General features: G+C 42.9%; 1 pseudogene; it reads left to right on the top strand.

The window, feature by feature from the left end:
* Window positions 1-15,665: 15,665 nt before the first annotated feature.
* On the top strand, window positions 15,666-33,976 carry LOC120436745 (annotated as a pseudogene).
* The last annotated feature ends 38,113 nt before the right edge of the window (window positions 33,977-72,089 follow it).

Genomic DNA, 72,089 nt, shown 5'->3' with positions numbered 1-72,089 from the left:
ACATTGCACAGTTCCAACATTCCCGAGTTCCAACATTCCCCAACATTCCGCAGTTCCAACATTCCCCAGCATTCCGGAGTTCCAACATTCCCGAACATTCCAGAGTTCCAACATTCCGGAGTTCCAACATTCCGGAGTTCCAACATTCCCCAACATTCCGGAGTTCCATCATTCCCAAGTTCCAACATTCCCCAACATTCCGGAGTTCCAACATTCCCCAACATTCCGCAGTTCCAACATTCCCGAGTTCTAACATTCCCCAACATTCCGCAGTTCCAACATTACCGAGTTCCAACATTCCCCAACATTCCGCAGTTCCAACATTCCGAGTTCCAACATTCCCCAACATTCTGGAGTTCCAACATTCCCCAGCATTCCGGAGTTCCAACATTCCCGAACATTCCAGAGTTCCAACATTCCGGAGTTCCAACATTCCCGAGTTCCAACATTCCCCAACATTCCTCAGTTCCAAAATTCCACAACATTCCAGAGTTCCAACATTCCGGAGTTCCAACATTCCGGAGTTCCAACATTCCAGAGTTCCAACATTCCCCAACATTCAGGAGTTCCAACATTCCCCAACATCCCGGAGTTCCAACATTCCGGAGATCCAACATTCCGGAGTTCCAACATTCCCGAGTTCCAACATTCCCGAATTCCAACATTCCCCAACATTCCGGAGTTCCAACATTCCGGAGTTCCAACATTCCCCAACATTCCGCAGTTCCAACATTCCCCAACATTCCGGAGTTCCACCATTCCCCAACATTCCGGAGTTCCAACATTCCCCAACATTCCAGAGTTCCGACATTCCGGAGTTCCAACATTCCCCAACATTCCGGAGTTCCAACATTCCCCAACATTCCGCAGTTCCAACATTCCCGAACATTCCAGAGGTCCAACATTCCGGAGTTCCAACATTCCCGAGTGCCAACATTCCCCAACATTCCGGAATTCCAACATTCCCCAACATTCCAGAGTTCCAACATTCCCGAGTTCCAAAATTCAAGAGCTCCAACATTCCCCAACATTCCGGAGTTCCAACATTCCGGAGTTCCAACATTCCCCCACATTCCGGAGTTCCAACATTCCCCAACATTCCAGAGTTCCAACATTCCCGAGTTCCAAAATTCAAGAGCTCCAACATTCCCCAACATTCCCGAGTTCCAACATTCCCGAACATTCCGGAGTTCCAACATTCCGGAGTTCCAACATTCCCCAACATTCCAAAGTTCCAACATTCCCGAGTTCCAACATTCCCGAGTTCCAACATTCCCCAACATTCCCGAGTGCCAACATTCCCCAACATTCCCAAGTTCCAACATTCCCCCACATTCCGGAGTTCCAACATTCCCGAACATTCAGGAGTTCCAACATTCCCCAACATTCCCGAGTTCTAACATTCCCCAACATTCCCGAGTTCCAACATTCCCCAACATTCCGGAGTTCCAACATTCCCCAACATTCCGGAGTTCCAACATTCCCCAACATTCCAGAGTTCCAACATTCCCGAGTTCCAACATTCCCTAACATTCCGGAGTTCCACCATTCCCGAGTTCCAACATTCCCCAACATTCCGCAGTTCCAACATTCCCCAACATTCCGGAGTTCCAACATTCCACATTCCGGAGTTCCAACATTCCCGAGTTCCAACATTCCCCAACATTCCCGAGTTCCAACATTCCCAAATTCCATCATTCCCCAACATTCCCGAGTTCCAACATTCCGGAGTTCCAACATTCCCCAGCATTCCGGAGTTCCAACATTCCCCAACATTCCTGAGTTCCAAAATTCCCGAGTTCCAACATTCCACAACATTCCAGAGTTCCAACATTCCGGAGATCCAACATTCCGGAGTTCCAACATTCCCGAGTTCCAACATTCCCGAATTCCAACATTCCCCAACATTCCGGAGTTCCAACATTCCCCAACATTCCAGAGTTCCAACATTCCCGAGTTCCAACATTCCCTAACATTCCGGAGTTCCACCATTCCCGAGTTCCAACATTCCCCAACATTCCGCAGTTCCAACATTCCCCAACATTCCGGAGTTCCAACATTCAACATTCCGGAGTTCCAACATTCCCGAGTTCCAACATTCCCCAACATTCCGGATTTCCAATATTCCCCAGCATTCCAGAGTTCCAACATTCCCGAGTTCCAACATTCCCGAGTTCAAACATTCCCCAACATTCCCGAGTTCCAACATTCCTGAGTTTCAACATTCCCCAACATTCCGGAGTTCCAACATTCCGGAGTTCCAACATTCCCCAACATTCCTCAGTTCCAAAATTCTCGAGTTCCAAAATTCCACAACATTCCAGAGTTCCAACATTCCGGAGTTCCAACATTCCGGAGTTCCAACATTCCCCAACATTCCGGAGTTCCAATATTCCCGAGTTTCAACATTCCCGAGTTCAAACATTCCCCATCATTCCCGTGTTCCAACATTCCTGAGTTCCAACATTCACCAACATTCCGGAGTTCCAACATTCCGGCGTTCCAACATTCCCCAACATTTCGGAGTTCCAACATTCCGGAGTTCCAACATTCCCAAATTCCATCATTCCCCAACATTCCCGAGTTCCAACATTCCGGAGTTCCAACATTCCCCAACATTCCACAGTTCCAACAGTCCCGAGTTCCAACATTCCAACATTCCGAGTTCCAACATTCGGAGTTCCAACATTCCCCAACATTCCACAGTTCCAACATTCCCGAGTTCCAACATTCCACATTCCCGAGTTCCAACATTCCCCAACATTCCGCAGTTCCAACATTCCGGAGTTCCAACATTCCCCAACATTCCACAGTTCCAACATTCCCGAGTTCCAACATTCCACATTCCCGAGTTCTAACATTCCCCAACATTCCGCAGTTCCAACATTACCGAGTTCCAACATTCCCCAACATTCCGCAGTTCCAACATTCCGGAGTTCCAACATTCCCCAACATTCCGCAGTTCCAACATTACCGAGTTCTAACATTCCCCAACATTCCGCAGTTCCAACATTCCCGAGTTCCAACATTCCCCAACATTCCGCAGTTCCAACATTCCCCAGCATTCCGGAGTTCCAACATTCCCGAACATTCCAGAGTTCCAACATTCCGGAGTTCCAACATTCCCGAGTTCCAACATTCCCCAACATTCCTCAGTTCCAAAATTCCCGAGTTCCAAAATTCCACAACATTCCAGAGTTCCAACATTCCGGAGTTCCAACATTCCGGAGTTCCAACATTCCCCAACATTCAGGAGTTCCAACATTTCCCAACATTCCGGAGTTCCAACATTCCCCAGCATTCCGGAGTTCCAACATTCCCGAACATTCCAGAGTTCCAACATTCCGGAGTTCCAACATTCCCGAGTTCCAACATTCCCCAACATTCTTCAGTTCCAAAATTCCCGAGTTCCAAAATTCCACAACATTCCAGAGTTCCAACATTCGGAGTTCCAACATTCCGAGTTCCAACATTCCCCAACATTCAGGAGTTCCAACATTCCCCAACATCCCGGAGTTCCAACATTCCACATTCGGAGTTCCAACATTCCCGAGTTCAAACATTCCCCAACATTCCCGAGTTCCAACATTCCCGAGTTCCAACATTCCCCAACATTCCGGAGTTCCAACATTCCCGAGTTCCAACATTCTCCAACATTCCAGAATTCCAACATTCCCCAACATTCCACAGTTCCAACATTCCCCAACATTCCGGAGTTCCAACATTCCGGAGTTCCAACATTCCCCAACATTCCGGAGTTCCAACATTCCCGAGTTTCAACATTCCCGAGTTCAAACATTCCTCATCATTCCCGTGTTCCAACATTCCTGAGTTCCAACATTCCCCAACATTCCGGAGTTCCAACATACCGGCGTTCCAACATTCCCCAACATTTCGGAGTTCCAACATTCCGGAGTTCCAACATTCCCGAATTCCATCATTCCCCAACATTCCCGAGTTCCAACATTCCGGAGTTCCAACATTCCCCAACATTCCAGAGTTCCAACATTCCCCAACATTCCGGAGTTCCAACATTCCCCAACATTCCGCAGTTCCAACATTCCCCAACATTCCGGAGTTCCAACATTCCCGAGTTTCAACATTCCCGTGTTCAAACATTCCCCATCATTCCCGTGTTCCAACATTCCTGAGTTCCAACATTCCCCAACATTCCGGAGTTCCAACATTCCGGCGTTCCAACATTCCCCAACATTTCGGAGTTCCAACATTCCGGAGTTCCAACATTCCCAAATTCCATCATTCCCCAACATTCCCGAGTTCCAACATTCCGGAGTTGCAACATTCCCGAGTTCAAACATTCCCCAACATTCCCGAGTTCAAACATTCCGGAGTTCCAACATTCCCCAACATTCCTGAGTTCCAAAATTCCCGAGTTCCAACATTCCACAACATTCCAGAGTTCCAACATTCCGGAGATCCAACATTCCGGAGTTCCAACATTCCCGAGTTCCAACATTCCCGAATTCCAACATTCCCCAACATTCCGGAGTTCCAACATTCCGGAGTTCCAACATTCCCCAACATTCCAGAGTTCCAACATTCCCGAGTTCCAACATTCCCTAACATTCCGGAGTTCCACCATTCCCGAGTTCCAACATTCCCCAACATTCCGCAGTTCCAACATTCCCCAACATTCCGGAGTTCCAACATTCCACATTCGGAGTTCCAACATTCCCAGTTCCAACATTCCCCAACATTCCGGTTTCCAATATTCCCCAGCATTCCAGAGTTCCAACATTCCCGAGTTCCAACATTCCCGAGTTCAAACATTCCCCAACATTCCCGAGTTCCAACATTCCTGAGTTTCAACATTCCCCAACATTCCGGAGTTCCAACATTCCGGAGTTCCAACATTCCGGAGTTCCAAAATTGCCAAATTCCATCATTCCCCAACATTCCCGAGTTCCAACATTCCGGAGTTGCAACATTCCCGAGTTCAAACATTCCCCAACATTCCCGAGTTCAAACATTCCGGAGTTCCAACATTCCCCAACATTCCTGAGTTCCAAAATTCCCGAGTTCCAACATTCCACAACATTCCAGAGTTCCAACATTCCGAGATCCAACATTCCGAGTTCCAACATTCCCGAGTTCCAACATTCCCGAATTCCAACATTCCCCAACATTCGGAGTTCCAACATTCGGAGTTCCAACATTCCCCAACATTCCAGAGTTCCAACATTCCCGAGTTCCAACATTCCCTAACATTCCGGAGTTCCACCATTCCCGAGTTCCAACATTCCCCAACATTCCGCAGTTCAAACATTCCCCAACATTCCCGAGTTCCAACATTCCCGAGTTCCAACATTCCCCAACATTCCGGATTTCCAATATTCCCCAGCATTCCAGAGTTCCAACATTCCCGAGTTCCAACATTCCCGAGTTCAAACATTCCCCAACATTCCCGAGTTCCAACATTACTGAGTTTCAACATTCCCCAACATTCGGAGTTCCAACATTCCGAGTTCCAACATTCCCCAACATTCGGAGTTCCAACATTCCCCAACATTCGAGTTCCAACATTCCGGAGTTCCAACATTCCCCAACATTCCGGAGTTCCAACATTCCCGAGTTTCAACATTCCCGAGTTCAAACATTCCCCATCATTCCCGTGTTCCAACATTCCTGAGTTCCAACATTCCCCAACATTCCGGAGTTCCAACATTCCGGCGTTCCAACATTCCCCAACATTTCGGAGTTCCAACATTCCGGAGTTCCAACATTCCCAATTCCATCATTCCCCAACATTCCCGAGTTCCAACATTCCGGTTCCAACATTCCCCAACATTCGGAGTTCCAACATTCCCCAACATTCCGGAGTTCCAACATTCCCCAACATTCCGGATTTTCAACATTCCCGAACATTCCAGAGGTCCAACATTCCGGAGTTCCAACATTCCCGAGTTCCAACATTCCCCAACATTCCTGAGTTCCAAAATTCCCGAGTTCCAACATTCCACAACATTCCAGAGTTCCAACATTCCGGAGATCCAACATTCCGGAGTTCCAACATTCCCCAACATTCCGGAGTTCCAACATTCCCCAACATTCCCGAGTTCCAACATTCCCGAGTTCCAACATTCCCCAACATTCCGGAGTTCCAACATTCCCCACATTCCGGTTCCAACATTCCCGAGTTCCAACATTCCCTAACATTCCGGTTCCACCATTCCCGAGTTCCAACATTCCCCAACATTCCACAGTTCCAACATTCCCGAGTTCCAACATTCCACATTCCCGAGGTCCAACGTTCCGGAGTTCCAACATTCCCGAGTTCCAACATTCCACATTCCCGAGTTCCAACATTCCCCAACATTCCGCAGTTCCAACATTCCCCAACATTCCGGAGTTCCAACATTCCCGAGTTCCAACATTCTCCAACATTCCAGAATTCCAACATTCCCCAACATTCCGGAGTTCCAACATTCCCCCACATTCCGGAGTTCCAACATTCCCGAGTTCCAACATTCCCTCACATTCCGGAGTTCCACCATTCCCGAGTTCCAACATTCCCCAACATTCCACAGTTCCAACATTCCCGAGTTCCAACATTCCACATTCCCGAGGTCCAACATTCGGAGTTCCAACATTCCCGAGTTCCAACATTCACCAACATTCCGGAGTTCCAACATTCCGGAGTTCCAACATTCCCCAACATTCCGGAGTTCCAACATTCCCGAGTTCCAACATTCCCGAGTTCCAACATTCCCCAACATTCCAGAGTTCCAACATTCCCCAACATTCCGGAGTTCCAACATTCCCCAACATTCCGGAGTTCCAACATTCCCGAGTTCCAACATTCCGTAACATTCGGAGTTCCACCATTCCCGAGTTCCAACATTCCCCAACATTCCGCAGTTCCAACATTCCCCAACATTCGGAGTTCAAACATTCCACATTCCGGAGTTCCAACATTCCCGAGTTCCAACATTCCCCAACATTCCGGATTTCCAATATTCCCCAGCATTCCAGAGTTCCAACATTCCCGAGTTCAAACATTCCCGAGTTCAAACATTCCCCAACATTCCCGAGTTCCAACATTCCTGAGTTTCAACATTCCCCAACATTCCGGAGTTCCAACATTCCCCAACATTCCGGAGTTCCAACATTCCGGAGTTCCAACATTCCCCAACATTCCGGAGTTCCAACATTCCCGAGTTTCAACATTCCCGAGTTCAAACATTCCCCATCATTCCCGTGTTCCAACATTCCTGAGTTCCAACATTCCCCAACATTCCGGAGTTCCAACATTCCGGCGTTCCAACATTCCCCAACATTTCGGAGTTCCAACATTCCGGAGTTCCAACATTCCCAAATTCCATCATTCCCCAACATTCCCGAGTTCCAACATTCCGGAGTTGCAACATTCCCGAGTTCAAACATTCCCCAACATTCCCGAGTTCAAACATTCCGGAGTTCCAACATTCCCCAACATTCCTGAGTTCCAAAATTCCCGAGTTCCAACATTCCACAACATTCCAGAGTTCCAACATTCGGAGATCCAACATTCGGAGTTCCAACATTCCCAATTCCAACATTCCCCAACATTCCGGAGTTCCAACATTCCGAGTTCCAACATTCCCCAACATTCCAGAGTTCCAACATTCCCGAGTTCCAACATTCCCTAACATTCGGAGTTCCACCATTCCCGGTTCCAACATTCCCCAACATTCCGCAGTTCCAACATTCCCCAACATTCGGAGTTCCAACATTCCACATTCGGAGTTCCAACATTCCCGAGTTCCAACATTCCCCAACATTCCGGTTTCCAATATTCCCCAGCATTCCAGAGTTCCAACATTCCGAGTTCCAACATTCCCGAGTTCAAACATTCCCCAACATTCGGAGTTCCAACATTACTGAGTTTCAACATTCCCCAACATTCGGAGTTCCAACATTCGGAGTTCCAACATTCCCCAACATTCGGAGTTCCAACATTCCCCAACATTCGGAGTTCCAACATTCGGAGTTCCAACATTCCCCAACATTCGGAGTTCCAACATTCCCGAGTTTCAACATTCCCGAGTTCAAACATTCCTCATCATTCCCGTGTTCCAACATTCCTGAGTTCCAACATTCCCCAACATTCCGGAGTTCCAACATTCCGGCGTTCCAACATTCCCCAACATTTCGAGTTCCAACATTCCGAGTTCCAACATTCCCGAATTCCATCATTCCCCAACATTCCCGAGTTCCAACATTCCGGAGTTCCAACATTCCCCAACATTCCGGAGTTCCAACATTCCCCAACATTCCCGAGTTCAAACATTCCCCATCATTCCCGTGTTCCAACATTCCTGAGTTCCAACATTCCCCAACATTCCGGAGTTCCAACATTCCGGCGTTCCAACATTCCCCAACATTTCGGAGTTCCAACATTCCGGAGTTCCAACATTCCCGAATTCCATCATTCCCCAACATTCCCGAGTTCCAACATTCCGGAGTTCCAACATTCCCCAACATTCCGGAGTTCCAACATTCCCCAACATTCCGGAGTTCCAACATTCCCCAACATTCCGGAGTTTCAACATTCCCGAACATTCCAGAGGTCCAACATTCCGGAGTTCCAACATTCCCGAGTTCCAACATTCCCCAACATTCCTGAGTTCCAAAATTCCCGAGTTCCAACATTCCACAACATTCCAGAGTTCCAACATTCCGGAGATCCAACATTCCGGAGTTCCAACATTCCCCAACATTCCGGAGTTCCAACATTCCCCAACATTCCCGAGTTCCAACATTCCCGAGTTCCAACATTCCCCAACATTCCGGAGTTCCAACATTCCCCCACATTCCGGAGTTCCAACATTCCCGAGTTCCAACATTCCCTAACATTCCGGAGTTCCACCATTCCCGAGTTCCAACATTCCCCAACATTCCACAGTTCCAACATTCCCGAGTTCCAACATTCCACATTCCCGAGGTCCAACATTCCGGAGTTCCAACATTCCCGAGTTCCAACATTCCACATTCCCGAGTTCCAACATTCCCCAACATTCCGCAGTTCCAACATTCCCCAACATTCGGAGTTCCAACATTCCCGAGTTCCAACATTCTCCAACATTCCAGAATTCCAACATTCCCCAACATTCGGAGTTCCAACATTCCCCACATTCGGAGTTCCAACATTCCCGAGTTCCAACATTCCCTCACATTCGGGTTCCACCATTCCCGAGTTCCAACATTCCCCAACATTCCACAGTTCCAACATTCCCGAGTTCCAACATTCCACATTCCCGAGGTCCAACATTCGGAGTTCCAACATTCCCGAGTTCCAACATTCACCAACATTCCGGAGTTCCAACATTCGGAGTTCCAACATTCCCCAACATTCCGGAGTTCCAACATTCCCGAGTTCCAACATTCCCGAGTTCCAACATTCCCCAACATTCCAGAGTTCCAACATTCCCCAACATTCCGGAGTTCCAACATTCCCCAACATTCCCGAGTTCCAACATTCCCGAGTTCCAACATTCCGTAACATTCCGGAGTTCCACCATTCCCGAGTTCCAACATTCCCCAACATTCCGCAGTTCCAACATTCCCCAACATTCCGGAGTTCAAACATTCCACATTCCGGAGTTCCAACATTCCCGAGTTCCAACATTCCCCAACATTCCGGATTTCCAATATTCCCCAGCATTCCAGAGTTCCAACATTCCCGAGTTCAAACATTCCCGAGTTCAAACATTCCCCAACATTCCCGAGTTCCAACATTCCTGAGTTTCAACATTCCCCAACATTCCGGAGTTCCAACATTCCCCAACATTCCGGAGTTCCAACATTCCGGAGTTCCAACATTCCCCAACATTCCGGAGTTCCAACATTCCCGAGTTTCAACATTCCCGAGTTCAAACATTCCCCATCATTCCCGTGTTCCAACATTCCTGAGTTCCAACATTCCCCAACATTCCGGAGTTCCAACATTCCGGCGTTCCAACATTCCCCAACATTTCGGAGTTCCAACAGCTGTGACGCCAGGCCAGGCTTTCTTTCACATGCACGGTTGGCGGTGCCACCCCATCACCTGGGCTGGCCAGGCTTTTGGAGCGTGGGGAGACAGACACAGAGACTGACAAGACCGTTTGAGGTCCGGCTAGTCACATAGAGAGGATGGATCATATAAAAATAGCAATAAACATGAAGGGATTGGTGGAAATCCAGGAGCACCAGACCAACGAGGTTCGAGACGCTCTTGGAATAAAGTGGACACAGCTTTGACCCACGAACACACAGATTTTAAAAATAGGGGCAGAATAATCCCCTGATCTGTGCACCGGCTAAAGGGTAGTCTAACCCCTGAGGTCGAAGAAAGAGGCCAGGTTTTCTTTCAGATGCCCGGTGGGCGGTGCCACCCCATCACCAGGGCTGGCCAGGCTTTCGGAGGGTGGGGAGTTTATTTAGTTTATTTTATCTAAAACTTCAGTGCACGGTCGCAGATCAGCTGACACAGATCTCTGGTACAGGCTGGTTAGTTATTTATTGGTTTCGGCTTACTTTATTTTATCTAACACTTCAGTGCATGGTCGCAGATCAGCTGACACAGATCCCTGGTACAGGCTGGTTAGTTATTTAATGGTTTCAGCTTAGTTTATTTTATCTAACACTTCAGTGCACGGTCGCAGATCAGCTGACACAGATCCCTGGCACAGGCTGGTTAGTTATTTAATGGTTTCAGCTTAGTTTATTTTATCTAAAACTTCAGTGCACGGTCGCAGATCAGCTGACACAGATCCCTGGCTCAGGCTGGTTAGTTATTTAATGGTTTCAGCTTAGTTTATTTTATCTAAAATTCAGTGCACGGTCGCAGATCAGCTGACACAGATCCCTGGTACAGGCTGGTTAGTTATTTAATGGTTTCGGCTTAGTTTATTTTATCTAAAATTCAGTGCACGGTCGCAGGCATCAGCTGACACAGATCTCTGGTGCAGGCTGGTTAGTTTTTTAATGGTTTCAGCTTAGTTTATTTTATCTAAAATTCAGTGCACGGTCGCAGATCAGCTGACACAGATCCCTGGTACAGGCTGGTTAGTTATTTAATGGTTTCAGCTTAGTTTATTTTATCTAAAATTCAATGCACGGTCGCAGGCATCAGCTGACACAGATCCCTGGTACAGGCTGGTTAGTTATTTAATGGTTTCAGCTTAGTTTATTTTATCTAAACCTTCAGTGCACGGTCGCAGGCATCAGCTGACACAGATCTCTGGCTCAGGCTGGTCAGTTATTTACTGGTTTCAGCTTAGTTTATTTTATCTAAAATTCAGTGCACGGTCGCACGCATCAGCTGACACAGATCCCTGGTACAGGCTGGTTAGTTTTTTAATGGTTTCAGCTTAGTTTATTTTATCTAAAACTCAGTGCACGGTCGCAGATCAGCTGACACAGATCCCTGGTACAGGCTGGTTAGTTATTTAATGGTTTCGGCTTAGTTTATTTTATCTAAAACTTCAGTGCACGGTCGCAGGGATCAGCTGAGAAAGATCCCTGGTACAGGCTGGTTAGTTATTTAATGGTTTCGGCTTAGTTTATTTTATCTAAAACTTCAGTGCACGGTCGCAGGGATCAGCTGAGAAAGATCTCTGGCTCAGGCTGGTTAGTTATTTAATGGTTTCGGCTTAGTTTATTTTATCTAAAACTTTAGTGCACGGTCGCAGGGATCAGCTGAGAAAGATCTCTGGCTCAGGCTGGTTAGTTATTTAATGGTTTCGGCTTAGTTTATTTTATCTAAAACTTCAGTGCACGGTCGCAGGGATCAGCTGAGAAAGATCTCTGGCTCAGGCTGGTTAGTTATTTAATGGTTTCAGCTTAGTTTCGGCTTAGCAGCAGCCTGTAGCCTGCTGCTCCAGGCTGCACTCTTACAGGGAGTGTAGTATTATTAGGCAAATGAGTATTTTGTCCACATCATCCTCTTCATGCATGTTGTCTTACTCCAAGCTGTATAGGCTCGAAAGCCTACTACCAATTAAGCATATTAGGTGATGTGCATCTCTGTAATGAGAAGGGGTGGTCTAATGACATCAACACCCTATATCAGGTGTGCATAATTATTAGGCAACTTCCTTTCTTTTGGCAAAATGGGTCAAAAGAAGGACTTGACAGGCTCAGAAAAGTCAAAAATAGTGTGAGATATCTTGCAGAGGGATGCAGCAGTCTTAAAATTGCAAAGCTTCTGAAGCGTGATCATTGAACAATCAAGCGTTTCATTCAAAATAGTTAACAGCGTCGCAAGAAGCGTGTGGAAAAACCAAGGCGCAAAATAACTGCCCATGAACTGAGAAAAGTCAAGCGTGCAGCTGCCAAGATGCCACTTGCCACCAGTTTGGCCATATTTCAGAGCTGCAACATCACTGGAGTGCCCAAAAGCACAAGGTGTGCAATACTCAGAGACATGGCCAAGGTAAGAAAGGCTGAAAGACGACCACCACTGAACAAGACACACAAGCCGAAACGTCAAGACTGGGCCAAGAAATATCTCAAGACTGATTTTTCTAAGGTTTTATGGACTGATGAAATGAGAGTGTGTCTTGATGGGCCAGATGGATGGGCCCGTGGCTGGATTGGTAAAGGGCAGAGCTCCAGTCCCACTCAGACGCCAGCAAGGTGGAGGTGGAGTACTGGTTTGGGCTGGTATCATCAAAGATGAGCTTGTGGGGCCTTTTTGGGTTGAGGATGGAGTCAAGCTCAACTCCCAGTCCTACTGCCAGTTTCTGGAAGACACCTTCTTCAAGCAGTGGTACAGGAAGAAGTCTGCATCCTTCAAGAAAACATGATTTTCATGCAGGACAATGCTCCATCACACGCGTCCAAGTACTCCACAGCGTGGCTGGCAAGAAAGGGTATAAAAGGAGAAAAACTAATGACATGGCCTCCTTGTTCACCTGATCTGAACCCCATTGAGAACCTGTGGTCCATCATCAAATGTGAGATTTACAAGGAGGGAAAACAGTACACCTCTCTGAACAGTGTCTGGGAGGCTGTGGTTGCTGCTGCACGCAATGTTGATGGTGAACAGATCAAAACACTGACAGAATCCATGGATTGCAGGCTTTTGAGTGTCCTTGCAAAGAAAGGTGGCTATATTGGTCGCTGATTTGTTTTTGTTTTGTTTTGAATGTCAGAAATGTATATTTGTGAATGTGGAGATGTTATATTGGTTTCACTGGTAAAATAAATAATTGAAATGGGTATATATTTGTTTTTGTTAAGTTGCCTAATAATTATGCACAGTAATAGTCACCTGCACACACAGATATCCCCTAAAATAGCTTAAACTAAAACAAACTAAAAACTACTTCCAAAAACATTCAGCTTTGATATTAATGAGTTTTTTGGGTTCATTGAGAACATGGTTGTTGTTCAATAATAAAATTATTCCTCAAAAATACAACTTGCCTAATAATTCTGCACTCCCTGTAGAAGGGATGTGTTAAAATTGACACATCATGTGTTAAATTTTGACACGTGCTGCATCAGCTCAGGGACAACACATGATGTGTCAGTTTCAACACAATTAATGCGTCTGCTCCTTTAACACATCTTCTGTGTTAAAAAAAGTCAACACAATGATGCGTTATTTTGACACAAAGATGTGTTAAAATGTGTGCATTTCATTTTTTTTTAAAAGGACAATAAAGACGGTATATATTATATTTATTGAATTCCATTTGTTACTTAGCATATTATAAATTATTACAAACTGAATAAACAACAGTTTTCAGAATCTTTTTCAATTAACATGTATTAAATTCAATTTTAGCCAAAACTATATTACAATTTTTACTTTACAAAATCAAACAAAATTAATATCTGACTAACTTTCTAACTCTCTAGATCATTAAAATGTCAAATACATATATGTTCTGATATAATCATATCCACCATATGCACACATGTGTATCTATAACTTGTACATATCTTTCTTGTGTAAATGTAAACGCCTGTGTTATTGTGTAGATACTCACATCTTTGTGTTTTACACACAGCGGAGAGATGCCAAATTGTTTCATTGTTGTTGTAATAGTGACAATAAAGAGCTATTCTATTCTATTCTATTCTATTCCCAACAACATAGGTGAAATTAAACTGCTATGAAAGAATAACGTTACGTTGAAACCAAGCACACCATTGTTTTTCTTGTGACATTACCAATAAGTTTGATGTGTCACCTGACCCTCTTCCTATTGAAAAAACAAAAGTTGTATCCAAGATGGCCGACTTCTAAATGGCCACCATGGTCACCACCCATCTTGAGGAGTTTGCCCCCTCACATATACTAATGTGCCACAAACAGGACTTTAATATCACCAACCATTCCCATGTTATTACGGTGTATCCACATAAATGGCCCACCGTGTACATTATGGACTTGGTTACAATACTTATAATGGTAAATGGCCTGTATTTCTATAGCGCTTTACTTATTCCATATGGAACCCAAAGCGCTTTATACTAGATTCAGTCATTCACCCATTCACACACACACATCTTGACTTATAACATCTACGATCATGAAATAAAATATTAGGAATAGCAGAACTAGTATAATGGACAGATTATGCAGCAATGCCAAAAATTATAGCTTTGAAGTGGGCATGTGTACTTTTGGAAATGCCAGTTGACTCAACTGCTTTGTATTTCCTGTATCAGCTAAAGATTAGGTAAAGTAAGGGGGGAAGTTGACTGGAATACCCTGCTTAGGTTGCTGCCACTTGATTTGGTTAAGCAGAAGAAAATGAGCGAACGAACGATAGTGTGGGGATTATTATAAAAACAAAAGTAAAGAACATGGAGGTAGGGAACACATTTGAGAACACAGATGTTGGATCATAAGCTGTGGCTGAAAACTTTGTCTTGGTGCATCAAACAGTTTTGTGCAATTCTAGAGTAACACTGTAGTTTTCAGAGTGAATAATGAAATGAAAAGACAGCTAAGTAGTGTTGTCTTCTTCATCTACACTGTTGTGTGGACTTCTAATAGCAATGTGATGATCCATGAATGAGTGTGTGCTTATCAGCTCCCCCCCCAATTCTACGCTGGCGTTGTCCTTGGTAGCCATGACAACGAGACATCCCACCACGACTCCCAGTTTCATAAATACAGGGCCCCAGCACCCAAAAAAGAAAAAAAAATCGTGATTCCTTTGGGGCATCTATATTGCCACACTACTAGTGTGACAAGATAAATGCCCCTAAATGTTAGGAGCGGTACTACACCTCTCTGTAGAAAACAAAAAACCCAAAGCACAGAAACAATGTTTTATAGTGTTTGTGTGCTTTTGATAGAGGAAGACAGGACAGAACATCATTAAAGGGATTTGACTTTGTGAGATCACACTGAAAACGCACCACTCTGAGATATTTTCAGTCTGGAAAGATGAATCTGTCCGGCTTTAGGCTGCTTCTCACTGTAAGCAGTTCATGTTGTAGCTGTAGCTGATGGACACAAAAATTACATTTCATATTTTAGATATTCAGCTGCTGACTCTGAAGCCAACAGGACTCTTGAGTGTGGATGATTGTGTTGGTACTGGATGCTGTGATAAACAGATGTTAGTGGACAAACTGCCTGCTGGCTGAGCTTCTCTATTGAGAGCTATTCCAACACAAGAAGATCTTATAACTGTTGTGTGGATCTGCCTCTCCAGGTCGTATCAGGAACAAGGCAGGAGTGGACGATAGCGCAGCCGATGCCGTGCTGTCCCTTAACATCATTTCTGCCAAGAACATCAAGTCATCCCACAACAACAACAGGTAGGTGAAACTCCCACATTGAGTCAGTTTGAGTGAGAACACACTAGTCACAACATCTGAAGGTGTAAAATGTTTCCATTCACAGATTTTGAAGGTTTCTTGTTGCCTTCTTGCTTGTATTCTCTTCAGTTATTATCATGAAACACATTTTCTTTTAAAACAGCCAGTGTGTTACATTGTTACACTTTGTCATGATTGAGTTCCTGCCATGTAAAAAAATCATTTTTGATGCTTTGTAGTAACATTATCAGTTCAAATCTATGCATGTATCCTTGTCTGTATATTCTCTGAAGCCACATTGGAGTCATTGTGTCACACAGTGGAAATTTGTATTTGTCTTGTATATTGGTTTTATTCTGATTTTTAGTGTTTATTTATGTTTTATTTGCATGGTTTTATTCTTTTTCTATTGCATGGTTTTCAGTGTTTTATGTGACATGATTTTTATCCACTGTGGACTGGCTGCACATGGGACAAGGGATCACCTGCTGAGGCAAGGGTGTGTCCAGAGGTGGCCTATCAGCAGTGTAAAGACCTTTTAAAAGCAGGCTAGCTGAGCACTGGAGGAGGGGGGCCCCACACTGGAAGATTAATGCTAGATGGCCAGTGTGACACGGCGACCCAGTCCTGACCTCAAGGAACGGCGACAGTAGGAGACAATGCGTGTGATTGGCAGCAGGGCAGAGGTTTACCTTATTTGTTATTTTACAGGGCACCGACGTGAGGGGAGCTGTGGTGGCGTTGCATGACGGGTGCAGAATGCAAGCTGGGCTGGGATGTGATGGGCCCAGTGGAAGGACAAGAGGATGGGAGGCTCTTCCTTGTCTGCCGAAGACGAGGCTGGCGTGGACTCCGCTCTAAAGAAGGAATTCTTGGCCTGCTGGTGGACCCATAATGAACATGTGGCATAATTATATCAGGGGGTTTTTGGGAATGTAGAAAATGGTAGTTTTACGCGTAATAGAATTGTTTTATTTAGTTTTAGTAGATTGACAACATTTTATTACGTACATTTTAAGGGTGTTTTTATTTGTGCTCCCTGGCCTAGAAAAAAACAGTTTCCAGTCAGACCTGCTTCATCTCTGTGCCCTTGGTATCTGACTCGCTTGCTCCCCCTTGTATTTTAAAGAATCTTTCTTTTTAGCACAACATTCTGGCGCGACCGCTTTAATGTCTCCGTGTTACAGTTGCATGACCTTTTCCATTTTCGCTGCCTGTTACTTTGCTTCATTGTCTCTGTTGCCTGACTCTTTGTGCTTCTCTCTTCTTCTTTTTTTTCTGTGCACTCTCTTTCTTCCTCAGATTTTCTATTGATAAGGATATTGATAGGTACCAGAGAACATAAGGCTCCTTCACTGAAAGACCTTTATGCTTCTCATTAGTCCCATAGGCTCATAGAAATAAGCTCTCCAGTTTGTGTGTGCTTGTGTGTTGCATAAGATCTGTCTTCATTCATGCCTGTCGTTATTACGCCTCCTAAGCTCCAAACCAGTAAAGGCAATCTTTGGAGGCAACACCCTTTTTAGTACTTTTCTGTATTTGTTTGTGATTGTGACACTGAACCACAGTGCTATGTAAATCTTCTGTAACACTCCGATGTTTCCAGATCAGTGTTTTCCCCCTCAGCTGTTTCTCACTATAGAGTCTTAACTCAGTGCCAATGAGGCACCAGCAGAGCATATCTGGTCCCCATCTGTGGCTGATAGTGCCCCCTGCTGTTAATATCAGGAACAGTATAACCTTGTATAGAGCTCATAGTGATGGTCTTAAGATTGCTGCTGCAAGGCAGTCATTTGTATCCATGTGTGCTGTATATTCTGACTATATGCAGTTATGTGAACTCTCAGGTTTTATATATCATGACATAATAAAAAAACAAAACAAATCTGGTGTAGATGGAGAGATCCAGGGTCTGTGGTGATTGGATGGGCAGATAGGAGTCAGTGGTCTGAAGTGAGAGACAAGCCGGCTTAAAACAAAGGTAAGGCACATACCTGTTGAATTTTCCAAAATGTGCTAGATTGGACATGTCAAATTAAAGTCTACTCACTGAAAATTACTGGTGAATGTCTGTTTTTAATTTTGGTGAAGTTTTGATGAAGTTTACCGGTTGAAGTAATGATAATGAAGTATAAGTGACAGTACTGAGTAATGAGAATAAAGGAATGAAAAGAGAATTAAAGCAGTTGGAGCTGCTAAGTGAACTTTTAGAATGATAGGGAATTTGGTCATTTTGTGGGTTCAAGTCCCGTTGGTCATTTGGTCTACGTGTGATGGTCATTTTTGTGGGTTAGAGTCCCCTATGTCCACAACGGGAGATCTGCCTCAATCTTAATCCTGCTTCGGGTGTAGATTGTTGTTTCAAATTATTGTAAATTTTTCTAGGACGACAGTGGCGTCTGTTAAGAAGCGCATTTTTCTCCTTGGTAACGCTTGCGCCTGGGCAGGACGCTGACCCTTGACCTACCGCTGAGTAGGGATAGTACCGTCGACAGCGGGGGAGAACTTGGGAACCTCCAAAATTGCTAGGAGTTAGAGTCTCCTATTTTTGCGCTTATTGGGTATGCTGGCAAATTAAGTTAGGTTTAGAGATCTGGACAGGACAGTCTGTGACCGCCCTGGTGAATTGAGCACAAAAAGTCTGGGACTGATCGGTTGGAGCCGTTATGTTCTATTATCGAAATTACATAGGTGTTAAGAGGCCTGAAACCTGTGCAGTTGTAATTAATAAGACGTCTGTAATATAAAATATGAGATCTATGAGTAAGATCAGTCTCTGTGTCAGTAATGCACAGCCGGATGTGCACGGATGGTGTGTGTAAATGCAAATGAGCAGCAGTGACGCGCAGAGAGGGTGGTTTCAATTTTGAGAGGACTGAGAGCTTCTTGCTAAATGCCTGTATATAAGAGGTTGGTTTTGCTTATTATGAGAGTGTAAATACAGTTTGAATATATTAGTGTGGAGGTATAGTAAATGACTGAATTTTGATAGATGTATATTTCGTGAGCCATAAATGTTGGTGTGTTTTATTTTTCAGTTATGTGTGTGTGGGGAGAAGCTGTGAGACGATGAGAGGTTTCAGTTTTCCTTTTCTTTTTCTTTTGACTTGCTCTTTCTGATCATGGAAGGCATGTCCAAGATACTCGTATGAAAGCGTATTTCGAGTGATTTTAACTGTGTGAATGCTGTCAGTATTTGATTTGAGCAACTGGGTGATTTGTCTGAGTAAGTGAAAAGGGGAAGTTTGAGAAAGAAAAGGCAGTGTGTGAGACGATTACTGAATGACTAAAGAGGTTAGAACCTTTAAACGTGTGTATGGAATAAAGGAGTGTGAAATATATTTCTTGTGTGATGAAAAGTAGGATGTGCTAAAGTTTGAAAGTGCTTTTAATTCAAGAAAACAAACAAACAAAGGGGTTAGATTAGTTTGAAGAACAGGAAATATGGCTCTGTGTACCGGGGCTGCAGCGACAGGAAATAGTGAACAGGAACTGTGCATGCCCATATATGGGAACTGAGTGTGTACAGAAAGAACACAGAGAGACAGACGAGGCCCATGGAGCAAATGAAGCCTTTAAGAAAAATGACTATATTACTAATTGTATGCTTTAGTGTGTCAATACAGGTGGACTCTCTCAACATTGGAACCTTGAGTTCAGCAGCAGAAAAGTAGATTAAAAGAATTGGGAGAATAAGCCAGTTTTTGGCTCGAAATTGTGCGGCTGGATCTCTCACTTTGTCCCTGAAGCGGAGAAGAAGTTCAAAGGACAGTCAATCGCCTGATGAAGACCGACAGAACATCGTGAACTTGAATACAGCAGGCAAACGGCAGTGCCACTGATCCATTAACACTGATGACGACTGACGACCAGCAGCAGCATGTAAGAGTAATGTAACATGTACTGTGAAAATACAGGCTGGGCAGTTGAACAGTGGGATAAAGAATTGTGGAAGAGCACTGGACATTGAGTGATATTTTGCCACGCTGGGACTTAATCTGAGAGAAAGACTGTAAAGAAACAGAGAAGAAGACAACAGCTGAGTTGAGACTGTGTTTGCTGGAGCTTTGAAGCCCGAACAGGACATTGTGCAGAGAGGACCAGTGAGAGATGAAGCTGGACGAGTTTGACTGTGAGAATATAGGATATAATTGGATTGAAAATTGAAGCCTGAACTCATGAATTGTTTAGGGATGTCCACTACAGCATAACAAAGAGGTAAACATTAGAAAAGGTAAGAATAATGAACGAAAATAATTGTCATTGCCTTAATGAATAGAAAACACACATACAAATTGTTACATGTGAGATTATTTTTGAAATGAATCAGAAGTGAGATAGTTTGAATCTAAAGCTCAGTGGTGAAATGCATAAATTAAATATGAATATATAGGATGCAATGAAGAAACAGCTTACACGTAGTGTACATTAACATGAATACATCGCAAGGCAACGAAGAACTCAATGAATTAATTTAATGAAGAAGCAGTTTACACCCAATTAACATAAAATGCAGGGAAGAACACGCTTACATGCCTGGCATAATTGGTTTTTCTGATCGGAGATAGAGAAATGGGTTATTTAACCACTGGTGATAATAATGAAAATGTCTTAGTTTTGTTATTTTCAGGAGTAAAGTAGACTTGGACCGGCTCTCCAGATCCAGCAGTCGGAAGAAAGTTAGAGGTTAACATCTATGGATAAGTTAAGGCAAGTTTCTGGTTGAATTGTTCACAGCATGATGTGTCCAGGAACCTGAAAAGCAAGCCCCAGCTCCTGGCTGAAGACCAGGAGGGCGGTAATTTAAGGTGGGAAATCAAAATGTGGGTTAGTAACTCGGGGAAAAAGAAAACTGACTGCTTAACTGGAGAGTTGGGAAGAAGTCTGGGAGACTGTGAAGTCATAGATGCAAAATAACACATACCCATACACACACAAACAGAAAATGCATTAACTCTATAAAGACAAGCTTATGAAGCTTAATGCATAGAGACATTGATTAAAACCTGGCTAAGAACATAAGCGTATGCAATGAAGATCTGCTTGCTGCTTGTATGAGTGAGAGAATGGTGTGAATGTTTCATAAAATAGATGGAAAAAACAAAAGAAAAGTGTTTATAAGAGTGACTCAGGAGTGCTCTCGTACTGAGTGATCAAAATCAGTGATTATTATAAGAAGTAAAATGAAAATAGTTCAATAATGTGATAAGGTGTAAACATGTATTTTTCTTGTCAAGTTGGCAGTTGAGCTGTGAGTCTATGAGCAGAGACACTTCCTCTCTTCATTTTTTCTTAACACTTCCTGTGTGTGTGTGTGATTGAGGCCTTAAAGGAGGGGTAGATTGTTCAGAGGTGCAAATTTGATTAGGAGGTTTATAAATTAGTGTTGACACATTGTTGTAGGGTGTTAGGCTGAATCTGAGTATGGTAATGTGCTTAACCGGGGTTATTGTTGTGTACGAAACGGTGTAGCTGTTGGCGAGGTTTTCGGTGTGTTGAATGGGTGAAATTTAAGATTGTTTCAGATTTTTGAGGCTGTTGTTTTATTTCCAGAGAGGGTGTTTGATTAAGACATGGATATGTCTGAGAGGGGCCCCAAAAATTTTTTGTAGTAGTAAGTGCACTCGGGAAAAAACCTGTCAGGTGATTTTGTTTGGTACTTTGATGAGCTAATAATCAGCTCTCTTGTTTCTAAGCAGGCCTGGAAGAGAGTGAACGGACGGCGCTGACAAAATTACCAAGTACGAAAATCAGGTGGGCATTACAGAATTATAATTGATTACAATCAGAGACTGATTGGCGGCAAGTCTCTGTAATGATTGCAGCGTGTCAATCCAGTCAAAAGTATAGAGAACTATTTTCCTAAAAAGGAAAATGAAATAAAACAAATGATTGAGCTCATTTTGCTGATGTGGAGCATCTGATGACGTGCGCGGAAGGCTGCAGATCAGCAAAACTATCATGTGTGAATGCATGTGAGTGAATGTGAGTGATGGGACCAAGAGGGGAAATAAATAAAAGGTTGACAAAAAGGACAAGTGGGAGACTTAAATCGGGGGATGCTGATTTTGGGATATTGATGTGTGCTTTGGGAAAATTATTTACTGGGGTTGGATTATGTTATTACATTATAGAATGCTAAATGCTAAAAGGGAAACATTGATGTAACTTAAGTTACCATGAACTGAGGTAACTCATGATTAATAACTGTTTTGTGTAAGTTTATTTTGTGTTATAACACAGGTTGGATCATAAGTGGGGAAATTGAGTATGAAATGTGAAGTTCTGGTTAACACACAGGTTTTCAGGGCTGAAGCAAAACACCGGAGAGGAGAATTGCTGAGCTGTTCTGAGAAATGAAATGACTAACCTTTTTTCCTTTTAATTTCCTAAGCTTGGGTGGAGCATTTTGAGTTTTTGCCACATGAGATGTGTCAAAAAGAGAGGATTTAAGATTTAATTTGTTTAATTTGAAAGGGTTTTACTAGGATTCTATAATGATTGGGGTTGTTTGATAATCTAGATATAGTAAAACTGAGGATTTGTTAAAAGAAAGGATTAAAATGAACTGAATTAGGTTTAGAAGATAAAATGCGGTGTTCATAAGAAGTTGTATACAAAACTTAAAGGGGAAACTGTGGGAATAAAGGATATGCTTTGGGGAAAATAGTGAAGATTTTATGAGTAGAAAATGTGGGATTTCTTTTTGATTTTTAGGATAAGTTGTAACAGTGACATAATGTTAGAATGTTGTTATAATGTAGGCTTTAGAAACAGATAGTAAATAGATTTATTTCTAGGGTAGAGGAGAGCTTTTATGAGGATGTTAAAAGTCTCGCTGACTCAAATGAATAATATTGGAGATTATATATGTAGAAAGGATTTTTTCATACACATTGCATTTTTGTGCCTTTGACGGAGTTGTGGCTCAGAGAGTCGTCTCTTGAGGGTCACAAACTTTTGGTTAACGTTATGATTAGCCAATCTACTGTGAGAAGGACCTGAGTTATTGAAGGATTGCACACGCTTACAGACATATAGAGTTCATTAAGACCTGACAGTATTGATTCCAGGCAAAAGGCCTGAAATCCATTTAGCATTTAATTGAATAGGAGTTTCGTTTGTAACTAAACTGTGTGACATGTAAAATATTGAGATAACACATGCAGCTTTAAATTAGTCCTCTTATATAAAAAGCAGTTACAGGATAACAAATACTTGTTGAAGCAAAACAGAAGCAAAGGGAGAAAGCTTATATATGTTGGTTAAGTCTGATAAAGTTTAAGTCAGAAGGAGTCATTACATTAAGAGTAGCAAAATGAAATAAAATGATATATTCAAACAGGTTATCACCCAGGAAATGGGAGTTCAAAATACAGTTAGAGTTCAGCTTTTAGCTATGATGAAATTTATTTAGGAGCTATTGATCATATGTTTATACTTAGTTGATTAAAATGGTTGTTTTTCTTTGATCCTGGTGTAGAATAAGTGGTTATGATGATTTTTCTTGTGAAAGGTAATTTTAGGCCAGAGCTGTGACAGTACAGGATGTTGAATAGAGTGAACAACAGGAAACATATGACAGCAGTGCTGTAAGACTGTTAAAATGCTGTAGATTGAGATGAGTGATGTTTAAGATTATATAGGAACAAAAGTCAGAAAGTCAAAACATAATTAGGTTCAGGCTTTTGAATAAAAGAGAACAATTGAGGGACATAAGGTAGGAGAGCCGTAGTAGGGAGAAAGGGTTTTCTATCCTTTACAGGAGAAGATTTCCACGAGAGAGGGACCAAGGACGAACCTGACTTTACCCATGGAGTGTTCTTAGGGGGAGCTGGCATTTCTAGAGAGGGTCAGAGTAATGTTATAAGTGTGTGGTGACCCTTTTTAAGGGTCACCAAGAGAGGGGATTGAGAGGAATAGAAATATTTTCCTGCTATTATTTGCTGCCAAGACTGGCAATAGGGACATGGAATGTCACCTCTCTGGTGGGGAAGGAGCCTGAGTTAGTGCGTGAGGTTGAGAAGTACCGGCTAGATATAGTCGGGCTCACCTCACGCATGGCTTGGGCTCTGGAACTAGTCTCCTGGAGAGGGGCTGGACTCTGTCTCAGTCTGGAGTTGCCCCTGGTGAGGGCGGCGGGCTGGGGTGGGTATTCTATATCCCCGGCTTGCTGCCGATGCGCTGGGGTTTTTCCCAGTGGATGAGAGGGTTTGTTCCCTGCGCCTCAGGGTCGGGGAACGGGTCCTGACTGTCATCTGCGCTTATGCGCCCGAGTAGCAGTTCAGAGTACCCAGCCTTCTTAGAGTCCCTGGGGGTGCTGGAAGGTGCCCCACCTGGAGACTCTGTTGTCCTACTGGGAGACTTCAATGCTCACGTGGGTAACGACAGCGAGACCTGGAGGGGCGTGATTGGGAGGAACGGCCTCCCTGATCTGAACCCGAGTGGTGTTTTGTTATTGGACTTCTGTGCAAATCACAGTTTGGCCATAACGAACACCTTGTTCGAACATAAGAGTGTCCATAAGTGCACGTGGCACCAGGATGCTCTAGGCCGCAGGTCGATGATCGATTTTGTAATCGTATCACCAGACCTGCGACCATATGTTCTGGACACTCGGGTAAAGAGAGGGGCTGAGCTGTCAACTGATCACCACCTGGTGGTGAGTTGGATCAGGTGGCGGGGAGGACGCTGGACAGACCCGGTGCACCTAAACGCGTGGTGAGGGTGTGCTGGGAACGTCTAGCAGAGGCCCCAGTCCGCGAGATCTTCAACGCACACCTCCGGCAGAGCTTCAACAACATTCCGAGGGAGACTGGGGACATTGAGTCCGAATGGACCATGTTCAGCGTCTCCATTGCGAAGCTGCTGCATTGAGCTGCGGCCGCAAGGTGGTTGGTGCCTGCCGTGGTGGTAATCCCGAACCAAATGGTGGACACCAGAGGTGAAGGGAGCCACCAGGCTGAAGAAGGAGTCCCATCGGGCTTGGTTAGCCTGTGGGACTCCAGAGGCAGCTGACAGGTATCGACAGGCCAAGCGGAATGCGGCTCGGGCAGTGGCTGAAGCAAAACTTCGGGTGTGGGAGGAGTTCGGAGGCCATGGAAAAGACTTTCGGACTGCCTCGAAGAGATTCTGGCAAACCGTCAGGCGTCTCAGGAGGGGAAAGCGGTGCTCTACCTGCACTGTGTATAGTGCTGGCGGTGCGCTGCTGACGTCGACTGAGAAAATTGTCAGACGGTGGAAGGAATACTGAGGACTCCTTAATCCCACTGACACGTCTTCCGAGGAGGAAGCAGAGTCTGGGGATGAGGGAATGACCCGCCAATTTCTGGGGTCGAGGTCACTGAGGCAGTTAAACAACTCCTCGGTGGCAGAGCCCCTGGTGTTGATGAGGTCCGCCCGAGTTCCTGAAGGCTCTGGACGTTGTAGGGCTGTCCTGGTTGACACGCCTCTACAATGTTGCGTGGAGATCAGGGCAGTAGCCCTGGACTGGCAGACCGGGTGGTGGTCCCCATCTTTAAGAAGGGAGACCGGAGGGTGTGTTCCAACTACAGGGGATCACACTCCTCAGCCTCCTGGGAAAATCTATGCCAGGGTGCTGGAAAGGAGAGTTCGTCCGTTAGTCGAACCTCGGATACAGGAGGAACAATGCGGTTTTCGTCCTGGTCGCGGAACACTGGACCAGCTCTTTATCCTCTCGAGGATACTTGAGGGTGCATGGGAGTTTGCCCAACCAGTCTACATGTGTTTTGTGGACTTGGAGAAGGCATTCGACCGTGTCCCTGGGTGTCCTGTGGGAGGTGTTGCGGGGAGTATGGGGTGTCTGGCCCACTGCTACGGGCCATTCGATCCCTATACAACCGTTGTAAGAGTTTGGTTCGCATTGCCGGCAATAAGTCGGACTTGTTTCCGGTGGGTGATGGGCTCCGCCAGGCTGCCCTTATCACCGATTCTGTTCATAATTTTTATGGACAGGATTTCTAGGCGCAGCCAAGTGGCGGAGGGCTTCCACTTTGGTGGCCTCAGAATCTCATCTCTGCTTTTTGCGGATGATGTGGTTCTGATGGCTTCATCGGTGGGGGCCTCCAGCTCGCACTGGAACGGTTCGCAGCCGAGTGTGAAGCAGCGGGAATGAGGATCAGCGCCTCAAATCTGAGGCCATGGTTCTCAGCCGGAAAAGGGTGGAATGCCCACTCCGGGTCGGGGATGAGTTCCTGCCCCAAGTGGAGGAGTTCAAGTATCTCGGGTCTTGTTCGCGAGTGATGGGAGAAGGGCCGGAGATCGACAGACGGATTGGTGCTGCGGCTGCAGTGATGCGGACGCTGCACCGGTCCGTCGTGGTGAAGAGGGAGCTGAGTGTAAAAGCGAAGCTCTCAATTTACCGGTCGATCTCGTCCCGACCCTCACCTATGGCCACGAGCTGTGGGTAGTGACCGAAAGAACGAGATCGCGGATACAAGCGGCAGAAATGAGCTTCCTCCGAAGGGTGGCTGGCCTATCCCTTAGAGATAGGGTGAGAAGTTCGGCCATCCGGGAGGGGCTCAGAGTAGAGCCGCTGCTCCTCCACATCGAAAGGAGCCAGTTGAGGTGGTTCGGGCATCTGACAAGGATGCCCCTGGGCGCCTCCTGGGTGAGGTGTTCGGGCATGTCCCACCGGGAGGAGGCCCAGGGCAGACCCAGGACGCCGCTGGAGAGATTATATCTCTCGGCTGGCCTGGGAACGCCTTTGGTGTTCCCCGGATGAGCTGGAGGAGGTGGCTGGGGAGAGGGAGGTCTGGGCTTCTCTGCTTAGGCTGCTGCCCCATGACCCGACTTCGGATAAAGCGGATGAGGATGGATGGATGGATGGATATTTGCTGCTATTTTTTAATCATCATTAACATTTCATGTTAATAGGGATGTTGCATTCAGATGCACTCAGATGTTCAAAATATATTGGTATTATATTAGTCTTTATTACAGGTTTAGTTATAATCAGTTGAATCTATAATTTAAAGGTTTTTGAATGTTTTTATATTCTTACATATAGTCTTCAGTGGGTGAGAAAACTGAGTTGCAGGCTGACAGGAAACGGCGTGCTTTTGCAGAAGTGAAACCGAAAGCAGAGCGAGTGCAAGCCAAAGAGCCAAAGAGTTTATTATGCATTTATCTTTGATTTAAGCTTTTAGTAGAGGCTTTTGATCAAAACATTAATTCAGTAGAGTACACATATATAGTCTTGGTTCGGACATACACGTAACCACACGCACACTTAGTTAGAGGGATCACTGATAGGGGAAAGTTCAAATTGTTTTGCTTAGGGTGGCTTTTAGACTATATTAGGAGGAGCAAACATATTGGCAGATCTAAGATCATCATTCGAGTGTGACATTTAGCCTAGAAATTACACAGAGTTCAGCTGTGTATGTGCACAGGCATTATGTCTGGCTAAGATGAGAGGTGTGAGGTTAGCTGGGGTGCAGACAGGTCATGACACGTACTTAGCATACACTGCGGACACATACACACCATGGTAGATCTATTTTGGTAGGGCAGAAATGCAGAAGTGTGCCGACGTACTTAGAGGAAGTGCACCAGACGAGTGACAGCGAAGAGGGGAAGCACCGACCCGAAGACAATGTTTTTTAGAGCGATGTTAAGGTCGTGGAACATTTTGTGGTTTGGATTGACGTAAGCTGTACTATTGTCTATTTTTGTAAAAGAGGGGGGCTTTGTTATTGTACCTATATAAAACCTTGTCTCATGATTGTAAGTTCAGTTCGACGCTGAAATCTGCACAGCGGTCGGACTCACACATGTGTTTATTAAAATACTGTCTAATTGCACACGCCTGGATCTGTGGTTATTTATGGATTCCTCTCTCAACATTGAACCCTAACAGGTCCTTATTAGGTCTCAATATGAGGTAAATGCAACCTCAGATGAACAACACAGAATGGTAAATGGTGAATGGCCTGTATTTGTATAGCGCTTTTCTAGTCCCTAAGGACCCCAAAGCGCTTTACACAACCTGTCATCCACCCATTCACACACACATTCACACTCTGGTGATGGCAAGCTACATTGCAGCCACAGCCACCCTGGGGCGCACTGACAGAGGCGAACACATTATACCATTATACCATATCATTATTTATTTAACAAACACTGAGTTGAAATTCAGATGTTTAAAAAACTAAGTACATCCAAGACTATTTCCATAATTAGTTAAGAGAGTCAGTATTAGCCAAGTGCTAATCAAATGCACTAGATCATCAGCAAGTGTAACCACTACTGTCAGTTTGCTGGTGTGGCGTATTCAGGTAAGTGGTAACATACTGAGGAGGAGAGAAGCAGTTGTTGATACCCATGAATCTGGGAAGGTTTTGAAGTCCATCATTTTACAGCAAGAAAGATTATTCGCATTTAAAAAAAAATAAATCTAAGACTGTTTCCAATCTTACCAGGAGTGGACGTCCCAGAAAATTCACCCCAGACATCTGAGCCTCTACAGGCCACAGTTAGCATGCTAAATGTTGGAGTTCATGACAGTGCAATTAGAAAAAGACTCAACAAATATGACCTGTTTGGAAAGGCTTCCAAGAGAAACCATTTTCCCTCTAAATACAACATGGGAGCAAGGGTTAGGTTTGCACAGTTGAAAACCTAAGCCTTAATGCACAGCTTTAACATTGGTGAAAAGCAAACACGGCATACCAACAGTTTAGCACAGGTGATGATTATTTGGGGGTTTTTTGCTGCCAAAGAACCTGCAAAGTGTGCAGGTCACTGAGTGAGCCATGAAGTATTCTAGAGTCAAATGAGATCATCGTTGGGTCAGTGACTCCAGAGCGCAGCAGCAAAGCAACAACAGAGTGGTGCTGCAGTGGCTCAAAGTTGAGACTTCAATATGACTGAACGTCCACACTGCTGTGAAACACTAATAAAAAATGATTACCTCAAGTTTTTGCTGTTAAAGTTGGTTCTATCAGCGGCTGACTCACAGGATAAACTTGGTTATAGTCATTTGTGCATTTTGGGTTGTTTTAAATAAATAATTATGTGTTGTAATAATCTAGATCCATAATACTGCTTTTTTCACGTGTCTGTAAATGAATTTCTTTCTTATCATTGTCCCGATTGGTGTCGGCTGACACTTGACACTCTGTGGCTGCTGATTTATCTGTTGTCAAGGTCTCACCTCAGTGCGATTCCTCACGTTTTGTCATGATTAAAGGATGAATGTGAACACCGCTTCAGTCACTGTGTTCACTTCCTGATATGTCAGAACTGTGCTCACGTCACTCACTTTTTTTTAACTGCATGACACACTGCTGTAAACAGAGACCCTGTAATGTTAGCACCAAGTAGGACTTCATAAAAAATAATGCTGTCAAGCTAACTTTTCCTCTTTCTGTCTTTTTCAGGACTTTCTATCGCTTTGAGGCAGTGTGGAAGAGCTCCCTGCACAACTCCCTCCTGCTCAGCCGCGTCACTCCCTGTGGAGAGATCTACATGACCTTATCTGCGTATCTGGAGGTCAGCCGCTGCTCCGCCGTGTTGTACCTGTTTGTACATGTTTTTAAGTCTCTTGATGTCATCGTGTCTAACACACACCCTTTATCTCCTCTCTACAGCTGGACCATTGCATTCAGCCTGCCATTATCAGCAAAGACATCTGCACGGTCTTTTACTCCCGAGACGCCAAGATTTCCCCACCCGGTTCTCTCAAGAACCTCTTTGGGACTGGATACTCTAAAACTCCTGACTGGTAAATCTGGGCTGCTGTACTGTGGCCATCTCTGTTTCACAATCAAAGATATCTGCCCTGATACAAAGTTGCCTCATTCATGACTTCTGCTTCATTATAGCAACCGAGTGACTGGGATCTACGAGCTGAGCTTGTGTAAGACGTCTGACACTGGAAGCCCAGGTGAGCAGACATGAAACATGTTTAAAGAACAGCAGCTGTTTTATCATAATTCTGCGGAGAGCTTCATCCTAATGAGGGCTCATGTCCTGAGCAGGGGTGCAGAGGAGGAGGAGGAGGAAGGTCCTGGACACATCAGTGGCTTATGTGCTTGGAGAGGAGAACCTGGCCGGCTGGAGGCCCAGAGGAGATAGCCTCATCCTAGTGCACCAGTGGGAGCTAGAGAAGATGGAGCAGCTGCAGCAGGTGGGGCCTTAAAAGATTTATAAAGAAATAAACCTCTGTTTAACCCTAGAACACTATCGCTGGGTGATTTACACCCGAGCAAATACATTTACATGATTTCTCTCTCCTGCAGCTGTTTGCGTGTCGAGGATCCTGTGCCTTCACCAGGGAAGTCTCAAATTTCCCAGGAATGGGTGGACCAAAGACCAGCTTTCCAGAGTCATTATTTTGTTTTAGGAGGGTTTTTTTTTTTCCATTTTGTTAGACATGGCACAGTTGAAAGTAAAAGACGACCACTCTAATTTGTCATGTGTTGTCATATTTTGATATATTTGATTACTTTTTATTGGTTATATTATATCGGGTAAAAATCACCCAGCATTAGTGATTGTGTTACTATTTATAGCGATAGTGTTCTAGGGTTAATATCGTAGAGGGAAAAATGACTTTTCAACCCAAAGACCAAAGTGCTAAAAAGTTTTCTCTTAGAGTACAGACTTTACATGACTAACCCTCCCCTCTTCTCCCCACCTCACATTTGCCCCCATCTTTCGTCCAGGTGGAAAAGCCTGGTGGATTGTGAGAAGGAGCTGGCCACCAAGGTGAGAAAAACGTCGGCTTAGTGGGCGTTCTTGTTGCTGCCTTCTTCCTTCTCTGTTGGGAGCTGATCGGTCTTGTTCCTGTTGTGTTGTAGTGCCTGCGCCTTCTGACACACACCTTCAATAGTGAATACAACCAGCTGGTGAACAGCATCAGTGACTGCAAGGTGAGAAATAATACAAAGAAATAAAAACAATAGCCTTTCTGTGTCACATCAGGGAGTTGATATATTAACGTCTACCTCATCCTGCTCTTGTTTCACTTCAGCTTTCTGACATCTCACCGATCGGACATGATCCATCTGTGACGAGCTTGAGCAGTGCCACCCTCACCCCTTCCTCTACCTGCCCCTCTCTGTCGGACTCCCGCTTTGGCTCCATGGACCAGAAGTAAACATATTTTTAGGAACATTGACCTCGATGTGCAAACGGTTATTGACAGGTTATCTATTTGATTCTAACTTGGTGTGATTTGTGTTAAAGGACCCCTGAGAACAGCTCTCGTGCCTCCAGTCCCTCCTGCTCAGACTATGAAAACTTCCCGATGGTTCCCACTCTGGAGACCTCCTACCTTGCGCGGGCTGCAAAGAACGAGTTCCTCAACTTGGTGCCTGATATTGAAGAAATGCGACCAGGGTGAGTAATGCCATGTTAACCCAAATACTGTCACTATGACATGTGTCTCACAGACCAAATGTATGTCGACACTCATGTTCTCGAGTTCAAGCAGAAATGATGTGGATCGATTCAAATTCCTGAACCTGGATGATTTCAGCTGGAAACAAACCAACTCTGCTTCTTCCTCAGAAAAACAAGCGCTCTCTTAAAAAATACATAAATGAATCAAATCTCTTCTTTTCAGATCTGTTGTGTCCAAGAAGGGTTTTCTAAGCTTCATGGAGCCTCGCTCTAACTCATGGGTGAAGCATTTTGTGGTTGTTCGCCGGCCCTACGTCTTCATCTACAACAGCGACAAGGACCCCCGTGGAGCGAGGCGTCCTCAACCTCTCCACAGCACAGGTGGAATACAGCGAAGACCAGCAGGCCATGCTTAAGGTACGGTTTGAGGCAGGATAGAGAAAGGCTGGATGTAACACGCTTGTCTTTAATGAGAATTCATTCAAATTGTTTTGGTGGCCAGTTTTGGACACATTGATTGATGAAATGACAAATGGACTGCGATTTATCATTTGAATGAACATGAATATAATGTGATGTTTTCTTTTCAGACGCAGAACACATTTGCAGTGTGCACAAAACATGGAGGAATCCTCCTGCAGGCCAACAGCGAGAAAGACATGAACGACTGGCTGTACGCTTTTAATCCTCTGCTAGCAGGAACGATAAGGTACACACACACACACACAGACACACACACACCTCAACGACTACCACCTAGTAGCCCCCACCCCCATCATTACAAAGTGCTTAGAGCAGCTGGTCCAGTTTTTTGTTTTGGGGTGGCTGTAGCTCAGGAGGTAGAGCAGGTCACCTACTGATCGGAAGGTCGGTGGTTCAATCCTCTGCCTTTAAAAGTTAAGAGTAATGAAATCCCCAGTACTGATTCTATAATTTTTAGTCTCACACACCACTTGTGCATTTTTGTTGTTTTGGTTCACATCGGTTGATATTCTGCTGTAAACAACTAATGAGAACATTTTATAAAAGCTTTGAGTGTCCATCAGGATCCTGTAGAAACAGCTTCCATGTCAAAGATAAATATTCTGAATTCTGTTTAGAAAGAAAAAGATTTCTAGAAAATTCTCTAAAGAATTCAACATCTGTTTTGTTTTCTACTATTTATTTAAAAAGTCACTCTAGCACAGATTTCTTTAGCCAAACATCTTTTTGTGTCTTCCATACAAACATTAAACATGCAAACACTCAACACAGCAGCACTTAAAGCATTGGAGTGTAAATTTCATTCAAATCAAACTTTATACACAATTACAATAATGGAAAAAAAGACTAAATATTAAAACACTACAGCCACTGAAGAAACAAATAAAACCAATCACAATCAACATCAAAATATTATCATAGAAAAATAGAAGAGACATATCATACAATTCATATACGTTCATGTGATCTCTACGTTCAAAAAACCCAATAACCTTGAATCCTTCTTTTAAATTACGTTTAAATTTCAGCTGGCAGCAAAGAAATTAATCAGAAATTAACCACAATTAATCTGCAGCTTCATCAATGTGATGCTGAGTTTCTGTCTGAAATAGAGTCTGAACATGTCTGACTCTGTTAAACAGTCAGAGGGCGTTTATCAATATGCGTACTTGTGCGTACTTGCGTTCTCGTGTACTCGTGATACGTCATCAGTCGGAGACCAAGTACTGTTCCAATTGGGCACGCATCAAGCCGAGAACGCGAAAAGTTCCGGATGTGTTCTCGATCCGCCCGTTTTATCGAGCATGCATCGGTGTGGACTTGGGACAGCTATATATCCCAGAATGCATTTCGTCCAAAACTCAACAGCGGACTCCCGGCACATCGTTTTCAAACCGCTCCTTTCACCTCATCATGACTTAACTGATTAACCACTTTTTCAAATGTAAGTTTCATTTCACCACCAGTTCCTACCCTCAACACTCTCCTTTGACTTCTATACTTCCTGCAACTAATAACCACATGTTCAACCGTCTCCATAGCATTACACCATCACATAACCCAGTCGGATGTTTCCCCGTCATAAAAAGAGAACCATTCAGAAAGCAATGACCTGTTTGTTTTCTCCTGCTGCCTATTTAACCCATGACTCCTCTTAACTTCTATTGTGTTTTGTACCCCATGTCTCCCTTTTGTTCCATTATCCCATGCCATTCTCCAGAAGTTCTTACTTTGTGTCCAAACTATTCTTTTCCCTCAGATTTCAACAATGGTATCTGCACATCTATGTCTACTTTTTTAACAGCTGCTTTAGCCAACCTATCTGCTCTTTCATTACCCACAATACCTCTATGAGCCAGAGTCCACACATTACTATATGTTTATTTTCTTCAGACACTCTATGATGAGCAAAAGGACGTCATACAAAATTTACTTGTTTCCTGTTTCAGTGCTTTCAATGCTGACAATGAATCACTACATATTATTACTTTTGAACTTCTGCTGTCTTCCACCCATTCTAAAGCCAACAGTGTGACATATAACTCAACTACATATATACTCAGAAGATTTGATGTTGTTTTTGCAATCTTGATACTTAACTCCAGAATTAGCACTGCTACACTTCTTGCTTCAGTTTTGGGATCTTTCGACCCGTCTGTATGCACCTGTAAATAGTTCATTATAAAATTCTTGACAAATATCTGTTGTAAGTTTTACCCTCTTAGTCTCCGTTAATGATCTGTCTACCTTTCCATGTCCATGTGGGCTGTAAAGGCCCCAAGACTGTCTGGCTGAATTCTTTGTCATTTACTTTGAATGCTCTCACTCTATCATCCCCGACCCACCCTAAACTATTTTTAAAGCCTTTCCTCTTTCCCAACTATTCTATCAAGCAAACTTTGAAACATACATCCAGGATAAAGAGTTTCAGTGAATATGGCGTTGAAGGTGTGGATCAGAGTGTCACAGGAGACTCTGTAGATCAGAGGTGTCCAACTCCAGGCCTCGAGGGCCGGTGTCCTGCAGGTTTTAGATGTGTCCTTGATCCAACACAGCTGATTTAAAAGCCTAAATTACCTCCTCAACACGTCTGAAGTTCTCCAGAGGCCTGGTAATGAACTAATCATTTGATTCAGGTGTGTTGACTCAGGGTGAGATCTAAAACCTGCAGGAGACCAGCCCTCGAGGCCTGGAGTTATTCACCCCTGCTGTAGAAGGACAGAGTGCCAGCAGCACAGTCCACATACACTGCTACTCTAAAAGGGAAAGAGGTGGGGAAGGTGGAGATGGATGTATCTTCATAATTGTGACAGGCAGAGAAACGAGTAAAATCAGAGCAACTGAGACTCCAGGACTGATTCGTCCAAAAATGGTTTCTTCATCTTTCCTGGTGATTCCTTTGTAAATCACTGCTATGCGAACGTCTCCGCTCAACCTCCCAGAAACAGCAACCAGTCAGACCATCAATACACAGCAGCTGAGTATAAACATCAAATCTGTCTGGATGATCAGGATATGAGTGATTCTCCTCCACATGTGTCACCTTCCTGTTGTTGTCAGACAGTTTGTGTTCACTGTGTTTGTGTCGATTTGAAGATGGTTGAATGTGTGCTGCTTTGTTTTCATGCATCCCATTAAAAACACACTCACACTTCCTCAGACCTGGGGCGTTTATCAATATGCGTACTTGTGCGTACTTGCGTTCTTGTGTACTCGTGATACATCATCAGTCAGAGACCAAGTACTGTTCCAATTCGAAGTACGCATCAAGCCGAGAACGCGAAAAAGTCCCGGATGTGTTCTCGCTCCGCCCGTTTTATCGAGCATGCATCGGTGTGGACTTGGTACAGCTAAATATCCCAGAATGCATTTCGTCCAAAACTCAACAGCGGACTCCCGGCACATCGTTTTCAACCCCGTTAGGGGTTAGGCTCTGATCACTGGATGGTTTTGACCTGAAAGTCTGTCTCAGAGGACAACCAGTCCATGCAGTCCTGCCTCCACATGATGTCTGCAGACTGCACCACAGCTGTGAGGCAAATTAACAACAGCTGTTGTTAACTGTTGAACTGAGTCCAAGTCACCATCAGCCCAGTATTCACAAGCACAATCACTGCCCCATCTTTGAAAACACTTCAACAGTTTTAATTCCTCACATCGTGTTGGATTTATTCAAACATCGACTGAAATCATTTCAATAAGGAGAGATCATTAGAAAACATGAACATGATTTATTGATGATCAGAATTTAGATAAAGGTGTTTGGCGGTTAGACTCTGATGGGCCGGCTTGGTGAAAAGGAACCCCACCTGTGAAAGGGATCAGAGCAGGAACCCCCGGAGCCTAGACGGTGGTGGTGGAGATGAAGATGGTGGCTTGAATGTAGCCTGAGTGAGGAGAACTGGCGGTGGGGAGAAGGTGGGCTGCACAAAGGTGTCTGCAAAGGAGAATGACAGATGCAGAGTGAGATTAAATGTATGTGGCATGAATGCTGATTGGCTTGGAGAAGGCCAGAAGAAGGTGATTGGGCTAGACCAGTGATGTCACAAAGAGCTGGACAGCGTCAGAAAGTGGGAGTGATGCGAAGCTGAGATTTAGCCTCCAACAGCTGGGGATGGACAGATGTAGTACAGAGTACAGAGGACTGACTCAAGACTTTGTGGACTGGTGCCAGCTGAACTACCTCCACATCAACACTAGTAAAACCAAGGAGCTGGTGGTAGACTTCCGCAGGCACAAACATCCTCCACTGCAACCACTGAACATCCAAGGTATGGACATTGAGGCTGTGGACAGCTACAGGTACCTTGGTGTTCATCTGAACAGCAAACTGGACTGGACTCATAATTCAGACGCCCTCTACAGGAAAGGGCAGAGCAGGCTGTACCTGCTGCGGAGAATCAGGTCGTTTGGAGTGGAGGGCCCACTCCTGAAGACCTTCTATGACTCTGTGGTGGCCTCAGCCATCTTTTATGGTGTGGTCTGCTGGGGGGGCAATATCTCTGCTGGGGACAGGAAGAGACTGAACAGGCTGATTCGAAGGGCCAGCTCTGTTCTAGGATGCCCTCTGGACCCAGTGGAGGTGATGAGTGACAGGAGAATGGCAGCTAAGCTGTCATCCCTGTTGGATAACATCTCCCACCCCATGCATGAGACTGTGACAGCACTGAGCAGCTCCTTCAGTGGGAGACTGCGGCACCCACGGTGTGGGACAGAGAGATTTCGCAGGTCTTTCCTCCCCACTGCTGTCAGACTCCACAACAAAGACTTCAACTGATCAAACACACACATCCACACATGAGCAATAACACTAATGTGCAATAATCTTTTCTGGCATCGTTGTATTTTTACTCAGTTGTATGTAGCATTTGTATTCTATTTTTATCTTACTGTATATTTTATTCTATTTTATTCTACTGTATATAGTATTTTATTTTATTCTATTCTGTACAGTTGTGTACTGTATTTATTCTTATTTTATTTTATTCTAATTTTTGCTTCATAACTTTTGCACTGTCCACTTCCTGCTGCGACAAAACAAATTTCCCACGTGTGGGACTAATAAAGGTTATCTTATCTTATCTTACGTGAGATCACAGATGTTGCTTCTTGAGCTTACACATAAGCTTCAGGATGTTGGTTTTGTTTGATAGACCTCTGTTACCAATACCCATACATCAATTAAAAATAAGTTAGATGAATGAATGAGCAATACAAAATCAAATCAGGGTGTCTTTATTTCTAATCCTGGCAGTGATCGTTCCCATCCTGAAACTGCTGCAAGACAGTCAAGAGGCCTCACAGATAGTTAAAATTTACAACAAAGGTTTTGACCTGCAGGTGGGTTTGTGTGCACATGAAGCTTTAAGAAGTGAAACCTTTATTAAACCAATCTGATTGAAAGCTTCAGGTTTTGATGAGGCTTCATCTGAGCATGCTAGCTGCTAGAATGGCCCAGCCAATCACCTGACCTGAATCTAACTGAAAGTCTATGGAAAGAATTAAAGCTCAGAATTCATAGAAGGAGACCACAGAAGGTTTAGGACAGGGGTGTCGAACTCCAGGCCTCGAGGGCCGGTGTCCTGCAGGTTTTAGATGCATCCTTGATCCAACACAGCTGATTCAAATGGCTAAATGACCTCCTCAACATGTCTTGAAGTTCTCCAGAGGCCTGGTAATGAACTGATCATTTGATTCAGGTGTGTTGGCCCAGGATGAGATCTAAAACCTGCGGGACACCGGCCCTCGAGGCCTGGAGTTCGACACCCCTGGTTTAGGACGAATGAGCCAAAATCACACCTGATCAATACACACGACTAGTTTCTCCAAACAGGAGGTGTCTTGATAATTTAGTACGAAGTATTAAATACAGTTCAAAAAGCTGAAAGTGTTTAAGAGATTTTCCCTCTGTCATTTCTCATTATTACACATCATTTATGAACATCTGTGGTTTGATTTCTTTGCATTTGATGATTGGACAGTGTTATCCCCATCTAGTGATAATTTCATGTCAACAGCACATTTAGAAATATATTTAAATTGGTGATATGTTCAATACTTTATTTACCCGCTGTACATAATTGTCAGGAGTTTTCCTGTATTGCAACTCAGGTCAGAATAAAGACACTGAGACAGGTTAATGTGTACACGGGTGAGCCTCAGGGAGACTCGCACCCTGCAGTAAAAAAAACAGCCTTTTATTCAGAGAGCACATACAGGAAGAGAGAAAATAGAAACCGTGCTGCGTGCAGGAAGCCTGCACAGAGTGTAACTTCCCCATTTAAGCTGAACACTGGGGAGCAAACACATCTAGATAATGAAATGTACTTTTAAGCATAACATAATAAAAATCCTAAAATCCTAAAAAATCTCTTAACATTCCCTCCTGTTGTACATATGTTGTGTTAGGGTTCAAATGTTGAGAGAGGAATCCATAAATAAGCACAGATCCGGGCGGGTGCAATTTAGACGGCATTTTAATGAATTACACATGTGTGAGTTCAACAACCCAATCAGTATTGAACTGCTTTACCATATTCAGACAACGGTTTTATAAGGTTAAGATAGTACAGCCCCCTTTTCTGTTGCTAGGCAGATTTAAACAAAGCATACGTCACTCCAAAACCACAATGACTCTTAACATAGTCTAAAACAGAACATCTTCTTCGGGTCAACGCCAGGTGCTTCCTCTCAGCTGTCTTCGCTGTCGCTTATCTTCTGGGACATCTGGTCCACGTTCTGCACAAAATGTCACTCATGCAGGCACAACTTTGCAGTCATAAACTCTTACCTACTAAATGAGTCTGTGTGTGTGTGCACGTGCGGGGGCGCGTGCATGCTGTGTACTGCGTACGTGTTGTGACCTCTCACTATTTGTGTCTGTATGTGTATGTCACGTCTGTCTGTGCGTGCAGAGTTTGCATCTGCTTTCTGAACCTTAGTTGACCTCAACTTAGGCAACCAGGCTAAGACCATCCTATGTAAAATGTATAAAACAACTGTTTCAATCTAATCCAACTACTTAAAGCTTAAATCAAAGATAAATGCATAATAAACACCCTACTCTTTGGCTTGCACTCACTCTGCTTTCGGTTTCACTTCTGCCAAAGCATGCCCTGCAGACGTGTTTCCTGTCAGCCTGCAACTCCGCCTGTCACCCACTGAAGACTATGTGTGCGAATATAAAAACATTCAAAAGCCTTTAAAATTATAAATTCAACTCCACAGTTTGAAGTGGTTATACTGAACCTGTAATAAAGACTAATATGATACCAATATATTTGAACATCTGAATGCATCTGAATGCAACATCACTCTCAATCATGAAATGGTAATGATGATTATAAAAATAGCAGCAAATAATAGCAGGAAAATATTTCTACTCCTCTCAATTGTTGGGATTTAGAGATTCTTTTATTGCTGCCATATACTCTGCCTTATGATAAATGCATTAATAACATGTTCTACAGTGTTATTTTAGCAGTAATATTTCTTATGGGGTTCATAATGCATTGAATATGTTTGTCATTACATTGACCTTTCTATTCACAGGTTGAGTTTATTTTATACACAATGCATAACTGTGCTTGTTTAGAGTTGATGTTCTATCCAAGAGGGTTTTAAGCTTCACTGGTGAGAGTGTCCAGGTGATACATGTAGAGGGAAGATGAGAACATAGCAGGTTAATTGCATGCATGCTTACAATACACATAAATCTAGTGGCAGGCCTGAGCGAAGGCCCAAGTGTCTTCTGCTCTCGTTTTGAGACCTGCGCCAATTCAGTCTACTTAGTGATTGGTGACGAGGGTCAATTATTAGCTTTTAACGGCCCTGAAGCTTGAAGTTATTACCTTAAAAGGAAGGTGTTATCAAAAAGAGAAGTTATATGTCTGTTCATAGTTATTAGAGATGTACAAGATGTACCCTTGTCTGTAAACAATGACTGGACATAATGTATTTTTGACCTGTATTGACATGTATGTGGGGGTGTGATCCTCTATGCTATAAAACCAGAACTCAGTGTATTTTTGCCAGAGCAAATAAGCCATATGCTGACGGTTGTTCTCCGTTGTCAATAAACTCATCGTTTGATTGCACTTTTCTGGGCCTCCGTCGTTTGTTGTCTGGTCTACAGTTGATCGATCTCGCTTCATTTGGTGGAGGATGCAGGGTAACTGACGATCAGCAGGTGTTTGTTGTTGTTGTCGGCGCAGGTCGAGGCCGGATCAGGTGATCGAACGGCAGACGTCACGGTGATGGCTTGACTATTGGGCCCGCAAAAAAGGTAAGGCACAAACCTCTTAAACTGAAATTGTGCTGTATTGGATTATAATTCTAGAATATGTAGTCAAGTGGTCATCCGTTGATCTCTGTTTTGAGTTTTGTTTGAAACGAAAAACTTTGTTGCAACGAAAGTGAAACTTAAGAGTAGTGTTGTGTTCACGGTCGCTCGGAAAAAGCAGTACTGAGCTAAAAGTAACTAGAGATGTTGTTTTAAGGAAATAGAGAGAAGAGAGATTGAGCTGTGATTAAGGAATAAAGAGATTATAAGTGTCTAAAAGTTACGGAGTCGAAGGACTCCACCCCGGAAAAGACGTTTCCTGGTATTAAACTAGGGAGGGGCCCCGCTGAGATTTTGTAGCCTCAGATATAGCCCGGTGATCGCAGAGGATCATTGTTAGGGAGACACTTAATTGTGAGAAAAAGAGTAAAATACCGGACGCAAGAGTCCGAGGAAGTTGATATATGATTTAAGACAGGGGTGGGCAATCTCAGTCCACGAGGGCCGGTGTCCCTGCAGGTTTTAGATGTGTCCTCGAACCAACACAGCTGATTTAAATGGCTAAATTAGCTCCTCAACATGGCCTGAAGTTCTCCAGAGGCCTGGTAACGAACTAATCATGTGATTCAGGTGTGTTGACCAAGGTGAGATCTAAAACCTGCAGGGACACCGGCCCTCGGGGACTGAGATTGCCCACCCCTGATTTAAGAGAAACTCAGGCCAGCCGTAAGCTTGAGGTTTTGCAGTAAACCCAGCCGAGCAGTAAAGTGAAACTAAGGTCTGTTGTGTTGAAGTAACTCTGAGAATAAATACTGTGAGCTATGAGAGACGATTAAAAAGTATTACCTATGCATTTGTGGACCCGCTGTGGTCAGTGAAAAATTTGCGGACCCGCCGTGGTCAGTGAAAATTTGTGGACCACCGTGGGCCAAGAAAAGCTGTGTTTTTGTTGATATTCCTGGAGAATTTGCAGACCTGTTGACGTCTCTTAAAGACAAGCAGCGGTGTGTATATCCGGGTTGTAGGGACCCACTCATACAGCTGGAAACCATGACGTAAGAAACTGTCTGAAATGATTTAAGTGCCAGCCGGCTGCAGGCTGTGTGTGAGAGAGGCTGTAAAAGTCTCTTTTTCCGTTCTTTTTTGCTGGGGAAAAGTGCGCAGTTAAAACTTGGGTGTGGTCACTTCCCCTTTTAATTTTAACAAAGAATAGATACATTGATTAAATGAGGGGTAGATAAAAAGGCATGCTCATTGTGCCGGTGTTTCATTATAGGTGCTTGGAAATAGACAGTGAGAGGCCCACGGGGATCCCATTAAGGCTGCTGAAGCATTTTCCTGTTTTGTGAGCGTGCCTTGGGTGATTTTGGAATACAGTATCACTGGACAGGGTGATTCTAATATAAGAGTTATTTTAATCCAACCAGAAACAGAGTAAGAATAAAGCTGTGAGCCTCCTGAGTGGAGAGAATTTGCAGAATTTTTGAGTATCTCTTGTCAAAGAAAAGGGAAAAGAGATTCTGTGTACGGCAGACCGTGAAGTTTCTAGATTAAATCAGAGAGAACTAATGTGGCCGAAGGTTGGATCTGATATGAGGCGAACAGAGGACCGGTCTAAAAAGATTAAAAGGTACACACAAACCTGTTCAATAAGCAAATTTGTGCAAATTGACTGAATTCTAAATTATCTGTTCGCTGAGTAGATGATCTTAACTACTAAATTGGCGCAGTAGGGGTAAAACTGAATTCTCGAGAATAAAGTAAAACGTTGAAGTAATGAATGAGTAACTTGGAAGTAATGAGAAGCTTTGAAGCAAGGATAATGAAACTTTGAGAAACAGACAGTACTGAGTTAAAAGGTTATATGGTATTTCATGGTAAAAAAAGAAAAAGAGACCAATGCATGTTTAAGAATAGAAGAATATAAGAGTTATTGGTCAGCTTATGGTTTAATAAGTGTCAAACTCACGGGATTGGAGAATCCTGTACTTCTTTGAGACTTCAAAGAGGAGCTCCGGCGTGGGCATATGTCAGGTGGTGTTGCCGAGAGTTGTGGGCTCGGTGAATAGCTAATGATCAAGAGGATCATTTTGGGAGACGCTTATTTGTAAGTAAAAGGTTTAAGTTCGGACGAGGAAGTCCGACAGAAAACACCTGGTGCTGTCAGGATGTTTAAGTGACACAGAAGTTCAGAAAATCGAGTCAGAAATGGTTTTGTGGCTCTTGGTAAACTGATTTTGAAGGAAAATCAGTGTTTATTGTGCTGAAGTAACAGATCCGGCGTGGTCTGAGGAAAAGAAATAAATTGGTTAATGGCTGATATATTTATATGAATTTTGGTGGATCTGCTGAGGTCCAGAAAATAATCAATGCGGACTGTGTTGGTTCGAACGTTGATAAATGATCCAGGAAGAATTGCCCTGGGTCTGTGTCTGTGTGTGTGTGTTGTTCAGTGACAACATGCACAGTTTAAATTGGGCGCTGTTCCTTCCTCTTTTTAGTTTCAAAACACAAAGGCTGTTGGATGAAGAATTACTGTGTGAGGAACGGCTTGACTTTTGATTAGGGAAATAATATGCTTACTTTTGGGTTTATGAAGATCTCGTAACATTCCGGTTGAGATGCTGGGGTAAAAAGAGTGAGCTCGGACGAAGGGGTCCGAGAAAAAGACACAGTGAGTTGAGCAAGGTGTTTTAACTGACTCAGGATTTCAGAGAATCGAGTCAGCTGTGATCTCGAGTTTTAATGGTAAGTTGATTTTAAAGGAAAATCAATGTTTACCATGTTGAAGTAATTCTGATGATATTACTAGATGTGTTGTGATACAAGTAAAGAATAAGTTGTGTAAATGTCAACACACGATTGTGTTGAGATGTATGGATCGGCTGCGGTCCACCTGATAAGTTAATACTGGGTAAACTGAGACAATAAACTGTTTTTAAATCTTCACTGGCTGAAGTGAGATACGTGTGCTGAAGATTACTGGACCCGGCGAGGTCCATATGATGAAGTTCTTGGGGAGATAAATGACAGAAACAGTTTCTGAATTTTGAGGAGAATTCTGAAGCACTGAGGTTGAATTTTCTCTGTGCTTGGTGCGCTGTGTGGACTTATATCAGAGTTATAAGTCCAAAGGTTATGACCTGGAGGTCATTCATGGTGTTTAAAGAAGAACAGGAATTAGAAAAGGATATTTAATGTCATATTTTGTGTAAATTGAGGAAAACTCACCACATGTGTTCACCTTTTATCATTTAAAGGGACACAGACATTAACACACACACACAGTTCTTGGGTGTGAGTTACTTCCTCTTTTAATTTTAAACCGCAACACATGTGTGCATTGAACTAGAATTTCAGCAGTGAATGAGACAGGATTTAGGTTAGGGCTAGTCAAAGATAAAGATGACTTTTATTAGTCCCACAGCTGGGAAATTTGGTTTGTTAAAGCAAAAGTGCAAAGTTATGCAGCAGAAATTAGAAAACACTGGAATGTAATAAAATAAAGTAGAATAAAATAATATATACAATAGAATGAAATAGAATACCAATACTATATACAGCTGAGTAAGAAAATACAAAATACAACCTTGTCAAAGAAAGAATTGCACATATAGCAGTCTTATTGTACGTATGAGGGTTCTGGTAAAGTACTAGTTCTGGTAAAGTAAAAGATTATGCTCGAAGTTTTATGCCCTGGAGGCCAAGAGTCGTGTGTAGAGAAGAACATGACTTAGAAACAGACATTAAAGGTCACATTTCGTCTGAGATGGGGAGAATTGTCCCATATGTGTTTATTTCTTCTTCTTTTTTAAGAGGACAGACGCACTGAGTGTTGTCTATTTCCTCTTTCTGATTCTAAGCAACCATGTTTGATAAAATACTCTTAGGAAAGCGTATTTTGAGTGCTTCTAAGTGTGTGAATGTTGTGAGTACTTGATTTGAATGATTCTGTGTGATTTGTACAAAATAATAAATAAGTAATAATAACACATAGGAGAGTGTGTGAATAGAGGAGGCCTGAGAGAGTGTGTGTGCGTCAAACAGGAAGTCTGATTATAGCTGGGGAGAGACGTTGCAGCATGAAAACAGAGCAATTAGAGACTGAATGTCTTAAGAAAAAGTAATAAACTATATTAATTACATGTTTTAGAAAAAGAAAGAGTGAGAAAATAAATACATGAACTAACAATTACATTAATGAATAGAAAACACACGTACACAAATTGCTACAGGTGAAATTATTGTTGAAAACAATCAGAAGTGGGATAGTTTAATATACCCTTGCAAGGAAGAAAGCAGCTTACACTTCTTTAATGTGAGCCAGTGTGTCCCCTCCCTTCATGCCACCCCTGGCCAATTGGCCCCCGTAACAGGAGAGTATGGAAGGCTGGTAGCCCATGACGGGTAAGATCCCACTTGGAAAAACCACGGGACAACCTAAGGCAGGCACAGTCACGATTACTACGGCCTGAGTGAGCTCGGACTCACTGGTGGAGACGGGACTTCAAGCCGCTGGGCCGAGTAGAAAGGGGAAATGTCATTCAATTCTGGAGGAGGACAAGGAATGCTGTTATTTAAGGTGGGAAGTCAGAATTGGGGATAGAAGATTTGGGAAGAGAAAAACTGATTGTTTAAGTGGAAAATTGTGAAGGAGTCTGAAAAAACCACAACAAAAAACATATACACAATCACACACACAAATAGAAAATGCTTTAACCTTAGAATACAAAAGAGTTCATGAAGATCAGATAGCAGCTTTAGCATAGGAGTCTGTTTATCATGTTGTCCAACTCGCTTAGTGTGTAGTAGTTTTTAGAGGAGAAAATTCAGAATTTAGTGTTGATGGTGTGCAAGTTGTGTGGTGTTTAACGAGATTTTCTGTGTTTTGAGCAGGTGAAATTATGTTAAGTTGACCTGAGAGTGTCAGGACCCTGAAGAAGTTGTGGCAAAATGTTCTGTGTTTAAGATTGTAGAGGTTGTTGTTGTAGTGATGGGTTACTTATATCAGTTAGATTTGTGTTGTTTTCTTATTTTAATAGAGGGAGTTTTATAGAACATGGACATGTGTAGAATTGGGCCCATTATTTTTGTAACAGTGCACTGTTGGGATTTAGAGATTCTTTTATTGCTGCCATATACTCTGCCTTATGATAAATGCATTAATAACATGTTCTACAGTATTATTTTATCAGTAATATTGTTTACAGGGTTCATATTGCATTGAATATGTTTGTCATCACATTCATTCTATTCACAGGTTGAGTTCATTCTATACACAATGCATAACTGTGCTTGTTTAGAGTTGATGTTCTATCCAAGAGGGTTTTAAGCTTCACTGGTGAGAGTGTCCAGGTGATACATGTTGAGGGAAGATGAGAACATAGCAGGTTAATTGCATGCATGCTTACAATACACATAAATCTAGTAGCAGGCCTGAGCGAAGGCCCAAGTGTCTTCTGCTTTTCTTTGAGACCTGCTGCAATTCTGTCTACTTAGTGATTGAGGACGAGGGTCCATTATTAGCCCTTAGAGGCCCTGAAGCTTGAAGTTATTACCTTAAAAGGAAGGTGTTATCAAAAAGAGAAGTTATATGTCTGTTCATAGTTATTAGAGATGTACAAGATGTACCCTTGTCTGTAAACAATGACTGGACATAATGTATTTTTGACCTGTATTGACGTGTATGTGGGGGTGTCATCCTCTATGCTATAAAACCAGAACTCAGTGTATTTTTGTCAGAGCAAAACAGGCCATATGCTGATGGTTGTTCTCCGTTGTCAATAAACTCATCGTTTGATTGCACTTGTCTGGTGCCTCCGTCGTTTGTTGTCTGGTCTGCAGTTGAATGATCTCGCTTCAGCACTTAGAAAAAAAAAAAAAAGAGAGAAAAAAACCTGTCAGGTGATTTTGTTTTGTGTTTTGATGAGCTAATAATCAGCTCTCTTCTTCTCATTTTTGATCTAAGCAGGCCTGCAAAAGAATGAATAACAGCGCTGACAAAAGTCTCGGGAGAACAAAAAATAAGGTGACCTTTTCCAGATTACAATGGGCGGAGGAAAGAGGCTACCTGTGGGGATCTGATCAGATTGTGAGTCCCTGTTTAAAAGGATTGCAGCGAGCCAATCCAGTCCAAAAGTATAAAGAACTATTTTCCTAGAAACAAGTAAAAAGAAAATAAATAAATTGATTTTGCTGAAAGTGGAAAATCTGATTATTTGTGCGGAAGTCTACCAATACCTGATGTGAATGTGTGGGAATGGACAGGTGAATGGACGGACCAGGCAGACCATAGGTTGGACCGACTGGACACTGAGATAAAGACTGGACTAAGGTTGGACACATGACTGATAACTGTTCTGTTTTAAGTTTCCTTTCTTATAACACAGGTTGGATCATAAGTGGGGAAAAAACTGAGTAGGAAATGTGAAGTTCTGGTTAACACACAGGTTTTTGTTTCTAGGAAGTTCCAAGGATGCAGGCTGGGGATGGAGCCAAGAAAAGATTGGACATAATGATTAATTTGATTTCATTCCTTAAACACAGGTTTGAAGGGCCGGAGCATGTATACCTAATATGATATGACTAACCTTTTTCTTTTAATCTCCTAAGCTCGAGTGAAGGATTTTGAGTTTGTAACACATAAGATGTGTCACAAAAGGGGGGAGTTACAGGATTTAAGGTTTAATTTGAAAGGGGTTTTAGGATCGTTTTATGACGTTTGGGGTTTTTGATAATTTAGATATAGAAATTGTTTTGTGGTTCTTTTTGATCTGTTTCTATGCTCAGATGGTGATGGTTTATATCTTACCCTGGGCGTGTTTAATAAAACTAAAAGTGTTGCTCACATACATGAAGGGCATGGAGATTAAGTAAAGTTAATATAAAGGACAGAGCCCAGAACATGATATGGTGAAACAACTTTGAATGATTAAAGGAACCTTAGATGAACACAGTAGATTAGTGAGGTGTAGCAGAGAGAGGCTTTTTGTTTTCTATCCTTTACAGGAGAAGATTTCAGGACCACAGTGACCATAGGGGGGCGAGAATCCTGGAAGCCCCAGACCGAACGGAACCAACCAGAGAAAGGAGAAGAACAGAGCACAAAGACACCTAGTTGTTTATATTACAAAGAAGATCAAAAGCTTGTTAGACATAGGTTATAATGGAAGCATAAAAGGGATGAGAGGAACTTTACATAACATAGAAATCCTGCAACAATTCGTAAATTGCCCAAACACAGTGTTCAGACCGGATATGCGCTACCCGTTAAAGGGGGCAAAGAAATCAGGCCTAAGTTTGAAAAATGAAATGGGTTAACTCGACAGAGGATGTTTCCAAAGGTCGAGAAAATAATGTAGGACCTTTTACCAGGAGAAAGCTAATTGTATCTTTTACACTTTATAGTGTGCACTGAGGGAAGTCAGGAATAGTTTAAACTAGGATTGAAAAAATTAAACTAGGTGAAAAGGGGGTGTAGCAAGTAGATTTAGGGCAGCTCGCAGCCTGGCGTAAACGCAAGGTGTCGTCACACAGCTTAAGTTATTTGTTTGATTTATTTTTATGACAAAATAATAAGGAAACATTGAAAACATACAACCCGTTGAGGAGACAGATAGGGTTGGGGAATTGAAGGGTTTTGTTTGTTTAGTATAATCTCTTTTGTTATATTTTAGCTTTAACAGGGAACATGCCTCTCTGGAGCTTCTCTCCTGATGCTACCCCGCCAAAGACCCTTATCCATAGAGACTATGTCAGCTCCCAAACAGACAACAACAAACCAAACCTAGCAATAAACAACTTAAACATCAATAGTAACAAAGCATGAACAATACAGAATCCACATCTGAACCGAAGAATAAAACAGTGAAATGTGGATTATTAAATATTAGGTCTCTCACCCCCGGAAGATGATTGAATAAAGAAAGACAGGTACTTATGTATGTCAGCATAAGGTGGAGTCCAACAGAAGCAAGGCACCCTACATGCGCACAGCATGCAGCAGGGGTTGCCAAAATAATATAGAAAACAGAACATGTAGTGAGAGAACACCCACTAAAAGTTCTGATTACACATAGTGTGGTGGCATATGTGAACTCGCAGGCGTTCAACTATGACATCATTAGCACAACAGAGACTGAGTAAAGTTTTAGATGCTCCAAATCTGACATTTACACATGAAGGAATCAATATGGCAGATTTAATGGGATCAGGAGAACCTCATGGTTGTACTAAGAAAGCAGAAGTTGAAGGGAAAGTCAGGGAAGATTTAAAAGCAGAACCTATCCCTGGAGCTGAGGATTGGTTCATAGATGGCTGCTGTCATCGTGATGAAGAAGGATCGAAAGCAGGCTATGCTATAGTCTGCAAACAAGGAACTGAATTTGAGCCCACGAGGAACTCCAGCAGTGGAAGGAGCCACGCTGGACTGGTCCTTATGAGGTCGTTGCTAGAACAACTACAGCAGGTCAACTAAAAGGGAAAGGCGATACCTGGTATCATTGGTCGCAGTGTGCGCCAGCACATGAGAGGTTGGTAGAGGAAAACCCCTCTACACCCAACACAGGTGGTAACGAGCAGAGGCAAAATAAATCCTCTCACCTGTGCAACGGGCCAACCAGTAGTCCACCTGGGAGGCCGAAGGAAGAAGAGCAGCAGCTTAGAAGGTCGCCACACCAGCAGAAAGGAGCGGTGACAAGTTGAGGACTCCACAAAAGCAGGGGAGTTTCATTCCAGGATACAAAGTTTATATAACATGATGCAAACACACGAATCAGAGACACGTAATGAGAAAACTGATTAGAATGTTCCTTACAACTACATGTTTATTGTATGCAATGATATTAACTATGGCTGTGTTGTTTATTGTCTATATTTTGCAGGGCACTCCGGACCACTTGTCTGAACACGGAGGCCAGTCCAGCCCAGCACTTCCTGAGACTGTAGTTGCTAAAACGGGATCGGTAAAAAAAAAAGAGACAAAAGCGCGAGGTGTCAGGTAAAGGTGATGAGTGTCTCAGCATGAATAATGGCATAGAGTTGAATTATGTTAAAGGGTCTACCAGCTCATCCACATTTGATTTGTGTGACGTCATTAAGTGTACAGGAGCTAGTAGTAGCTGGAGAGCGTATGATGTATGGGTCTGGAATGACCCCATGATATGCTTAGGGTAAATTTAGTTGATGTAAAGTCTAAGCCGCTCATGAGAAAGCTTAATCACCATTCTGACTGATCAGATGGTAACTTCGGGAACAGTAGCTCAAAAGGAACAGGAACCAAAAGGAGAGTACTTCTGACAACAGATTACTTTAGACTGAAGCCTAAGGATTTGATAAAGCGTGCCACAGGTTTCAAGGACAGTAACCTCTGGCTTGATTGGGTGGCTCAAAATGCTAGAGAACAACATGTATCTGACTGTGTTGCCTGTGCTTCAGCTAGGCAGGTAAAGGCTATTCCACAGCATAACACACGTGCTTTAGCCGCAAGACGTAAGAGACATATCTTGGCCAAAAGAGGGACCCAGGGTACACATGCATATGACCCTAGGTTAAACTCTCCGACTTGGATAGACTCCATAGGAGTGCCCAGGGGAGTTCCAGATGAGTACAAGCTGGTAAATCCGATAGTGGTAGGATTTGAAAGTATATTTCTTTGGGTGACACCTAATAAGAATGTTGATCGCATTAACTATGTTCATTGCAATCTGCTGAGACTCTCTAACCTAACCAGGGATGCCATGATGGGGTTCGCAGAACAATTGGGTCCGAGTTTGCTGATGGGAAATCGAATGGCCCTTAACATGAGAAGGGAGGCGTGTGCGCCATATTCGGAGACATGTGCTGCACTTTTATCCCTAATAATACTGCCCCAGATGGCTCAGTAACCCGAGCTCTGGAGGGCTTGAAAACTTTGTCTAAAACTATGCATGAACACTCAGGTATCGAAAATCTGCTGGCGTCCCTGGATGACATCTGTGTTTGGACAATGGAAAGGTGTGGCTATGTCAGTGATGTTTTCTTTGACTGTACTTTTGGGAATACTGGTCATCGCTAGTTGTTGTATCATTCCTTGTGTCAGAGGATTGTTGGTAAAAGTAATGGCGAGGGTTCCTAACCCTGGCTGGGTTGAGGGCATCTACCAGATGAACTTAGAACCCATAGAGTGGGGCAGGGAGTGATACAACATGAGTGTGGTGACATTCCTTGTTGGAATGTCAAAAGAGGGAATGTTGGGATTTAGAGATTCTTTTATTGCTGCCATATACTCTGCCTTATGATAAATGCATTAATAACATGTTCTACAGTGTTATTTTAGCAGTAATATTTCTTATGGGGTTCATAATGCATTGAATATGTTTGTCATTACATTGACCTTTCTATTCACAGGTTGAGTTTATTTTATACACAATGCATAACTGTGCTTGTTTAGAGTTGATGTTCTATCCAAGAGGGTTTTAAGCTTCACTGGTGAGAGTGTCCAGGTGATACATGTTGAGGGAAGATGAGAACATAGCAGGTTAATTGCATGCATGCTTACAATACACATAAATCTAGTGGCAGGCCTGAGCGAAGGCCCAAGTGTCTTCTGCTCTCATTTTGAGACCTGCGCCAATTCAGTCTACTTAGTGATTGGTGACGAGGGTCAATTATTAGCTTTTAACGGCCCTGAAGCTTGAAGTTATTACCTTAAAAGGAAGGTGTTATCAAAAAGAGAAGTTATATGTCTGTTCATAGTTATTAGAGATGTACAAGATGTACCCTTGTCTGTAAACAATGACTGGACATAATGTATTTTTGACCTGTATTGACGTGTATGTGGGGGTGTGATCCTCTATGCTATAAAACCAGAACTCAGTGTATTTTTGTCAGAGCAAATAAGCCATATGCTGACGGTTGTTCTCCGTTGTCAATAAACTCATCGTTTGATTGCACTTTTCTGGGCCTCCGTCGTTTGTTGTCTGGTCTACAGTTGATCGATCTCGCTTCAATGTATATGTACAGTTCATAGCTTATTGTATCAGTCTATGGCCACTTGTAAACATTTCAATACCATTCAAACATGGTATGACACATGAAGTGAAAAGACACAATAACAGTATTATAACACCAACAAAAACAGGTCCTTTAAGGGACTTCCAAGAGCCGCTTAAAAGCCACGTAAGCCAGTCTTCCGTGTTTGTGGCATAGTCTCGTTGTTGTGCATCCCGAAGTTGTCTGAGTGTTTTCAGAGCATCAGTCAGGTTTGGTGAGGGCACATTATCTGGAATGTATGTGCAACATGTGTTGTTAAAGAGGACACCTTTCTCCTTTCTCAGCGAGAATCATGTCCAATGCTACCCTGTGTTGCATTACTGCAATGCGCAGAGCGTCAATTTCCTAATCCCGTTCGTCGTTGAATTTACATGAAGCATTCAGAACCTTTTGTCTTTCAGTCCAAAGTTTAAATTCCTCTGGGACATCGGAACCCCATATGGAATCATGCTGCTTGAGGTCTGGGGCGCTTCGTCTTTTCCTTGTTGTTGATGTTGATGTTGACGTGGCGTCCATGGTTATCTTGAAAGTGTGGTCAGATATGAAAATGGGAGCGCAGTGACCTGTCCAATTCCCAGGAAGGATATCTGAGGCCATCCCTTGCACCCAGATGGTGCCATTTGCTGCTCTTCACGGGCCCTCCAGGAGCGTGTGTCTATAATGCTTTGCAGTTGGTGGTGGTGTTTCCCATTGGCGTGGATCCGTTCTCTTGGCGGTAGCATAGGCTGTGGCTCAAATTCCCATTGTTTTCAAGAAAGACTGGGAATGATTTAGCCTTACTTCTGTGCTTCACTTTCAGGTCAACCCAGAACCATTCGTCACATGTGCCATTTCGTAGTCCTATCTGGAGAGGTTCCTCATGGTTGACCACGATTCCCTGGAATTGATACCCAAGGCTGGCGTAGCTTGCACACTTTGCCTGAATTATGTCCATTGCCTTCGGCGTACAAGGTGGCGTGCTGTGTCGTTAGGGGCATATAGGAGCAAACATAGCAGTCCTTTCTGGGTGTGCTGTCATGTATATATCGATACCATGCGTTGTTCATCCATGGGTGAATGTGGTCTTGTGTCATGTCATGAAGATGTAAGTTGTCATGTGTCCATCTTGTCTGCAGGTGGTGTTGTTCTTTTTTTTTTTCTTTTGGGTGAGTGTTAATAAACTCACCAGGAGTGCAACATTAGCCACTAGGAGGACGAGTGTCTTCATGATGACCAGACACACCTGTGACCTCTGATGAGTAGACTACTGGCAAGAAGAAGAAGGCGGGGTGTACCCGATCAGCCCTCCCTCCACCAATAGATCACCATACAGGAGTTAGGGGTGTCGGCGTCTAAACGTTTAGGTTGTCACTCACTTTTTTGCAGTGGCTTTGATGGATCCAGGAGGGTCTTTCTGCTATTTTGCTGGCAGTAGGTGAGGTGAGTAGCACTTGATAAAGACCTTCCCACCTTGGTGAACTCCAATTTTTCCTTTGGAGTACTTTGACCTGGTTTCAACCTGCAAGACACTGGAGAGTTGTTTAGAACAATCTCTTTATTTTCAAGTAATTTAGTCATCCATTCGGCTAGTGTAGTTTCTCATATTTATGGGCTCACTTGTGATTGGTAGTGGAAATGGTCTACCGTGAATGATTCCAAAAGGTGTGAGTTTCTGAAAACTTTATGTCAGTCTCATCCACATTTTTACCAGGCCTATACACTCAGGCCATGGTCTCCCTGTTTCTTCCATGCATTTTCTCAGTCTCTGTTATATTGCCGTTAGTTCTTTCCACTAGTCCGGCACTTTGTGGTCCACGGGTGTTTGATGCTAAATCCTCGTGCTTCAGAGACCTTACTGATTACTTATCACGTCTATGATCACTAGAGCGTATTCTGAGCCTTGGCATTCATTTAGCTCAATAAAACCCATGTGGATTGTATGAAAAGGATGAGGTGGTGTGCATTATGCGCATTATGTGCATTATGTTTTTGGCAAATCATGCATGTTCCGACAAATTTCCGAAATTTTATCTACCACTCCTACCCCCCCTCCTGTTGACAATAATGCTGCTGATTTGTGTAGGGACTTTGGTAGTATTGGTTTGCCATTACAAGTCATCAAAGCACTTTCTGGCTGTGCTCCACAGTTTAACCATTTCCTTTGTTCTGTAGTTGGTGTGGCTTTTCGTTCATTCATAAGCACATCAAGTGGTATTTGCATTGAGGAGTCAGACATTAATGTGTCTATAGTTTGTTGTGCTGCTGCTTTTGCGGCTTTGGTCTGCGAAGTTATTGCCTTCAGTGACCTCTGAACAGCCTTTCTGGTGTGCAGCACATTTACAAAATGCTAACTGTTTTGGTAACATTATCACTTCCAACAGTGGCTTCAAAAGATTTCCATGTTGCACTAACCATCCCTCTATTCTGCCAAGTTTTTGCAAAATGATGCACAGCTGCAAAGACATACTGGCTGTCAGTGTATATATATTAACAGCCTGAAGAGCTGTGCAGCGCTCTGTGCAGAGTGTAAGGAAGTTAGTGCTTTTGCTTCTAAAATTGTGTCTACTGTGGTTACCGCATAACCTACACAGTTCCGCCCAAGGCTACTTTTGGACGCTGAGCCGTCTACAAAGATATCAACGAAACCAGCCTGTGGGGTGCTGTGAAGGTTAGCGCATGATACAGCATACAGCAGTTCTGATGTGTGACAGTGTAAGCAAAATGCCTACATAGGAAAGTTGTCTGGCATGTGTCGAACTTCTGAGTTAGGAAAAACCTTGCATTGCTTACAGTTCATAGCTCACAGCTCTAAAACTAGGCATCAACAAATCATATGCCCAAATCATTATGTGTCACTGTGATCACAAATTTGTTTTCCAAACTTACTAAGCAAACAAACAAAAACAAAACAAATTGCCTATGGCATCAAGGTTTTGCGTTCATATTAATTGAGTGTAAGCTGCTTTCTTCATTGCAAGTATTTATTACAATAAGGTTTAATTCATGCATCATATCACTGAATTCTAAATTCAAACTATCTCCTCTGACCCTTTCCAAAAATAATTTCACATATAACAATTTGAGTATGTGTTGTCTGTTCATTAATATAGTTGTCAATCATTTCTGTCATTATTTTGCCTTCTTTTGTTTATGACATGGCGGACATCTCTAAACAATCATGAGTTCTAAACAATCATGAGTTCAGCCTTCAATTTCAACCCAATTATACCCTGTATTCTTGCACTCGCACTTTCCCAATTAATCTATGCTTTTGACGCTGTACTCAAGGTTCCAGGTTGAGAGAAATCCACCTGTACTGACACACTGATGCATACAATTAATATCATTATCGTTACTTTTCTTAAAACCTTCATTCGCTTCCTCTTCTTAGAGTTTAACTCGTCTATTTCTCTCTGTGAGCTGTCTTGACACACCACAGGAACACATACTTCCTGTTTCTGCAGACTAATCGAACTCTTTTGTTTTTCTTTGTATTCATAGTCTATAAACCCTCTTTAATTCTACTAATTCTTGATCTAAAACCAACACCTTTATGTCATGCTCACACTTCTACATAGAGCCCTTTCAGACATCAGGAATCATCACACACACTGCCTTTTCTCTCAATCTTCCACTTGTTCACTCACTCCACTATGAACCTTTGTAGTATTATACTTACTTATGTTTTATTATTTTTGTACAAATCACACCCAATCACTCATCCAAGATGGCGACACGTAAACTCTCGGCGTAGCGTCTCCCTCTGGACTGAAATATGACTTTGGATAAAGCATCTAAATACTGACTCTGGGTAGCGGGCCGGTCTAAATACTGACTCTGGGTAGGCAAACCTGTGTCTACCGTGTCCGCCTCCACCCGGACTCTGGATTGACGGGCCGGAGCCTGCCGGTGCCTACTGCGTCTACTAGACTTGGAGCTAGCAGGCCGGGGCCTGTTGTGTCCCCCAGACTCGGAGCTAATTAGGCCTGGAGCCCGCTGCATTCCCCGGACTTGGAGCTGGCAGACCAGAGCCGGCTACATTAACCATATTTTGAAGCTAACGAGGCCGGAGTCTGCTACATCGGCCGGACTCGGAGCAAACAGGACGAAGCCTGCTATACTGCCTGGACGCAGAGTAAACAGGCTGGAAGCTACTACATTGTCCGGACACGCAGCAAACAGGCCGGGCTGGAGTCTGATTTTAAATCTCAGCCAGGGTTAAAATGTGTTCATCTAAACGTACGCAGTTTATTACACAAGACGGACCTGGTCAGAATTTGGGCGAAATCAACAAATGCAGATATTGTGATTATCTCCGAAACTTGGTTGTCCAAATCTATTACAGTTGATGACATCAGCATAACGGGATACAATCTATATCGCACAGATAGGCCTAGGAAAGGTGGAGGAGTAGCAATTTATTTTAAATCAAGATATGAAGTATCCATTGTTTTATCCGTATCTATTCCCAAACAAATGGAATTCTTGGCTTTGGATATTAAAATAGTAGAGTCTCTTTCCATAACAGTTGTTGGGTGCTATAGGCCTCCGTCTGCTGTAAAGGAAACTTTATTATCTCTAAAGCATCTTCTGTCTAAATTAAAATACAACGAACTTCTATTGGCCGGAGACTTGAACTGGGACTGGCTGAATATAGTTTCTGATGATTTTAAATCTTTCTGTGACTCTGTTAATCTTAGCCAGTTGGTCAACCTACCTACAAGGCCAAATATAAAGAGTCCTGATAAATCTACTTTGATTGACCTAATCCTAACAAATGTCCCTCATAAGTTTCTGTCGCTAGGCGTGTTTTGTAACGATTTAAGCGATCACTGTGTAGTTGCTACTTGTAGGAACACTAAAATCCCTAAATGCAAACCGCGTATCATTTGTAAAGGAAATTTTAAAATATTTAATGAGCAAGCGTTTCATTATGATTTGTCTATGGTAAACTGGGAATACTTGAGTCTGATACCAGACATCCATCTGGCTTGGGCTTATTTTAAAGAAATTTTTATGAAGATTTTAAATAAGCATGCACCTGCCAGAAAATTTAGGGTCAAGGGACGGGAGAACCCTTGGTTTTCATCGGAATTATCAGAGTCTATCCATCAGCGTAACGTGGCATGGGCAAAAGCTAGGAAAAACGATTCCCTGACAGATTGGTTAGACTTCAGGAAATTAAGAAACAAATGCACGACACTTATTAAGAAGGCTAAATCGGAATATTATTTATCTGTTACCTCAGAAAACTTCAATAACCCTCAGAAATTTTGGAAAGTAATTAAGTCCTTATCTATAAATAAAACAAGACAGGCTCTTCCAAAATTCATCCTAAAAGATTCTGTCCCAGTTTATGACAGAACTGAGGTCTTAAACAGCTTTAACAAGCACTTCGTAGATACTGGTTTTTTATTTAATACTGTGGGAGCAGCCCCCTTGATTCCCTGCACAGAACCCCAAACATATTCTGGGGAGCTTTTTGATTTTTCTCCTTTTTCTGTCCAGGAAGTGCATAAAGCTCTTAAAGCCTTAGATCACAGGAAACCCCCAGGGCCAGACTTAATAGAGCCCTATTTTCTGAAAATAGCAGCTGATTACATTGCACAACCTCTTACGATCCTTTTTAATCTTTCAATCCAAAATAAAGAAATTCCACTTGTTTGGAAGTCTGCTTTTGTTACGCCAATATTAAAAGGAGGCGACCCGGCCATTTTGACTAACTACAGGCCAATATCAAACTTGTGTGTTTTGGCAAAAGTCCTTGAGTCTCTCGTCAGTGAGCAATTAAAAGAGTTCTTGTACTCTAATGAAGTTCTTTCAAAACTACAATCTGGGTTTAGAAAGCAGCATAGTGCTGTCACGGCTGCCACAAAAGTGATAAATGACATACTTGTTGCTCTTGATAAAAAACAGCACTGTGCTTCTCTTTTTATTGACCTGTCAAATGCCTTCGACACTGTGGATCACGCCATTTTAAAACATAGGCTTCTTTCTTTAGGGCTGTCTAGACATGTTGTCTCCTGGTTTACTAATTATTTGAGTGACAGGACTCAATGCATTAAATGTGAAAATCTGTGCTCAGAACTTCTGAATATTCACACTGGGGTGCCACAGGGCTCAATTTTAGGACCTCTGCTGTTCATCATGTATATAAATGATTTGGGACAAAATGTGTCCAATGCTAGTATGCATTTCTATGCTGATGACACAGTTATTTATTCCTTTGGCTCAAACCTTGAAAAAGCAATAGAATCTTTGCAGAAAGCTTTTGACGTTGTCAGGTGGGAGTAACGCGTTATGCTGCTATTAGTTGCTGCTATTTTTATGATCATCATTACCATTTCATTATTAATAGTGATGTTGCATCCAGATGCATTCAGATGTTCAAACATATTGGTATCATATCAGCCTTTATTACAGGTCCAGTTATAACCACTTCAAACTGTTGAGTTGAATCTATAACCCGAAATGCTTTTGAATCTATAATCTTAAAAGTTTATGGGCAGACTGCATTGTGAAAGAAAAGGCCTAATGCTGAGTATCCTCAAAATAAGACAGGAAACTGCATGCTTCTGCAGAAGTGAAACCGAAAGCACAGTCTCAGTGCAAGTAATTCTGAGGAGCAGTTTGGATGATGCTATTATCATCTTTGATGCATTTATCTTTGATTAAGCTTTGATTAAGCTTTAAGTAGTTGTATTAGATTGAAACATTTGTTTTATACATTTTACATAGAAGTTAAGATCATTACACACAGGATGGTCTTAGCCGGGTTGCCTAAGTTGAGGTCAACTAAGGTGCAGAGAGCAGATGCACACTCTGTGCACGCACAGACAGACATACACCCACATACACACACATATTAGGTAGACTCATTTATATAGGTAAGAGTTTAATTATGCTTTGCTATAACTGCAAAGTTGGGGTGCGTACGTGTTAGTCTGTTCCAGGAAGTACACCAGATGTCCCAGAGATAAGCGACAGCGAAGACGAGCTGGGGGAAGCACCTGGGTTCGAGCCGAAGACAATGTTTTTTAAACTGTGTTCAAAGTTAACAGAACGGTTGTGGTTTTGGAGTGACGTATGCTGTATTGAGAAGGGGGGGGAGCAGTATCACCCCCCAACCCTATAAAGTCTTTGTTCTGACTATTGTAAGTTAGTTCAACACTGATTGGGCTGTTGGACTCCACATGTGTACATTAAAATCTTCGTCTAATTGCACCAGGCCGGATCAGTGGTTATTTTGGATTCCACCTCAATATTAGAACCTTAACAACGTGGTTCAGCCCACACTTCTGGAGCTGAAATTGGTTCTCAATGCTGAAAAGACAAAGCTAATGTTGTTTTCAAACATGAAGAGATTTCCTCAAACTGTCCCTGTGGTGTCCACTCTTGAGGGAAACCTCATAGAAGTGGTGCATACGTATAAATATCTTGGCTTTTTAATTGATGATTCTCTGACCTTTAAACCTCACATAGACAATCTTGTGAAAAAACTCAAATTAAAATTGGGATTTTTCTTTCGAAACTGACAGGGGATTTCTTTAAATCACCCTGCCGTTCTTCAGCTGAGACGTCTGAGTTAGAAAACACACAAACACTGCAGTTCTTCTTTTACTCACGAGGGCAGCCCTTTAAACGCAGGATCTGCGCCTATTGACTGTCCGCGTCCTTTATTTATACAAGATGTTTCTGTGTGTGTGTGTGTGTGTGTGTGTGTGTGTGTGTGTACAAAGGTAACAACGTCATTTAGAGCAACGGGTTTTTCCCTTTTCTACATCTAAATGTTCTTCTAAAAGAGCTGAGGTTTCACTTCTCTGTTCTCTGAGGACAGGAAGCGGTTACTAGCTGCACACAAGTTACTAGGTGAAAAGTCACTTAGACATGTGCTTAATAATGAATTAAGGAATACATTTCATGGAGCTGATCACATATATGTTCAATAACCTTTTAACAGAAACAAATTTTGCTTTTCCTTTGAGACAAAAAAGCGTCTTGTAAATGCTACATTTTTATCTGTTTTAGATTATGGTGATCTGCTGTACATGAATGCTTCCGCCCAGTGTCTTCATAAGATTGACTCAGTATATCATGCCTCTCTACGGTTTATTACAAACTGTAGGGCTTTGACCCATTGTTGTGATCTGTACGCTCGAGTGGGATGGCCTTCGTTGTCCTCCAGGAGGTTTGCTCACTGGTGCATCTTTATTTATAAGGCCCTGCTTGGACAAATGCCCACCTACATTTGTGATCTGCTCACACGGAAAAGTACTGTTTCTTACAGCCTGCGTTCAAGCGATCTTTTGTTGCTCAGTGTTCCATTAGCCAGAACTGAACTGGGAAAGAGGGCTTTTACTTATGCTACCCCTTTCACATGGAACACGATGCAAAAAGATTGGAAGATAGCAGATCTTATTTCATTAAATGCTTTTAAGTCTAGATTGAGAGAGCCAGAGAAAATCGTTTTTTAAAATGTAATTGTTATTTTATAATAATATGTATGTAACTTTGTAATTTCAGCGTGTTGTCGCCTCTTGGCCAGGACTCCCTTGAAAAAGAGGTTCTTAATCTCAATGGGACTTTTCCTGGTTAAATAAAGGTATAATAATAAAAAAACCCCTACTACTCACAGCATTTACACAGTTAGGATCACTCAAAATATGCTTTCATATTGTAATGAATTCAAACTCTATTTATACAATTGTAGTGAGCAAAACCAGCATCTCCATGCGCGTCACCGCTCCTCATTAGCTTGGTAGTGTCCACATATTTATTTAATTCAGCTTCTCAATCTTGTAGCTTTAGCTGTTGTATACAGGGTTTGGCTCATTAGTTGTTAGTATAGGTTTGCTCTTCATCTTAACAAAGTCCCATCTAAGATGACAGGTTTACAGGCAAGTCAAGTGTCTCTATGCACCTGATTAGTGTAGTTATTTTCCTTATTTTCTTCATTTCATTCAGTTTGAGCAAACCTTAAGCTTGATTTAGACTACTTTTAACAATCTTCCACCTCACATCATAACTGACTGAGGTGCCTCTTCTTATTAATAGTATGTCATTATTAATGTTATCATTGTATTGTTTTTCCTTTTTTATAACAGCAATAGTATATTACAATACACTACTTTACTACTAATATACAATAGTATATTAGTTTATATTTTATTATGTATCCATCACGGGTCTGTGTGAATCTGCAGCTTCACACCTTCCCAAGCTGGAGACATTTTCCTTGGCTGAACAATGACACAGCCATAATATACCTTATGCATCTCTCTATTTTATTTGATTCAATTCAATTCAATTCAATTTTATTTATATAGCGCCAAATCACAACAAAAGTCGCCTCAAGGCGCTTTATATTGTACAGTAGATAGCACAATAATAAATACAGAGAAAATCCCAACAATCATATGACCCCCTATGAGCAAGCACTTTGGCGACAGTGGGAAGGAAAAACTCCCTTTTAACAGGAAGAAATATATCAAAAATATTTGATATATTTTCGTGTGAATTATCTGGTTTCATGCATTCTATTCATTCTAGGCACGGTCGTCATGCCAACTATGTTTCATTGTTAATACCAGTTTACAGGTTGTCTGTGAAGGTTCTCAGTCATCCAGGTCATCGTAGTCAAAGGAGTTTGCAAAGAAAAGCGTCTGGACTTCTTTGAGTTGCTTGAAGACGTTTCACCTCTCATCCGAGAAGCTTCTTCAGTTCTAAGGTCAAATGGCCGAGAGTCCCAGATTTAAACCCAGTGGGAGTATCCCCCCAAGGAGGGACAAAGGACCCCCTGGTGATCCTCTAATCACATGCGCCAAGGTGTGAAAGCGGGTGTGGGACCTAATCAGCCAGGGTTTCGGGTGAGTTCATTGTGAAACCTGGCCCCACCCTATCATGTGATTTCCTAAGGTCAGATGGCCCAGGATGTGAGTGGGCGTTAAGGCGTCTGGGGAGGGAACTCAAAACTGGATTATAGATGGCAGACAGTTGGTGTCGTAAACCACCGCCTCTGTTCAAAGATGGTCGCTCACAGTGGACATAGATGGCCTCTTTCACTCCTCTTTCAAACCATCTGTCCTCTCTGTCCAATATGTGAACATTGGCATCCTCGAAAGAGTGACCTTTATCCTTAAGATGCAGGTGGACTGCTGAGTCTTGTCCTGTGGAGGTGGCTCTTCTATGTTGTGCCATGCGCTTGTGAAGTGGCTGTTTGGTCTCTCCAATGTAGAGGTCTGGGCATTCCTCGCTGCACTGTACAGCATACACCACGTTGTTCAGTCTGTGTTTTGGAGTTTTGTCTTTCGGGTGAACCAGTTTGTGTCTGAGTGTGTTGCTGGGTCTGAAGTACACTGGGATGTCGTGCTTGGAGAAAACTCTCCTGAGTTTCTCTGATACACCGGCTACATAGGGGATGACAACGTTGTTGCGTCTGTCTTTCTTATCCTCCCTCGCTGGTGTCTGATCTTCTTTTCTGTGCCTCTTTGCTGACTTTATGAACAGTTTACAGGTTGTTAACCTTCCTATTATCTCCTATTATCATGCTTATCACTAGATAAGCTCTGCTTTAATTTAAGTTAACCCTAATTTAACCTTTTGTTTATTCCACTTCATTCCACTTTCCATGCTTTAAAATATTACAACTCTTGTGTACGCTTTGTTTTCTTTTTAGCTTCCTTTTCAGTATTTATTTCTACTTGGAGGGTTTCTTATAATTTAGTCAATGCATTTTCCCTCCCACGTGGGACATTTAGGTTTTCTTTGGATTTCTCCATCTATATGCACTAATTTGTCCGGCACCTGGACATTTCTTTTCTGACCACTGCTCGTCAGCAGTGAGTTACCCATTTTAATCCTCTTAATTTTGATACTACACAACTGCGGCACCTTCTCTGGCACGAGAATCGAGAGAGGTAGTTGACACGGCCTTCTACTTTCAAGCTATTCTTGAAAGCGGTGTCACCTTTACGTGATGAAACACGACCTGTTTCTCTCTATTCACCAGTACTTGGGTGGCCAACAGCAAACAAAATAGTGGAATAGTTCAGCCTCCTTATTGTGCTGTAAAATCAACTTATTCCACCAACAAAAATAAAACAACAACAATACTTTTTCAACGCGTACTACGTCTTACGGACCAGGTTTATCTGAAATAGCTTCCAGCCCCTTCCAGGCGAGCGTTTACTTCTAGAAACCCTTCTAAAATAGCTTCCAGCCCCTTTTTCAGGCGAGCGTTTACTTTTAGAAATCCCCCAAAATAGCTTCCAGCCCTTTTTTCAGGCGGCGCTTACTTTTAGGAATGCTACCAACCCCTCTGGGCGAGCCTAGACGTTTTTGCGAGGTGTCTGAGTGTTAATATTCACCTGGTTGCTGCCGGTCTCTCAGGTCTACCTCATCGACCCCACACCGCCGTGGACCACTTATAAGAACGCTGGCCAGAACCCGAATTCACGTCTCTGGACTTTATCCTGTACCTGGACAGGAGCTGTCGACAGACTTCAGCGTGGGCTTCTCACGACGGCAGGACTCGATGAGGCTTTCCTGTGGGGTCACACAAAAGTGCTGTGTCCCATCCGGCTCGAAGGACCAAGAAATGTCAGGAGTTTTCCTGTATTGCAACTCAGGTCAGAATAAAGACGCTCAGACAGGTTAACGTGTACACGGGTGAGCCTCAGGGAGACTCGCACCCTGCAGTAAAAAAAACAGCCTTTTATTCAGAGAGCACATACAGGAAGAGAGAAAATAGAAACCGTGCTGCGTGCAGGAAGCCTGCACAGAGTGTAACTTCCCCATTTAAGCTGAACACTGGAGAGCAAACACATCTAGATAATGAAATGTACTTTTAAGCATAACATAATAAAAATCCTAAAATCCTAAAAAATCTCTTAACAATAATGATTGATATTTAATATATTTTTAATCAACCTATGATTTTCTTCTCTGGAGAAAAGTACAGAGCTGGACTCATAGTGTCATGTTGATGTTTGGCAGGCAGAGTCCTGGAGCCAAACCTACAGAGCACAGATGCAGAGCTGAACTCTCTGCAGCTTTATTGCTAAACTGCAAGATTACACAGAACCTGAGAAATAGAAAAATGATAGAAAAATCAGTTTTAGTAAACATGGCATCGATTTGTCACATGGCATCGATTTGTCACATGGCATCCGTATGTTAGGTTTTGGGATAAGGACGTGTTGGATGGTTACCTGTCTTGGTCTGGTGGAGGTCTCTTCCTGTCCTTCCTCCACACTGTCACCGTGTGCTGCTTTCAGTAGATTGTTTGAATGTTATTTTGTGAATGTTTTTCAGATTTTATAAGAAAGTTTTATGCTCCAGAGATGAACAACAGTCAGTGTCAGGGAGGACTGTAGTGACCATATCTCATGTTTCCTGTGGATTATCTGTTAGTCTTGATTACAAGTTCAGTTTGAAGCCAATGACTATGCTGACAGATTGATATTTATGTGGAACAAACATGGTTTTACGCATATAAAACACACTGAACATAAATCTCACATGTGTGGACTCATGGACTGATGACTTCTTATGGACATGCAGCTGGAATCAGTTTGAGAGAAGTTCTGGTTGATGTGAGGGGAAGCAGGACTCCAACTGGTTCAGACAGACATGGAGAGAAAATGACTTTTTCATTAACACTGAAGTGTTTCTTTCTTCTCTCTCCCCTCAGATGACTTCACACTATAACCAAAGACACCTCATAGGGGATCATCTGATTGTGGCTTCTCTAATAATCTTTCTAATAGTAATATTGTTCACTGTTATGTTACAGAGTGAAGTGAGATTAGTGCTGTAAAACTTCCATAACACTGAACAGATGCCACCACAGATATGTTGAAATCTCAGTCAAAACAAGTCAAAACAAATGAAATCCATGAATCAGAAATGCTGATTGTTGAACAGATAATTCAGTCTGTACATGAGGAGGAAACACTTTAGACTAAACTACATACAGAAACACAGGAACCAGGGCACAGTGTAAATCCAGGACCTCTGTGTGCAACAGCTGACCTGTATGAACACAAAACATTGACTGAAGTCCACGTTGATGCTTTCTGTCTGTTTAACTTTTACATTTGAAGTAACACATTTTACTTCAAACACACAGATCAGGTAGAAAACTGTGGATTAGAAAACAAATTCATCAAGAAGGTCCTGAAGCAAGAAGTTCATCATTGCATAGAGTAAGAAAAAGGACATGAATCATCCCACGGGTCTGTGCAGTCATTATATTATCATCACCTAAATCATGTCTGCATGCTGTGTGTGTGTGTGTATGTGTGTGTGTCTGTGTGTGTGTGCGTGTCTGTGTGTGTGCGCGTGTGTGTGTGTCTGTGTGTGTGTGGATAGTGATAAAAACATTGCACTGCTTCATTTAATATTTAATTGAACACATCTGTGGTTGAATTTGAATCTTAAATGTTTTTGATTTCAAAGATGTGGTTCTGATATGAAGGAACAGGAAGTAAATTGTTGCCATGGATACAGTGAGACAGACTCCTCAGACCCTTATTTTTTATTTCTATGACTTTTTATTTTATTGATTCATTTCTTTATTTTTACATTTTAAAAAGTGTATTTGTCTGAATGAACTAATCCCCATTTTCCATGCTTTGTATCACTGGTCATACTGGGAACAGCCACAGAAAATGTTTGTAAAGAAGAAATCTTAAACATGAGCAGATTCTCAGGCGATTTCTGTTTCCTAACCATTGTTTCAGTGCACACGTCCCATCACTACATGTGTGTTAAAGATTTCTTTGGGATCAAAATCATCCACTGACAGTTATCAGTACAAACAGAATGCAAAAATCCAAAGTTCATACTTCAGAGTTACTAAAACAGAGATCTGAGGAATACTGGTTATTCACACAACTTTTCATGTGTGAACAGTAGAGCTGGTTTAATTTTCAAATGTAGGTATTGCAGTGAGGATTGCAGGGAGACATTTGCTGAATAGCTGGCAGCTCTGCTCCTGTAGACTGCCTCTGAATGTGTGTGTGCTAATAAAGTCACTTTCATTAAATGTCACCTGTCAGGGAAAACTTTGTGTTAACTGAAAAAAGTTCACTTCTCTTTCATTGCAGCTCCACTCTTATTTTTGATGCACTCATTTGTTTCATAAATGATTTCAATGATTTTGCCACACCTCTGCATTGTCAGGTCGGAGCATGTGTGCTTTTGATGAAATGCTGATATGATGACGCTTGATTGGGGAAAGATTTCCACAGGTGGTGTTGTTGGTCTCCTTCTTCCAGTTTTCTTGTTGCTGCCTGTCTCCTCGCCTCAGCTGCTGCAGCTGTATCATGTATGTTGTTATGTTACATACAAAGAGGAACAGGAATTTGTGACATTAAAAGGGTGGCTGGCCTCTCCCTTAGAGATAGGGTGAGAAGTTCGGCCATCCGGGAGGGGCTCAGAGTAGAGCCGCTGCTCCTCCACATCGAAAGGAGCCAGTTGAGGTGGTTCGGGCATCTGACAAGGATGCCCCTGGGCGCCTCCTGGGTGAGGTGTTCGGGCATGTCCCACCGGGAGGCCCAGGGCAGACCCAGGACGCGCTGGAGAGATTATATCTCTCGGCTGGCCTGGGAACGCCTTGGTGTTCCCCCGGATGAGCTGGAGGAGGTGGCTGGGGAGAGGGAGGTCTGGGCTTCTCTGCTTAGGCTGCTGCCCCCGCGACCCGACTTCGGATAAAGCGGATGAGGATGGATGGATGGATGGAAAAAGTAAAGATTCTTCTAATTGTTTCCCATCTCATCTCCTACTGCTTTAGTCTGCGTGGACAATATATGAGTAAATCATTACCAAGCCAGATTATATTTGGAATATTTCAAACAGAGTACATTACAGTGAAATCTGCTTTCAATGTGACATTTACTTTGAACCTTTAAGACACAGTTTATACATCAAACTGTTTGTAGAGCGATTAAATGTTTAATATTGTTGTTAAAGTTGTACAGATGAGCGTTGATCACCAACAGCTTCATTAATGTGGATGAACTGGACGCTTCCAGGGAAACTATCAGGATCACCTGCCTCCAGTGGTCACTGTGAGTAACTACAACTCTGCACATACAATAATTAAGATGAAGATATGTTTTTATTGTAGAAAGATGAACCAAATTTAGTTTGACTCTCTGACAAACGATCAGGAGATAGAGCAAGGCGTGTAATGATCAGAAGGTTGGTGGTTCAATCCCTGACTGCTCCAGCTGGCACACAAAGTCTCCTTGAGCAAGACACTAACCCTCTCCGATGTATCCATCAGAGTATGAATGTGTTAAGGAAGAATCAGTCCATTCACCATGGAAATATCAAAGTAGAAAGTGATGTCAGTTATGATTGGCTGCACAGCTTAGCTTAAAACATCAACTGACTGAATCGATGAATCTCATAATGTGTTTCTGAGTGAAAGAGACAGACTGAACTATCTGTTCAACAGTCAGACTGTTTCTCTAACAGGGGAAGACTCTAACTACACAGAGTCACCATAGTTTACTAAAAGAAAATGTCTTGGGAAGAAATAAATTTGCTGTACTTGGATTCAAGAACCCAAATCCAGGATAAAGAGTTTGAGTGAATGTGGTGTGGAGGTGGATCAGAGTGTCAGAGGAGACTCTGTAGAAGGACAGAGTGCCAGCAGGACAGTCCACATACACTGCTGCTCTGTTAGAGACAGAGGAGGAGGAGGAGATGGATGTTTGTCTGTTATTGTGCCACAGCAGAGTAGCTCAGACACCAGGACTGATCATTTAATCCAAACACACATTCCTTTTCTTCTGATTCCTCACTAAATCACTGATAATAGAACCTCCTCTCTACACTCGACCTCCCAGTAACAGCAACCAGTCAGAGGATCTGTGCACAGCAGCTGTTCCCAAACATCAAATCTGTCTGGATGATCAGGATATGACTGAACCTCCTCCACATGTGTCACCTTCCTGTTGTTGTCAGACAGTTGGAGCTTTGTGTTCACTGTATTTGTGTCGATTGTGAGTTGACAGGAATCTGATGGAGAGAACAAACACAATCCAGCTGCAGTTATTGATCCATCATCTGTTCATTGATTGACACTTTGATGATGACTCCTGACATGATGAAGATGGTTGAATGTGTGCTGCTTTGTTTTCATGAATCCCATTAAAAACACACTTACACTTCCTCAGACCTGGTCTCAACCATCGGACTCCAGCAGGCTCCACCCTGAAAGGAGGAGGGGTCAGAGCAGCACAGTCAGCATGCACACATGGACATTACATGGCTCTCATACACACACTGTTACACACTGATAAAGGAACAGTCCAACATTTTGACACATAAATGTTTAAACTTCAAAAGAGCAAAGCTCATAATCGCATCACATTTAATCTCCTTTATTAAGCACGATGTCCCGGGAGCATTGACATGTGCCACAGTCAAGGTTCAACACACTGTGACATTCATGCTGTCAGGGAGTGGGTGCATATTAAATGTAAAGACTGGGACTGGGTACAAAAAAAGATTTTGGGGAAACAACTTCCCTCTAATTCTGTCCTGGACATGGTCCCTGCTCACAGATAAAACTTAAAATAAATAAAGAGAGTGAAAATGTCAGTTCCTTTCCAGAGATCAGTTTGAACAGGCTGCACAGTTGTTGCTGACAGAGATTTTGTCCTATGAGACCCCATACAGACATCTACTGTTTATGTTAGACCAGAAATGGGAAAAATGTTCCTATATGTGTGATTGTTCAAATAACACTGGTTTCCAGCATTAAGTAATCAGACAGAGCCAGTTTCCTCATCTACCAGACGCTGTTTGTGGCTGTAACGGCCATCTACATACCTCAGAGTGTCCAGTCTTAGCTGCTCAAGCATCTTCACTCCTGCCTCTCCTGGGTTATTGTAGCTCAGGTCCAGCTCTTTCAGATGGGAAGAACTGGAGCTAAAAGCTGAGATCAGAGACTTGCAACCTTCCTCTGTGATCAGGCAGCCTGAAAGCCTGCAGACATGACAAATACTCTTAGAGAATAGCAAAATAGCTAAATGCAAACAGGAAATTGCAACCAAAAATCATTAAAAATGACACGACTGAAACAGGAGTTAAAAATAACCATTAGTCAATCTAAACCTTAAAATCTAAGAGTGATAAAATTAGTGAACCAAAAAGTATGACAAAAATTACATGAAGTTGGATTGAGGCTGAGTGTCATCAGCTTTGCTGCTATTTGGTTTTAATGACAATATTGGGGAAGCTAGATGTCTGACGAGATGATGACAGTAAATTACTATAAAACCCTTTATATCTTATGGTACCTTGTAAGGACAAAAGAAAGTTAAAAAAAAAAGTTTTTTCACAGCTCATCAAATCTTTTCAGAACCAAACCAAAGTGGCTAATTGACAGTTACCTCCACTTAACTGTGGTACTGGTGAGGCTGGAATCATGTAAAGATTTCATTGGAAAAAAGAAAGGAAGAAAAGGCAAAACGGGAGAGGGGAATACTAATGTATTCTATGTAGAAAATAAGTTTTCAACATGTTGGAAAACTCCCAACACTTTTTGTATGTTGTTCATTTTTTGTTTAGATGCATCACAGGGATTAGAATGAACCAATTGAAAAAATAAAATCATGAAAAAAAATGTCCTGCATCACTAAGACAATACAATAACAAACCAGTTTTGAAATACTCATCTACTGAACACTTTAAGAACACTGACCTGAGTGTTTCCAGTTCACAATATGGACTTTTCAGCCCAGAAGATAAAACTTTCACTCCAGAGTCCTTCAGGTCATTGTTACTCAGGTCAAGCTCTCTCAAACTAGAGGGCTGGGAGCTGAGTAGTGAAGACAGAGTTTCACAGCTTCTCTCTGAGAGATTACAGACACTCAATCTGAAGAGACAATAATGAGAAAAATAATAACATGTTAAACTTTTTGGTGTGAATATTTCAAAAATACATTATCTATATAAATATCATCTGTATAGATGTCAAATCATATGGAGGGTTAATTAAATGCATCATGAAATAATTAATTACTTAATTAATAATTACTCATTAATGAATTACAATTGAAAATATATTTAATTAATCAATTATTCCATCCATCCATGTTCTTCTGATTATCCAGGGACAGGTCATGGGGGCAGCAGCCAAAGCACAGTAGTGCTCTGCCAGGAGCAGAGGCCCTGATGGAGGGATCCCCAGCTACCAAGAATGAAGTGTGTTTTGCAAAATTCCTAGAAGGAAAACTTTGTAATACATCTCTAACAGAGTATTTTTAAAAACACCATTATTCATCAACTAGTTTTTGATCCTCCTCTTTAGTCCTCTGAAGATGGAAACTACAGTTATTCCAGGATTATTCCAGGATCTACATGTTGTGTTTTCTGTTGTTTCAGCTGACATGTTGTTCATGTCAGTTGCAGTTAGCTAGCTGCAGATGAGAAACTGATGTCAGTGACGAATCACTGAGTGGAATGACTCATAATTTTACAAATTCCTCAGAAAACTTCACACATTAATTGAACCATAGTTTGTCTTTATTGTTGCTGGCGACTTCAACCACACCAACTTAAAGACAGTCCTCCCCAGATTCCACCAACATGTCTCCTGCCACACCAGAGGAGACAAGACTTTAGACCATGTTTATTCCAACTTGGCTGGAGCCTACAAAGCAACACCCCTCCCCCACATTGGACAGTCGGACCATCTCTCCCTGTTCCTCACACCTAGGTATTCACCACTCATCCAACGTGTGAAACCTGCTGTGAGGACAATTAAAGTGTGGCCAGAGGGGACAGACGCAGTGCTCCAGGACAGATTTAAAAACACAGACTGGAATATGTTCACCCACACAGACCTGGACCAGTACGCCTCATCTGTACTGGATTACATCTCCGAAACCACAGACAGTGTCACCACCCAGAAACGGATCACCATGTACCCCAACCAGAAGCCTTGGATGAACCGGGATGTTCGTCTCCTCCTGAAGGCCCGCAACACCGCCTTTAGGTCAGGAGATGCACACGCCTACAGTACAGCCAGGGCTAATCTAAAGAAGGGCATCAAAAAGCCAAACACCATTACAAAAAGAAGGTAGAAGAACACTTCTCCAACTCCAACCCCGACGCATGTGGCAAGGACTCCAGACCATTACAGACTACAGGACCACCAAACCCTCCCCACATCCTCTGATGCCTCCTTCCTCAACGAGCTCAACAACTTTTATGCTCGTTTTGAGCGAGGGAACCCCACAACCACAACCATAACAGACATGACGCCAGACCACCAACCTCTGACTCTCTCCCCACCGATGTAGGAGGCGGTGCTGAGCAGGATCAATGTCCACAAGGCTGCAGGTCCTGATGGTATCCCCGGCGTGTTCTCAGAGCGTGTTCTGGGAGCTTGCAGGAGTGCTCACAGACATATTCAACCTGTCCTTGGCCCACGCTGTGGTACCGGCCTGCTTCAAATCCACCTCCATCGTCCCGATACCCAAAAACTCCAACCCATCTAGCCTCAATGACTACCGCCCAGTAGCCCTCACCCCCATCATCACTAAGTGCTTAGAGCAGCTGGTCTTAGCACACTTCAAATCCTGTCTCCCCCCCACCCTGGACCCCCACCAATTTGCATACCGCCAGAACAGGAGCACAGAGGATGCAGTCTCCATCGCACTGCACTCTGTCCTCTCACACCTGGACAACAACAACACCTACGCCAGAATGCTGTTTATAGACTTCAGTTCAGCATTCAACACAATCCACCCTCACAACTCATCAGGAAACTGACAGACCTGGGCATCAGTTCCCTCATCTGCAAATGGTTACTGGACTTCCTGACCAACCGCCCCCAACATGTCCGACTGGATAACCGCTGCTCATCAACAATCACAATGAACACCGGTGTAGCACAGGGCTGTGTGATGAGCCCTTTCCTCTACTCCCTCTTCACCCACGACTGCAGACCTGCTGATGGTTCCAACACCATCATTAAGTTTGCAGATGACACCACGGTGATTGGCCTCATCAGTGACAACGATGAGGCCGCCTACAGGGAGGAGGTGGATCGTCTGGCTGAGTGGTGCGACACAAACAACCTGCTGCTTAACACCGAGAAGACTAAGGAGCTCATCGTGGACTACAGGAGGAATGCTGACCCACATCCACCCATCCACATTAAGGGGATGGCTGTGGAGCGTGTGAGCAGCTTCAAGTTCCTGGGAGTCCACATCTCCGAGGATCTCATCTGGACGACCAACTGCTCCAAGCTGGTCAAGAAGGCTCACCAGCGCCTCTTCTTCTTGAGGACTCTGAGGAAGAACCACCTGTCCTCAGACATCCTGGTGAACTTCTATCGCTGCACCATCGAGAGCATCCTGACCAACTGTATAACAGTCTGGTACGGGAACTGCTCTGCCTCGGACCGGAAGGCGTTGCAGAGGGTCGTGAAAACTGCCCAGCGCATCGCCGAGCACCACTTCCTGCCATAAAGGACATCTACAGGAAGCGGTGTCTGAAAAGGGCTGGGAAAATCATCAAAGACCCCAGTCACCCATCACATAGACTCTTCACCCTCCTTCCCTCTGGGAGGCGCTACAGGAGCCTCCGGACTAAGACCACCAGGTACCGGAACAGCTTCTTCCCCACAGCTGTCAGACTCCTGAACTCTGCCTCCTGACATCTGACCCACGTTAAACTCATGGACTGAACATACACACACCCGCAACCACTACTTTACCACTACTGTATAGTTCTGTGTAGATAATCATTCTGTACATACGATAATTTTTAATCCCACAACTGTTTATAACTTACATAGTTCACATTCTGTATAACTGTATATCTCAGATTTCTGTATAGTTTTTATTTCATATTTATATCCTGTTCATAGCCTGTACATAGCTTGTACTCACTACAGCCTGTACATACTTATAGTTATAGAATATTCATAACATACTTCAGACTGTGTACATTATAACATACCATAATAGACCCATTTCTGTAATATACTTACACATCTCTATTATTGCTAATATATATTGTAATATATCTATATCACGACTAAAGCACTTTCTGGATGGATGCAAACTGCATTTCGTTGCCCTGTACCTGTGCATGTGCAATGACAATAAAGTTGAATTCTATTCTATTCTATTCTATTCTATTC

This window comes from Oreochromis aureus, unplaced genomic scaffold, assembly GCF_013358895.1.
Source record: "Oreochromis aureus strain Israel breed Guangdong unplaced genomic scaffold, ZZ_aureus HiC_scaffold_103, whole genome shotgun sequence".
Classification (NCBI taxonomy): domain Eukaryota; kingdom Metazoa; phylum Chordata; class Actinopteri; order Cichliformes; family Cichlidae; genus Oreochromis; species Oreochromis aureus.
This window is presented reverse-complemented; position numbering and strand designations above follow the sequence as displayed.